Source organism: Oryzias melastigma, linkage group LG22 (genome assembly GCF_002922805.2).
Source record: "Oryzias melastigma strain HK-1 linkage group LG22, ASM292280v2, whole genome shotgun sequence".
NCBI classification, from domain to species: domain Eukaryota; kingdom Metazoa; phylum Chordata; class Actinopteri; order Beloniformes; family Adrianichthyidae; genus Oryzias; species Oryzias melastigma.
In genome coordinates, this window is record NC_050533.1 from 15012132 (window position 1) to 15081271 (window position 69140).

The 69140-nt window shown below is 38.2% G+C and overlaps 4 protein-coding genes and 1 long non-coding RNA gene across 7 annotated transcripts; 3 read left to right on the top strand and 2 right to left on the bottom strand.

The window, feature by feature from the left end:
* Nucleotides 1–13803: 13803 nt before the first annotated feature.
* On the bottom strand, nucleotides 13804–25779 carry acp7 (acid phosphatase 7, tartrate resistant (putative)). Its single transcript, XM_024272562.1, has 14 exons — nucleotides 25642–25779; nucleotides 24768–24882; nucleotides 24341–24541; nucleotides 24062–24244; nucleotides 23085–23110; nucleotides 22231–22328; nucleotides 17824–17886; nucleotides 15956–16070; nucleotides 15706–15819; nucleotides 15149–15215; nucleotides 14748–14815; nucleotides 14575–14646; nucleotides 14135–14272; nucleotides 13804–14052 (listed from the first exon to the last, which is right to left on the bottom strand). The coding sequence occupies exons 2-14, from the start codon at nucleotides 24868–24870 to the stop codon at nucleotides 13987–13989; spliced, it is 1314 nt and encodes a 437-aa protein (XP_024128330.1). The 5' UTR covers nucleotides 24871–24882; nucleotides 25642–25779; the 3' UTR covers nucleotides 13804–13986.
* LOC112146653 (KATNB1-like protein 1) lies at nucleotides 25276–27948 on the top strand. Of its 2 annotated transcripts, none has more exons than XM_024272572.2 (10): nucleotides 25276–25446; nucleotides 26044–26150; nucleotides 26219–26256; nucleotides 26340–26619; nucleotides 26697–26812; nucleotides 26893–26943; nucleotides 27023–27112; nucleotides 27216–27320; nucleotides 27408–27501; nucleotides 27589–27948. In XM_024272572.2, exons 2-10 carry the CDS (start codon nucleotides 26049–26051, stop codon nucleotides 27628–27630), a joined length of 918 nt encoding a protein of 305 aa, XP_024128340.1. In that variant the 5' UTR covers nucleotides 25276–25446; nucleotides 26044–26048; the 3' UTR covers nucleotides 27631–27948. The 2 variants fall into 2 exon arrangements, with proteins under 2 accessions (XP_024128340.1, XP_024128348.1); XM_024272580.1 differs by lacking the exon at nucleotides 25276–25446 and adding an exon at nucleotides 25745–25868.
* Nucleotides 27949–30088: 2140 nt separating this feature from the next.
* Nucleotides 30089–33405, top strand: zgc:194887 (uncharacterized protein LOC571819 homolog). The gene is made up of 2 exons (XM_036209994.1): nucleotides 30089–30462; nucleotides 32219–33405. The coding sequence occupies exons 1-2, from the start codon at nucleotides 30318–30320 to the stop codon at nucleotides 32911–32913; spliced, it is 840 nt and encodes a 279-aa protein (XP_036065887.1). The 5' UTR covers nucleotides 30089–30317; the 3' UTR covers nucleotides 32914–33405.
* A 130-nt stretch (nucleotides 33406–33535) lies between these two features.
* chrm5a (cholinergic receptor, muscarinic 5a) lies at nucleotides 33536–43982 on the bottom strand. Of its 2 annotated transcripts, none has more exons than XM_024276228.2 (2): nucleotides 42854–43982; nucleotides 33536–36411 (listed from the first exon to the last, which is right to left on the bottom strand). In XM_024276228.2, exon 2 carries the CDS (start codon nucleotides 36339–36341, stop codon nucleotides 34779–34781), a length of 1563 nt encoding a protein of 520 aa, XP_024131996.1. In that variant the 5' UTR covers nucleotides 36342–36411; nucleotides 42854–43982; the 3' UTR covers nucleotides 33536–34778. The 2 variants fall into 2 exon arrangements, with proteins under 2 accessions (XP_024131996.1, XP_024132022.1); XM_024276254.2 differs by lacking the exon at nucleotides 42854–43982 and adding an exon at nucleotides 38122–39421.
* Nucleotides 43983–48322: 4340 nt separating this feature from the next.
* On the top strand, nucleotides 48323–51960 carry LOC118598044. Its single transcript, XR_004947097.1, has 2 exons — nucleotides 48323–48533; nucleotides 51730–51960. It is a non-coding gene; the product is annotated as an uncharacterized LOC118598044 (long non-coding RNA).
* Nucleotides 51961–69140: the final 17180 nt, after the last annotated feature.

The following is a 69140-nucleotide window of genomic DNA, read 5'->3' on the forward strand; positions in this document are numbered from 1 at the left end:
TGTTTTTTCGAAACATTGTTTTATCGAAATTCTAGAAATTTCGAAAAAGTTTTGCGCAAAAGTGTAATGGAAACGCAGCTAGTGTCTTATGTGACTCATTTTATTTTGAAGAAAGAGAACAAAAGCATCTCTAAACGTCAAGAAAACAGATCCATCCTCTCTTCATGGCGTCCGACGGTCAGTTTGAACTTGATGGAAACTTCTGGAGCATTTCTGCCTGACGACAGATGAGTGAAACCCCGTTTTAGATGTTTACATTGTTGTGTGCAGTTTTCCCATTCCACCGGCTGGAAGCACAAGCAGGCCCGTGTTTCAGAATGTTTTCTCTACAGGGAGGATCCCTGCAGAATGCTGCGTATTTGAGGAGATGCTTCAGATCTCCCTTCTTCTGTTTGACCATGAAGGGAGGGTTGTTCATTTGGGCGGCGGATCTGTTGATGCCCACAGACAGTGGGCTTTTAACGGGTACTCTCCTGGTGGAAAATAATAACCTAAATTCTTGGAGACAGGCGGATCTCTGGCCACCCTCCTGCTTGTTTCATTTTCCAGGTGGAGTGGTTTTTGTCAGACCAGCATGAATTCTTTACATTACTTCTTCAGGTGTTACTCCACCGCATCAGTCAGGAGTTTAAGGAACAATAAAAGAAGCGGAAAGATGTAAATATTTATTAACGTTTATTAACATTTTTCACAAAATTACAATTTTCTATTAAATTCTATTTAATGATAGGAACAAGAAGTAATTGCTTTGACCCAAGAAAATTCATGGAGTTTTTCTTTTGGTAATTTAAGAAACATTTTAGTGGAAAACAAAAGTGAGATTGAGCTATTTGTGTGTTTGTTTATAAATTATTAATTAAATATCACCTGTCGATATATTTTCTTACACCCCTAATGCTCACCATTATTGTTACATGATGTTACTGAGGGGGTGGGAGGCAGTAAGCTAGTGGGACAGCATGTAAACAGAGAGCTCTCACCAATAAAAAGAGTAATGGGGAGGGGCTTCCCACAGCAATGGCCCCGCCGAAAACTCAGAGGTAAATTTCTAATCTAATGAATTCCTTTTGTTCTGCAAAGACTATATCCTAGAGAACAAATGATTTTTATTTTATTATAATTATTAAAGTACCACTCGGAACACTTTTGAAACAGATTAAAGGATGATCGGAGTGGGTTCTTTTTTAACAATAGTTGTTATTTTTTTCTTACCAGAAGATGAGTTTATCTGCTAATTAGGTAAAATGAATTAGAATAAATGGTAGACTACAGTGCAGCTATTTTTTAATGATTCCTAGCATGTGTGAAACAGCATTTTTACATTAATGTTTTTGTCATGTGAACTTCTTTGTGGAGTTTGGCTGACAAGCCTCTTTAACTACCTTTTTTCTTTAAGTTCACAGGCGGATTTTATTATAGTATTACACTTTAGCAGAAAAAGACAATGTGAAACAGTAGAGCCAAACGCACAATGCGAGGAACAGCTCCTCTGACTCTTGGGACAGACCTTGCCTCTCTGGCGTGTCTCAGAGCTGTCACTTTGATTTCTGGACACTGAGATCATTTCTCACCCTGAGTTTTATCCGTCCAGCTCCAGAGACATCCACAAACAAGACTTCCCCTGGAATCTCCTGTAACATCCGTCAGTTAAGCTTAAATACTGAGACAAACACAAACATGAGTTGTTTTTGGCAGCAGATTACCCTGAACATCTGCTGTTGTTCATCTTGCTAGAAAAAGGTCATCATTGACTGAAAACACCGTCACTGTGTCATCTGGTCTTCATCGTCCTGTTACGAATCGCCCACTTGAGCAAAGACATCAACTATTTAACTTCTAGGCTGAATCAATTCAATTTTATCCCATTTTTTTTTAAACTTCCATCATTTGAAAGTCAGCTGTTCCAACTTTTCAAAGAAAAAATACATTTTAGAACAAATGAACATTTTCTGAGTGATTAAAACCATAAATCAGGTTAATTTGGAAAACTACAAATCAGTCTGCAGTCTCTTTGTTTGTCCTTTTTTCTTCCCTGAAACTGTTGCTATGGAGGAACCATGTACACAATCTTGCAGTTGACCTCTAGAGGGGGAAGGGGGGGGCTTCCAAGTTGGCTGCAGGTCAAATGGCAAGTCCAAATCCATGGAGGGTAGTGGGAATGTGAAGAGGATGTACAGGGGCAGCGAAAAACTGAAAAAAAGCTCTGAGTCACGCAGCACAAAGGAGTGAATCATCCTGTAAGATCTGGTCACTGACTGACCCATGTTTGGAGAAATCTCAGCCGCCACACATCTGCAGTGTGTGCTGACGACTTTCACTCCCTCTTTAGGTCAAATTAGAATCCTCATGTGTTTTTAATGGACCTATTGAAAAGTAAAAATGATCTATGAGCATCAGGCAAATAAAAGCCTTCTGGGAATCACGTCTGTAGCATTTTCTCAGCATCTAAAAAATCTGCGACGACTGGGTTCGGAGAGGCGAGGAGCCGTCTGCTCATTGGATGTTTGAACGGGAAGGAAAGTGTCTTCCTGGTGAGAAAACAAGCGATCAGTCGGCGATAGTTTACATACCAAGGAGGAGACAGATTAAGAGGCAGGATGAATCACAGCAAACACAAGAAGAACATGTCAGCTGCATGCTAAAGCCATAGCTGAACTCGTGCCAAATCCACACCAGGTCAATGAAATCTAAAATTAGACCCTATTGGGATCTCCAGAGTTTAAATCTCTGATCAGACGCTCAGTTTGAATGTGATGTCTGATTTCTGTCTGACCCGTCATCTGCGCTCCACATGATACACACCGACGCTGCTGAAAGGCATCCGAAGAATTAACCTGCGTCTTTCTCCAAAATTGCCCAGATGCGGCGACAGACGCGGCTTTATTAAAATGCCTCATGTGAAGGCAGCGTTATTGAAGCAGGGCCGGTCCCGCTGCAGACTGTTGAGTCTGGGACAGAAGCTCATTGAAGATAAAAAGAAACAGATTTTTTTGCCAGTTAAATAAACACTTTCCTTTGTGGCTTTCTTTTGAAGATGATTGCGTTGACCACAACAGGAAGGACAGCCGACCCTCTTCTTCTTCAAAAGTATTTCATCTTGTTTTTTTTTTTTTTTTTTAATACTCTGGAATGTGAAGGAGTAGAACGGCCGTGCAGACTGGGAAGTCTTGAATCACCAGAAGATCCTCTTTTTTTGCAGAATCAGAATCATGGCCTATCTCATATGTTGCTGGGTAAATTGAGTTTGCTTTTAAACAATTCTAAAAATAAAAAGACATTATAAATTATAAAAATTCTAAATGCAAAAAAGAAAAAATAAATGATTGTTGGTGGATGTCAGACCCAAATTAAAGTCATTATTAGACCAAAAAAAGTCCATCAGATCAGAGAATAGTTGCTTTTTATTATCAGGATCTCAATTTTTGTATAGTTTTTTTTTTTATATACATTTTGTGCAATTCCACCTATCAAAGAACCAAACTGCAGATCAATCCAATTAAACCATAACCTTAAACATTTCCACTATGAGTTTCCCTCCAGTATAAAAGCTCCAAGAGCTTTTGTTGTAATACATCTCATTGTTTTTTGATGAAGAACGGTGCACAAATTGTATTATTTAAGCATGTTAATGTCAAGGTTTTTGTCTATAAGTGTGTAGATTTTGCTCAATTTGTCCATGTTTTAGTTAGAACTGGTTCATATCAGTTGCTTTATCTTAGAAACAGATTATAATCTTCTTCTAATGTTACTTTGTGGGATTGATTGGTTTTAAATAGTTCATAAATTCACAAATGTCCATTCAGACTAGGTCTTATGTTAGCTAAATGTATGTTTTTTTAGGCTGCTGTATTCTTCCAAACACACTCAACTAAGAAAATCCGTTCTACAAAATTTTCAGACATTAGTAATTAAAAAAAAAAAATCCATGTTATTTTCTAATGGATCAAAAATTCTCTGAACTGGACAAAATATCAGTCTCATGTTGACATAATGTCATATTTTCATAATAAAACAATGTTTTTTTATTTAAATTTTAAGCCAATACCTGTTATAAAACATAAAAAAACAAAAGTTAAAATACTACAATAAAATAGGCATAGACGACTTAATCCTTTTATATCTGCCTTCTCTTCTAGATCTGTTTCAGTTCTTTGACAGAAACTTAACCTAAAGTTTTTTATTTTCTCCTCTTTTCAACCAAATCCTGATCATACTTAAGTCTAATTGTTTGGCATACGTTTTTCTGCTTTTCTGTGCTGTTATGACTCCTGTTGTATTCTAAGAACTTTTTGTAAGCATCAGGTGACTGTCGGGATGATGATGATGAGGATGATGATGATGACTGTCATTCTGATTCTCATCATTTTTGGATCTAACAAATAGAAAGGCTGATATTTTTATAGTAGTCCTGATCATATGAATAAGCTTGGATTAAATTAATACCTTATTTGGTAAGAAAAAAATGCCTTTTTTCTCTCACTAAAAGAATGTTCTATATTGTGAACTTAAAATGACTCAGGCTAACTAGCAAAACACAGAAAAATGGCTGTTATCAAAGAAAAACTCAAATTGTTACTGATGTGACTATAAACTGAGAGAAAATGTTATTAAATGACAAATCGACCAATTTAAGAAAAAAAAAAAGCACATTTTCACAAATGTCCAACAGAACTAAACTTTCAAAACAGACTTGGACAAAAATGAACTTTTTCTTTAATTGTTGATGTGAGTCCTTGAGAGTGAACTGCTCCAGAAAATACGACTGTCTTCTAAATGTTTCAGTACCATCAGCCAGTCAGGGATGTAAAGAACCACTTCAGGACAGTCCAACACGTTGGTCCAGAATCCTTTTTTGAGATTCAACTGAACCAGTCACAAGGTCAAGAGCTCAAAAAGCACTTCACTCTTGTAATAATAACTCGTGAATTTATTGAGAAAAAAGTTCATGTGCAAGAAGAAAAGAAAAAGTGTAAAGAACTAAGATAACCAACTGAACGTGATCTGAATCTTCACAATGTCTAGAAAAACCTATTTTCCATAAAATTAAACATGTTTTTAATAATTTAACCAAATGTGCATATACTGTATATCTTGGTACATTAAACATCTTTGTTTTGAATTTGAGTTCTTAAATTGCATACATGAATTATTCTCCAGATCCATTGAATCCATCCATCTATTCTGCATCTCACAGAGAAACCATGTGTCAAGTGCATCTACTGTACATACCTTGTGGATTTTGGAAAATGAACCATATCGGCAAAATTCCTTTAAAAAGAGTGTGCAATTATATTCATGTAGCATTCCAAATTGGCTCTTACTTGACCTATTTCTATGTCTGGGCTGCTCTCCGTCCACACGCAGATGTTTAATTGAGATGACATTGGATCGAACAGTAGAGCACGTTTGAGGTGGTGGAGGAAAGAAAACACCACAGGCAGCCGTGGAACTGAATATCCTATACTCACTTTGGTTTGGGTTCGGTTGGAGAACAAATATTGACGTCAGATGTAAGAAGAAAAGAAGCTTCAATGGATCTGACATGAACAGACACTGACCACAACATCCCTTCTTTCCCCTCTGCAGCTACGATACTTTCAGCTGCAACAAACCAAGCGAGCTGGACAGACGTCTCGTATGACTGCTGTCAGCACGCTCATTAAGCCTTTTAGTCTGGGTATGTTTAAACAAGCTCCTCTGATGGCGAGTACCCGCAGAAAACCAGTTCCCAGGCACGAGATGATTTGGCCCCCTCTGTCCAAATTCATGCCTTGGTCCATTTATGAGGTAGTCAAACATGCAGACTAAAGCAGACTGAACACTTTAAGTCGTGTTTTTCTTCCATTTCTTGGCTACTCGCTATAACAATGAATTGACTTGTTTCATCACTCAAGAGTATACAAATGTGCCCTGCTTTGTATCAGGGCTCTAAAGGAGACCTTATAGTGTCCAAATGAACACCAAGAAATGTTTAAATTAATGATTTGACCACACACAAAAAGTAATGTATGTGTTCCTGTTCATTTGTTCACGATGTCATGTTTAAAAGAATGTTCATCCTACACATTCTTATTCCCAATTTAGCATATAGACGTTTGGTTCGGACCCCCAAAGTGTCACTTTTTGACATTTTGGGTGTCCCCAACTCGTTGTTTCTTGATGTGCTGGCTGTTCCAATTAAATCAAAGGTCTTCAACCCTTGGGACAGGGTACCGCAACTGGTACCAGGTTAGAGTTAAGGTACTGGTCTGGTCTGTGTCCCGAGGTTTAGGGACTCCTGACTAGCATATGCATTTTTCCCTGTCTGTGGCCCGGTACCAAGCAGCCCTTGGACCGGTTCTGGTTTGTGGCCCGGAGGTTGGGGAACCCTGATTTAATGGGAGCAGCCAGCACATCAAAATACTACGAGTTGGGGTCACCTCGTCAAAAACTATGTGTCCATATGTGACAAGTTGGGAGTGAGAATGCTTTGGTGAATCACTTTCCCAAACAATTTAATCAATTTCAATTCAATTGAGAACAATATCACAAAACAATTGTCTCATTGGGCTTCATACTGGTGATTGTTCAAAAGTAGAAAGTCAATCATAAAATATAAACAGTAGCTGATTGCTAAGTTAAACTAAACAGACTAAACTAAACTGGGTATTCCTACCCCTAAAGACTCTTCTTCTCAGTAAGGAAACACTCCTAAAAAAACAGATTCTAGGAAAAAATAAAGAAGAAACTTCAGGAATGTCCGCATGATGAAGAATTCCCCTCCCAGGACAGCCAGGCGATGTACCAGGACTGTTAAAGAAGAATTAGCTTATCTAACTCTACAGCTACACATCTGAATAGTGTTTATCCAGATAGGACTAGGGGGTGGGTGAGGCGAGGTCCAGGGCCACGGCGAGCCGGAGGTGAGGTCCACGACCAAGAGCAGGAGCAGAGATGATCCCAATTTTCCCACCTAAGACACCCACATTTTGCACATGAAATTAAAACAATCTGGAATGTTGCAGTTCTTTAAATGACCACTGGAGGCTAATATTATTCATCCATTTGTTTTTGGAACTCCTTTAAGGGTCACTGAGTTGCTGGAGCCTATCCCGGCAACTGTTGGATGAAGGCGAGATACACTCTGAACAGGTCGCCAGACTGTTGCAGGGCAACACACTCACATGGATTCCTATAGGTGGAGTGTAGAAACACCAATGAACCTATGAAGCATGTTTTTAGACTGTTCCAGGTGAAAACCCAACGCATGGATGGGAAGAAGGTGCAAACTTCACACACAAACCAAAACATTCTCACTGTAAGGTGAGAGTGTTAACCATTCAGGATAATTCTCCATTCACTTCCATGTAAAAAGTATGTTTGCAATTAATAATCCTAATCATTTCATAATAATGAGTTCTGTTAATATGGTTCCAACAACACAGTAGCAGTCAGAGCTGACGCTTTATTTAAACTGTTTGTGTCCTGAAATATGACATCATCAGATCACAGAACGATGTGAGGTGTTAGCCAAAGTATTTAATGAATCAAGCATATTTTGCACTTTTGGTATAGGATTTTGCTTTTAAAAAAAGAGGAGGGACTTCTTACCACATGCTAATAATGTATAAATTCCAATAAAATCAACAATATAAAGAATTTAGTTTAAAAATTGAGTAGAGATACAAATAACAGAAGTTGCACGCTGGTCAAATTAAATCAAAGAAACTCTTCAAATGACTTTGGCTGCTGCATGTCCACATAAACATGCAATTACATTAACTAATGCTTTAAAATTGATGCAGATGTCTAGAGTTTACACTGACGGGATGTTTTTGCCAAACAGCCTTGCAGTCTTTTCTTCATGTACTATTTCCACTCATCCGTGTCGAGAGTTGAATAACTTACTTCCTGAAAGTCGGTGAGATGGATCCATATGGGCTACAAATAAAATAGAAGATATCCTAAACGGTCTAGACGGAAACCATACCTGTCTGCTGGCGCTCAGCTGCCACGTGTCGTCAGATCCTTTTATAGCAAAACCACCTGCTTCTTCTGGGCAGATTCTCTGGATACTCCTTTTTACTAACTTCTTGAGACATCTGCTTTTAGAAATAAACCTGTTCTCTGAAAGGCTGGTGAAAGTTTTCCTTTCTGTACAAGACACATTAGAGTTGTATATTTTTTATTAATTTGGAACTCTGTATCTACAAATCAGCACTTTTCCCTCCTGAAGGTTAGCATAAAAGCCTCAAATACACTTTAAAGATGCAGACAAATACATTTCTGATAAGTTTTATTTTTGATTTGACCAAAAACAAATAAGACAATCATATATAGGCTGCCTAAAACTCATTGTTGCGAGACCGACATGCTGACTTCTGATTGCATCTGTGCATTGCATATTATTGAATCACATTCAGTGTGAACGCAGCTTCAGAGTAATTTAAAGAACATCAAGACTGTAGTGTTAAAGGGTTGAAAAGAAATTGCCCCATTGGAAAAAAAAGTCATTTAGCATTATTCTGAACATAAATTAATGATTTGTTTGGCCTGTCAATCAATTTGAAATTATTCAATTTTGTTATCATATAGCATAATTTATAAATACATATATAAAACCCCAAAACCTGAAGTAAAACAACCATTTACTAATCATTTCCAAGCAGGTGTTAGCTTGATAAAAATTGGGCTCTTCAAAAGAAAAAAACTCCTCCAGAAGTGCCTGTAACATTGCATAATCTTCCTCAACACAGAACAGCAGGCCTTTCTTCTCAGCCAGTGACTGTAAAGAGAACCTACGTCACGTTGTTGACAGCTCGGGCTTCCACAGTATAGTGTCCAACAAATATGCAGGCTACAGAATAAGAAGGTTTTATTGGGGGGGAGACACTAAACAAACACTTACACAAACCTCTTGTACTAAAGGACATGCCCCAGTGCTGCTCACTAATTTGGAAGCACGCCCCTGTTGTTGCCCAGCGCTCACATCGCTCAAGTGTTGAAGCTCGGAGTTAATGAGCTGAATCTCTGCCCCCGCGCATTAAGCTAGCAATTCCTGCAGATTACTGGCCTGCAGGACCCTCCACCAATGACCCTGTCTGTTTAAATAACGTGACCTTCTCAGCTTTTCCACTCAGTAAGGAAGACAGATGAAGTGAAATTGAGAACATAGTGTGCCCAAGTCTAGGACTTCTAAAGGATGTTAAAAAAATAAAAAGGGTGTTAGCAACAGTTACTGTTTAGCAAGGCATTCAAATGTTGTAGTGGAAAGCAGAGGATGAGCATCTTTGTAGTTTTTTTCACAGCAAAGGCCTCAGACAAAGCATTAAAAAAGAGCAAGAGAAGCTTTGCTTAAAAAAAATTGAGATAAAAATACTGTATACATTCATTCTGCTATGTCAAACATACTCAAAATCCTGCCAGGTATACAGAGATTTGGGGAACTTACATTCCCATAACATTTTCATGATGTTCTTGGACACATCTGCACTCCACTTAAGACACATCCGCTTTTAAGGGTCAGTCCCTCACATAGGTGCATGTCACAAAGGCTTAACATGTTGATGCTAAGATCATTTAGCTAGTTAACTTTCACGCACACTTTCACGGCTTTTATAAACAACGTTATTAAAAATCCTATACCAAGGGTTAGTTTCCGTGTAAGGGATAATGCCTGACGGAGTGTGCATTATTAGAAATTAACCCTTGTCGTGAAAGCCTGAACCATCCAACGCAAAGCAGGGAACAGCTACTTCTGCGAAGTGTGTTAATGTTTAACAATGCACACTTCAAAGGGCATTGTCTCACTTACACCATAGTCACCAACCATCCATCCATCCATCCACACATCTTCTTCCAGTCATTCGGGACAGGGTCACGGCTGCAGCAGTCAAAGCAGAGATACACCGACTTCCCCGGCCACTTCCTCCAGCTCCTCAACTGGCTCCTCTCAATGTGGAGGGGAAGCATCTCTACTCTGAGCTCCCTTCAGGTGACAGAGCTTCTCAACCTATTGCTAAGGGAGCGCCCAGCCACCCACAGAAGAAGGTCATTTCAGCCACTTGTTGTTGTGATCTTGTTCTTTTGGTCACGACCCAGAGATTATGACCATCGATGAGTACTGGAATGAAGATCGACCGGTAAATTGAGATATTCCCTCGCTCGTGAACAAGACCCTCAAATATTTAAACTCCTCCACCTGAGGCAGGAGCACTCCACCCACTGAGAGAGGGCAAACTACCTTTTCCCTTAAGATGGCAGTACAAGCTTCAAGGTAATTTCAGGACACACCTGCGCTTCCCTATTAAAGGTATGGGAGCATGTAACCAACGCTTAACATGTTGATATTAGCTAGCCAGTTTTCACAAATAGTTTCACAACTTTCTTAAAGTTTTTACAAATGCTGCAACAAAGGTTGAGAGTTTACGTATTATTGTTTATGACCACAATGATACTGCAGTTAATCTGTCCAGGTATTTTTGGACTCATTTAGTTAAAAAAAAAAAAAAAACTTTTAAAAACATTCAAGGGCCATATTCTTGGAAGCTGTGGGTAATTTTAAACTGTCTCTTTCAACAGAGAACTTTGTCTGGATAAGTGGCAGATTTTGACAGCTGCCGTAACTCCTTTTTAATACTAAAGTAACTTAAACCCCTGTGTGTTTAGTAGAACAGGATGGATTCTGTCTGGCTCCCAAAAGCACTTTTATCAGTGAGGAGGATCCCTAGAATTCCCTCTGAGTGTTGTTGCAACCCAGCTGGCTGAACTCCCATGTCTCCAGAAATCCTCTGCTCATTCACAACGCCCAGTTTGATCTGTTTTGGTTTACATTTTTCTGATGGAGAGAAACTGTTTAAAACGTTCCTTTAAACACTCTGAGCGGTTACAAAAACACCAATAGGCTTACCGGATTTTCACTGTGACAACATTCAGGCTTAACCGTTTCTGTTGATGCTGCACAGAGTTCTTGAAGTGGCCGTTGCAATGTTAGGGAGTTATGGTAAGAATGTGTGCTGACGTGCCGGGAGCAGACAGTACATGGCTGTTTTGTCTTGCTGGTGGTCTGAAGCTATCTCATAGTGGAGCTTGGAAAAGCATTTGAGTTCCTGGCCTGATTGAAGATCCCCCCCCCCCAAGATCCAGACTTGTGCAGCCTTTAATTCATTGCAGTGATGGAGTGCCGACTCGTGATCACTGATGGAGAAAAATGGCACACAGATGCTCTCATGTTTTCTGAGTATAGTAGATGTTCAATGTGAGAGCGACTAGTTTTTGAAAGACAAATGATGTTGGTAAACCACACGAATAAACTAAAACTCATGAGGTCTCACAGAGGAGCTTAATGGCTATGATTTGCAGAAGGAGACAAAAAGAGGCATTTTACTTAGATTTTACTCAACTCTAAGCCTGAGAATGAATTAATTGCTGACTTAAGTAGATATTTAGCATTACCTGAGGTAATGCCAGAGTGAATGCTGTGAGCTTATTGTGAAGATGCCAGTGCAGATAGCTAAAAACGCTGAAATTGATAGCTAAAAATGCTCAAGCTGAAACCATTTGAGGTCAAAGCTTGCCAAAATATTAGCTAAAAATTAGAGAAAAAATGTCAGATTTTGCCAAAATATCTAGCATAACACTAAAATATTAGCTAAACTCAATTTTAGCTTAAAAAACTGGAAACATTTCTAAATTAGCCAAAACAGCTAGAATCTTGCTAAATTAAAAGCTAAACTTCAAAAGTACCTTAAAAAAACAAATAGTTGCTTAACATTTTAAAGTTTGAATGGGGTCTGTAGCTGAAAAAGTTCACAGATTTCAAAGTGCACAAAGTTTTTGAAGGATTTGAAGAACCTTTTATTCATTATGGGGCATATTTTGCTCAATGATTCAAATACTATAAAGTTCATTAATACCAAAAGTACAAGCAGTAATGTCCTGAACAAGCATAATGTTTTGATCCCAAGATTGCTTAATCGATAAAAGTGCAATTGAATTTTTACATGCCGAAAAACATACGGAAAGGAGCAGGAACATGACTACTTATTATTGTTCTTCTTTAGTTCTTCTATATGATTTGCACTGTTAGTAATATAAATATTTATTTACTGTATTTTCCACATTATAGGGGGCATTGAATTACATTACATGGCACAACATCAATGATTGGTCTATTTTTAAACTTGTCATATTTACGGCCCACTGAACTATAAGGTGAATTAAGCGGGACAACAGTCAAAGATATGTCCACCAGTTCACTGCGTTCACAGTAACTATTGCACTTATTTGTAACATGTTAGCCAAGTTAGCATATTTACAACACCTGTAACTCCAAACCTTGTTAGTAACATGTAAAAAAAACACAGTCTGGCACCACCACATACTAGTTGCTCCGCCCCATTCTGATGCATCCACTTGAAGACAAACAGATCCACGTACATCTCCATTTTCCTTCATTCCCTCAAAACTGTGTGGCTGAATAACTCTAATATCGCTCGCCATTTTTGTTGCACCCCTTATATTAGATTGGAGTTGTGAGGGGTGTAAGCTAGCGGAAGAGAGTGAAAACAATGGGAAATGAGTGCTGGCTTACTGTCAAACAGTCCCACGCATAATTTAGAGGAGAATTTTCATGGACTCCTGCAGCAGAAACTATGATCTAGAAAATGATGCAGGTTTTTTTAATTTTGGCTAAAAATTGCATAATCATAATTTTAAAAATTCTGGGAATGTTTTGACAATAGATCAACAGATGTGGTGCAGAAATTATGTTAAGCTACTTTGAGATCAAATGCAAAAGTAATATATTTGAATATTTTAATAACGAGGTAAACTCTTTTAACATTTATTTGTTATCAATGAAACCCAAAATAAGGCTCAAACTGGGCACCATAGTTTAGTTGATAATGTAAAAATCGTACCCAATCAGAAGACAAAGTACGTGTGTGACACAAGTCATGCTGATTACTCAAGGCCACGAACTTTCCATTCATCTGTTTTTGAGTCATACTTCAGACAGAGATGGATGAGAGGGAGATGACTAAAGTCGACCTCTGAAGCCTTCCAGTGTTTTGTTGATGCCCATCTCTACTGAGACTCGCATGACTTTGCAATCTGGTCTGGGGTTGCACGTGAACGAGAGCAGTCATTATTTTTCCTGCAAGCAGAGCTGTGGGCTAACATCACATAACCCCAACAACTCTGCGGTAAGGTACAGACACGCTACTGACGCCTGACCACTTCTGGCTTTTCTGAGGCAGCTTTAAGAGTTGTTTTGACACATTGTGTGAAGTACGGCTTCTTGACTTCATGCTTTGGCTCCTCTGTTGGATAAAGTCCTTGTGCAGATCCCAAAGATGGTTTAGTTTAAAGTAACTCCAAGTGTTTTTGGTATAAAAATCTATGTGTAAACCTAGGAGTATTAGATTAAACAAAGACTAATTTATTGTGGCTGCAATAGGCAGAATATTGGAGATATTACAGAGTTGTTTAAGCTAATATTGTTGATTTTTGCATGGAATTCCTGAGTTGCATAACTCTGACTGAGCAGTTTTCTGTGTGTTTTTCAATCAGATCTTGACGACCACATAGACAGACAATGACGCGCTTCTTAATATCCTGGAGGGACTTACTGAGAGAGCCTCTCACCCAGGTAAAATGAAAAAGGAGATTTGAACGTTTGAAGTGTGTTTTGAGGTTTTTGAGAAGAAAAACATCCTCTGAAGGTAAATGTGGTGTCTGCCAAACTCACAGCGTGTCATTTTACAATTTTGTCAATCACTTATAACAAGCTATTGATTAGAAGACACACAGAAGTTTGACAAGTGATGGATCACAAAAATCTGTTTATACATACTAGTGTGGTTTAAACCAGCCAGGAAATAGCACATTTACATTATAAATCCATTCACAAGAAATCAGCATCAAACAAAAATGGTTTTCAGTTAAAAGCAATAAAACACTTTCATATATTTTCAGGAAATTTAAATTACATTCAATTTTTGATCCTCACAGCCAAGCAGAGAAGCCATGTTTTTCCTTTACTACCCATATGCTGTCAATCACTTTGCCATGCTGGAACATAAAGAAGCAGTTCTGCCATTAATTCTGTGAAAACTTTTACTATAAATGTGCATTTTACTTCAAGTCTGCTCACCTGGTCATCTGATACCTGCTCCAAGTAAATGTGGGTAGAGTTGAGGATTTGCATGCGGCTGTAGCCGTAGTCTGTGCTGCGGAAGGCGCTCCATGCTTTGGGGTTTGGTTGGAACCTGTCGGTCCTTTCCCTGCAGCCCTGCAAAACAAAATTCAGCAGCACAGGAGCCATGTGTTTCTCTCTAAATCCCCTTCAACTGAACTTCCATGTGATTGTGTTTTGATGTGCTGATGACTAATTCCTCTGCGGCTGGATGACAGAGCGTGCCCTGCGCTGCTCAGCCGCCACATCAGAAAAGACTTCACCAGAGCAACAGCTGCTGCTTAACTCAGCAGCTGCACAGACAGGACTGTGTTCAATGCAAGACAGAGTTGTTGATTCAGCATGCACCGATCAATGCACGTGAACATTCCCAGTCATGTATTGGTGTTGGCACTTACAGCAGAGCCTGTGATAATGTGTACTGGAGCCTTGGGGTTCACATAAGGTTGGTCTGCACTTCCATTGTACACCTACCAGGAAAAAAAACAAAAAACTAAACAGTGGCTTTGGACATCTGACAATAGCTCAGAAGATGAAGAAAATACTGAGAATTTAAAGTGCAGAGTCCGACCTTGTCACCATAGACGGGCCAGAGTCGTTCGTATGTGTGTTCATGTGCCCACAACTCCAAATCCACTCCTGTTAAATACAACAAGAAGGAAAAATGTTCTGAACAAATATCATGAAACCAAACCACAGAGCAATCCCAAAGTTTTTTGGTTTTTTTTGGAAGTTTTGTACATTTAATTGGGATATTTCTCTGCAACAAACAAGCTTAAGATCAAAGAAACCAACATTTTCATTGTCAAGCCAAATAATCAAACATAAGAAACAAAATCCCAAGAAATTTTATACAAAAAGATCCTTGATGCAAGAGTTCATTTTTTCAATTAAAAACTGTTTTATCTATCTCTTTCGACATAGTTCTGTGGATTAGAGATTACAATCGATCTGTAAACAGTAGAAGCGTACCGTAGCGGTAAAACAAATCCTCCAGGCCAGGAGCTGGCGGTTTGGTGTCATTCCGGCCCAGTCTGACCTGCGTTAAAACAGTTATAATGAGAGCGTCTGCAATTCTACCTGCGATGTGAAACGCTCTGTTAGAGCTCTATTGTGTCCATGCCAGCCTCAACCAACAGAGTGCTGACTGCAGCACAACGGAAACCATTAGGGCTGAATTACAGATTACAGCAGGGTGTCTACAGGGATGTGCTGCTCCCAGCTGAACAGCAGAACTTCTGTAATTCTAACGAAAACCTCTTTACCTTATAAAGGCAGAGCATGAACAGTGGATGCAGTCATGCAACTTCTTACTTACATAATCAAATATTATCATATCATTAAAGTGTCTGCAATAATTAGTGATAATAGTTTGGAATTTGATGCAGCTGCTTTAGCAGGAACGTCTAAACATTTGGACTGAGCAAGGTTGACTTGGTTTGGTCTAACAAAATTAAAGAAATGACATGAAATGGAGATGGAATCAAGCCCTCTTTGGAGGGATGTGTGTGAAACGGTGCTTTCCGTACAAAGGAATGGAACTTGGTGCAGTCGTCCTGATCGTCATCAGAGCAGTACATGGGTCGATGTCCCATGGTGATGATCCAAGGGCGCACTGCCCTGTTCTCTGGCCGGTTGGCTTCCTAGGTCAGGATCCATCCATGAGCCACATTGATATCAGAAAAAAGCCATACATGTTAGGTGAATGACCAATAAATAGAGTTAAGCTAATGTGAACAATGACAGTAGGTGTTGAAACGGAGAAGGAGAGTTGTTAACCTCCAGGTCTTTCTTCAGCCACTCATATTGCTTGAAAAGGAGCTCCAGGCCAAATTCAAGGTAGAAGTAAACCTCAGTGGAGATGGAGATTATGTGCGCTGACCCCAGGTCCCAGCTGCAGAAACACACCGTTAAAATGATACATAGCCTCTAGTCAGCAGAGGAAGCGTGCTGCAAGTCACTCAGTGAACAAAAACCAGGATAAGACAGACAAAACCCTCCTCTAAATGTGCATTTCTCTTCCTTTCGCAATCTTCAAAAAACTAGCATGCACTGAATTAAGTCATATGTCTTATCTGTGTTGCACTGATTCCCAAACAAAGATTTGTACTTATTTTGGAAGATTTGCAACTGTATCTTAAGACACCTCATCAGGATGACCCAAAGTTAACTCTTCTTCATCTGCTGGGTATCAAGGCTCAGATTTTAACTCCACATTTTGTACAGAAAACCTTATGGTAACCTTATTATAAATGCCTATTCAAGTGACTGGAGACGCCTCACTTCAACAATTAACCACAAGGTGGCTGGTTAAGCAACCAAAACAGGTCCTATTCATTACAATGTAAAACCATCCAACTTTTACAACAAACATTATTACTTAAATAAGCTTGGTTTCAAGACAACTGTGCCTCCAAAAAATTATTAAAATTAAAATTATTTTTACTAATTGTGTCAGAAACATCTACATAAATATAGGCCTGGTCTCTTGATTGACAGATGATCATCTAATGGCCTGACTGGATGTGTCACAACTGTTCTATTTGTGATTAGCTAAGGAGTTTTTCTAGGCTAAGAATGAAAAACTTACACTAAACTCACACCCACTCGGTCCAGTTCTCATATACAGTCAACAGTCCACACAGTCATTGTTTAGCTTGTTTTAATACTAAACAATATAATTTTAGAATTTCTCAGAGCTTTACGTGTTCAAAATTTGAACTGTTCTAAAACGTCTACTCTTGGGAGGATTAGTAACCACGCTTGAAGAGCATCTTTCACACAGATTGTTTGTATATGTCTAATAACGTTTTCCTAATACCATGGTCCAGGTGAGTCGTCAATTGTAAAAGATACAGACTGAACATGAATATTTTGATAAATAATGAAAGAAAAAGGACAGCAGAGGACAGAGTTATCCAATAATTTCTTATGATAGACACCTCATCGGGTGTTATTGACATATTGATGCACAGCAATTGTTGTTTGTTTGAGTACATTTGGTGGTGCTTTTTCTTTAGACTGTCTTAATAAAGAGTTAAAGGAGCCAGCGCAGTATTCTACTCCTTACACAGAGGTCTTTACATGTGTTGCCAATCAGTTCATTAGGAGCTTTTTATTACAAAATACCTAACAACAATTTTAACTTTTAGTTTATTGGGGTTTGTTCTTGCCCTTTTTTTTAACATTTACTGTTTTTGATATTTTTTAGACATAAAAACATACTGAGTGGGAATGCTTCCATACATTACAGACTACAGCGGTTCAGTGGCACACAGTTCTGCAGCTCCTCTGTGCCTCCGCTCGATCTTAATCACGCACAAGTGAAGGCTTTCCAACCGGCAAGCCTGTCTGCATCTAAGACCCACAGAGAGTACGCCTGTGGTCTAGAAGGATATTATCTTACTGTCTGAGAGAAGGAGGCCTGTCACGGGCAATGAGTCAGTAAGTCACATGTATAGCTTCTTTGTGTAGTCTGAGTGTTCAGAAGATAAGAGAGGAAACCTCAAAGTAAGAGTGAGGAGAGCCAGACTCCTCCTGAATCTTTACACTCATTGTTTTTGTGGAACTTGTACATTTTGTACAGTCTCCACAGCGTATGCTGTCATCTGCTGTGTTCCATTACAGTTCATGTTCCGCACTCTTACCTGTACCATAGACTCTCGGTTTGGCCCGGCATGCTGAAGCGATTCCTGTAGTTTGAGAAGTTGCTGTGAGGAAGAGAAAATTACTGCAGTCTGATCATCAGCTAGCACCACAAACTGTCACTTTTTTAACATTTTTTTTTTTGGTTCAGTCAGAGCCGCAACTGCAGTTTGGACAGAAAGTTCCACAAATAACGTTGTGTCATTACTTCAGCTTGGTAGAAAACCCAACATGGAAGATGATCAGACAAAAACAACCATGCGTTCTATAAAAAACACAGCTCCATTTAGATTTTTTTATAGAAATATATACAAAAATCTAGGCAGTGCCCGGATCACCAAATTAAAGGTTCGGCATAGATGTCGCCTCAATGACATCACCCTGTACAGTAGGTCTGCATCCTGGCCGGTTGCTGGAGCCAACTAATCAAAATCTGGGCAACTTGGGAGATCCAGGGTGGAGCAGAGAGTGGATGAGCGAGTAGGAGCCACCATGGCGGAGTGTTCCTCACTTCTGCTGAGAGCAGACTCACCTCTAAATACAACCTTCATGAAACCATGAGATGCTGTTTAAACAAGACTGTAATTTTAGATCCTGCTGTTATTAGAGAAATCACTTTCTCTCTCTATGGTTTCACATTCTGGTGGTTCCTCTTGATGTAGATATGAGAAACTGCTTGAAACAACAAACCAAATAGGTTGATATGAAACATTTAGATGCGCCGACAAGCTTTGAAACTCTTGTATGAAGCTTTTTGGATTCCAATTTACTGAAATGCGTACAATATTCTTAATTTTGCTTTTTACAATCCCACTTTGATCAACTTTAGATCAATTTTAAATGCATTACAGGGGGTCTTTTATGGAGCCCCTATAGAGACATCATAGTAAAAAAAGAAATTGGTAAAAAAATACTTTTTCTAAAAATTGAAGTAAACATTTTTTTCTGGTTACTAACTGGTGCGCGCAAGATAGTACTATTTTTTTTTTAATTAAAGCAAAAAAAATATTTTTTTCTAAAAATTGAATTCATTTTTTTTTCTGGTTACTGACTGGTGCTCACTAGACAGCAACTGGTGCGCACTGCGCATCAGTTGCTATCGGGTAAGCACATGTTAGTAACCAGATGTTTTTTTTGTTTTGTTTTTTATTACTTCAATTTACTGTACTTACATTTATTTTACTTTAATGCCCCTTTAGGAGCTCCGTATACACAGTTAGTAACCAGATTTTTTTTTTAGCTTCCATTTTTAGAAAAAAAAAAAACATTTTTTTCCCTTCAATGTCCCTTTAAGGACTCCGTAGTGTTTTAATTATGATTTTGCTATTTTTAGCCAAAATAAGCAACTTTGAATCTATCCAGCCGTACAGTTTTTACTATGATAGCGAACAAGATGAGGAAACAAAGCCGTACATGGATCTATTTGACTGCAAGTGGATGCATTGGAATGGAGAGGAGCAGGAAGCTTGTGGTCTGCTGACTGTAACACCTACATCAAAGTGAATTTTTTTTCCTTTTGATTCACAACAATTTGAATACACAGATACTCAGAAGTGCAATTTTAATATTTTTTTCTGTTTTTCAACATGTTAAAATTAACAGCAAACACACAATTTTCTTTGACGTAGGTCCTTAAGTGGAAGCCATTTTTTAGAGCAGTTGATAAACTAACAAAACATTTTTTTTCTTTAGTAAAAAAATTGGAAAAAGGTCAAAGAGAATTGTTCAAACTAAAGTAGAGCTAAAGGAAGGAGAGGTCTTCCTAAGTAATGTTTTATTACCTCAATTTCAAGCATTTCTTTGGGTGCTGAACCAAAGTTTCAACATGAGGTCATACTTCCACCTTGTGGGTGGAAAAGGTATGAACGAGTATTTAATAGCACAAAGTACACACTGAACTGTAAATTGAAATACATATAATAATCCAGAAAAAGAAGACTAAATTATGATACCTAGAATTAATTAACAGACTGATAAAAATAGATTTTTTAGGGATAATAAAGTAATTAAAGATCATTTAAACGAGTACTAAAAAAACAAGAGTTATCCTATTCAACCCAGTGGACGTTTGGTTCTGAATTTTTTGTTCAAATTCAGAATTTACTGTAGATGTTGTGAACACTCTAGAAATATACATTTCATCCCACATTAGGCTACATTCGCCCTGAGAAACTGAAGGAAATAGTTGGCAGTCTGAAATAATAAAATCCTGAACTGCAGTCACTTGACGGTAATTAAAATGGTATTATTGGTTCTCTCTAAAGGTCCGACAAACATCCGCTGTTCCTGATGAACAAAGAGAGCCTTGATTTTCACGTCTCCTGTGGACCCGCTGTTCTCATGCCGCTGGAATGCAGACGGCAAACGTTTGTGGTTATCCTTGTTTCGTTTGTACTTCAACCGTACGTTCTTGAGGATGGAAACTGAGAGGAACACACGCCGCACAACAGTGAGCTAGGAAGGTAGAAGCCGGCGAAGACGGTAAAGAAAGCTGGATTTCAGGTTATGTAACGAAGGAAACGGGCTTTTCAGATCAGGTTCAGATGTCCCAATCCAGAGCCAATAAAAAGAGACTACCGTTAGAAGGTATTTAATAAAGAGCACGCAGAAGACAGACAGTGGATGCCAAGAACAACAGAAAGCCGGACCAATACATCAGCGGCAAGTAAATATTATGCTGCAGGATCTGGTACCTCGAAATGTTCCAATGTGCCACTGATGACTGACCCCGCTGGAATTTTGGGACGCAGTCATTGTTGATGTTTTAAGATGAAATGAATGGCTGAGGTTTTAATTTAAGATCGATTTCTGAACTTTAAGAGGGCTGAAAATGAGACTGCAAAGTTATGCACTTAAGCTGCGTCACCGAGTGGCGCGTTGTGTCTAAAGAGGAAAAGAAAAATAAACTTTCCCCGAGTTTAAGAGCTCATATTAAGGCGTGTGACTGATGACATGTCACAAACGCAGACATGGCAGAAGTTTGCAGCTTTGTTTAGGGTTTCTGAGGTTCAAAAATACATTTTTCATTGCAAGTGAATGTGCTGTGTTTACTTCACCAACAAAGATAAATGCTCTTTTATCCCCTTTTAGTGCAACAAACAGAAAATTCCTATTATTAGTCGGTTAACTTGTGATAAACAGCTATACTACTTAACTTAAAGGAAAAACAGTAGCTTCTGCATCACTTTGTTAGTTGGAAACTCAAATTGTCAAGTTCCTTTTTGTAATGTTACAGATTCTTATAAAGTATGCACAGAGTCACTTTTTGGACTATGAGTTTGCTCAGGAATCTGTTTTAATTTCACTGAAACTTTTATACTCAAACATGATGAGTGCATGACTTTAGTAAAAAAAAAAAAAATAATAAAACAGGATAAAAACTTTTTGAAGGTAAAAAAATAGTTATCAGCGGGGATGTAATGATTCTTCGGGAATCGGGGAAAAAACTGATTAAACTCGTCAAAATGTTTATTGATGCAGAAAATGTAAAAATTGATTGGACAGCTTTCCATGCAGGCGCGCCTGTGAGTGTGTGTGTAGGTGCTTACACACTGGCCGCCCAATCAAGCAGACACTTTCAATGAAAATCAATATAAACGCGCAAACACCAGAATTCCTGGCCTCCGCGCAGAGGATAGGGGTGGGGTGGGGGGTTACTCTGTTTAGTCCTCGTATACAGTACATTTTCAATAAGCATTTCAGTACACGATCCACAAATTGATTCATAAAAGAGTGAATTAAGTTTGTGGCGATGCAATGCACTCCATTTCTTATACCTAAATATTCATTCATCCATCTTCTTGGCCGCTTCTTCCCTTTCGGGGTCGCGGGGGTGCCGGAGCCTATCCCGGCTACTGATGGGCGAAGGCGGGGTACACCCTGGACAGGTCACCAGTCTGTCGCAGGGCCTCAATCACACACACATCCACTCTCACAGACACACCTAGGGACAATTTAGAGTCACCAATGAACCTATGAAGCATGTTTTTGGATGGTGGGAGGAAGCCGGAGTCCCCGGTGAAAACCCACGCATGCACGGGGAGAACATGCAAACTCCACACAGAAAGGTCCCAGCCGGGATTCGAACCGGGGCCTTCTCGCTGTGAGGCAAGAGCGCTAACCACTGCGCCACCGTGCAGCCCTACCTAAATATTAATTTGGCATTTCAAACTACAAATGAAAATGTCTTTAAAGGAGAAACTCTTTTTATTCTTAGTGGTGCTTTTTATTTTATGCAACAAAAACAAAACGTCTCTGACAGATTCGAACACTAAAACCAGGCATTTTGGGTCTTTTGGTCTTTGTGTTTAATAAAAGTCTGTCGTAATAATTAAAGCAAATTGATGTCATTTTACAGTAAAATGAGGTAAAATACATACAACTTCATAGAGTCAAATATTTCCACCTACTATGCAGATTCGTGGTTCCCTGGACAGGTCATGTAAGGCACATATGCTGCAATGGACTGGATCTGCCTCATGAACTCATCTCCAATCCTGGCATTGTCCTGCAAACAGAGTCATTACCCATGATGCCAAGCGTTTCCTGTGAAGACTTTGTTTCATTTCCCCCTAATCACTGATCCTAAATAAATGAGTCCATTTTCCAGACAGCTTCAGAAAGTGGATATCAGCCCGCAGAACCAAGCAGGCAGACTTAGACTCAGGTATGCTAAGAGCTGAGCGGTTTATTGCTGTTTTAATGCTTTTTACTTACAACCAGACAAATTCCTTTTCTCTGTTTTTCTCTTTATAATATCATTCAAGCCACAAGACATACTCGCACATTCCAGCGGGGAACATTATGTGAATGACTTACGGTTATTTGTTTTTTCTGGAGGCCTGCTGATTCTAATCTTTTTTTATTATTATTATTTTAAAGACAAACACATAAATAACTCATTTGAGAAAAAATAGTGTCAGCATCCTGTATGATTCAATTTCATCTATACATTAAAGATGACAAGTGGGAGGAGCTTAGATGAGTAAACCTGTTCCTGAAAGTCGGGATACAAAGCTTTGCGTGGCACCACTTCATTCATCAAATAGTTGGGTGACATCGACAGACTTCTCAGCTTTCAGCAAAGGCTTAGAACATCTCCCAGTCATGTTAATCATAAGTCTCGACCACAGAGGAGAGACTGTAAAAGTGCTGATAATAAACACTTGGGTTTGCGGGTGAGGTGAAAAGAGGAAGTTGATGTGACTATTAAGACACAATATGAGAAAAAAAGCACAGATGGAGGAATTCAAAGATGACTTACCTCATGCATATCATAGGCAAAGTCCCCTTTAAAATAAGCATGTGCACTGATTAGAACAGATCTGGACATGTCATGTTTTTTTTACTACTTTAAAGCTAAGTTTAGAAAAAAATAAAAATTCTCTGTCTCCAACGTTAGATGACATGAAGCTATCTAGCTAAATACATTGTTTGAACAACAAAAAATTAGTTCAGCACTGCAATACGTCTTAATTCACACTCAAACATGAAAAAATAACATTTTCTTTAAAATAGTAAATAGGGTCAATATTTACATTTTTCCAAAATTAGACATTTTACATCTCAATAACAATAAGTATTTGAAAACCTTTTTGGACGTTGGTCACTTTTGCAGATAAAAATTTTGCATAGTGCAAAATATAAGTGAAAACTCTAACTGGTAAAAACTTTTTAGCGTAAATGTTCTTTTTTACAAGAACTAGAACTATCTTACCTTTTTTCTTTTTTTTTTTTTTTTTTGAGAAAAACATTTTTTGTAAGAAAATAGACAAAAAAAGGTAGTGTCAAGTGGTCCCTAGATATTTTGAAGTTCACCTTCTGCAGTTTCACAGATTTTTTTTCAGGGTAATTTTACATGATTTGTTTTTTAAACGCAGACTGTGTTCTGCGTCCTGATTGGCTGTGGACCTTGTCAATCAATCTTCTCTGTGCCGTGTCTCTGGTACAGAATGCAGTCTGCCAGAGTTTTTTTTTCCTTCAATACTGGACTTATTTTCCTATGAAGGTTCAGCTTAAACGCAATAGAAAATGTGAAAATGTGTATCTTTTATTCTGAGAATAGTGAATTAAGTATTTAGGGAGTTTTACAGCCTTATATCTAATCTTACTTCACAGATTTCCTATATCGCAGGTAATTTCTAGACAAACGGGGGAACACTTTACATTTACATTTACTTATTGTTTACTTTTTGTAGAGACAAAAAAACAAAACAATAAATTGATGTCAGAAATCCTTACCTATATGCAGGATGACGTCATACATGCCAATCTGAGTGTCCTTCTGCAGTCGAGCGAGAGACTGAGGGTTCTCGTTGCCCAGATCCCCATAGAGAGCGAATCTGGGACTAAAACTGGAGCTGTCATTCAGAGCAGTGAAGGAGAACACGTCACTCCAGCCTTCATCGCTGCCACAGTGGTAGACTGATTCAAAAACAAGCAGAAAAACACAAGGGTGTCAAGACTGTGTTTTGAGTTCTGACGAGCTACAAGCAAACACAAAACCAGAACACTACCCACCGTAAGTAGCAGCAGGTTTGAGGCCTGTGATGGTGACGCGATGGATGAACATCTTCCTCTTCTCCTTTCCAGAGTCCACAAACAGAGTAGCACTGCCTTCAGCAGTCTGCTCGAACATGCGACCGCCCAGAAGGCCATACTCCACCGTGCTCTTTGTTTTATTATAGGTGGTCCAGGTTACCACCATAGAGCCTGGTACTCCTGTGGAGATAAGATGCTCAGTAAATATAAAATGATTTAATTCAATCACAGTTTTGCAAAAGTTAGAAGATTGCATTTTAGTAATACAACTGTGCACAAATCAAAGGTATAACACCAGATTATATCAGCAACAAGATTTATTTGTTCATGTATTATGCTGGGATACACAAAATTCAGATAATAAGAGATATTTAGGGGAAAAATAAAATGGAAATGCAGTCCTTACCTGCATAAGACAGGTGAACCTGCTCTGGCTGGGTCCAAATAGGAGGGACACCTTGCACCAGAAGGGGGGCAAAGCCCAACAGGAGACAGGCAGCAGACAGCATTCTAACAGCGGACTGGAAGTAACAATAAAGACAAACAAGAAGTAAAACCAGATCATCACATGACCTCGAGGACTTTGAAACAGAAAACCACAACATTAGAAGCATCATCATGTGACAAGTGGGAAACTGAGAAGCTTCGAATGAGTTGATGAAGCTCAGCAGCAGGAGAAACCAAACAGATCACGTGACAACAAAAAACAGCTGATCTTGTTTGTTTGTTTTTTGTCATTGTGCATGCATTAAATGCTTCAAACACAGGTCAGGGCTTCTCTAAAGTGGGAAAACAAAAACTTAATAAAAGGTCATGACACTGATGATGTCATTTAAAGCTCAACAGTATTACATGAAGGAAATAAAGGCTAAGTACGAGCACAAGGGCAAGGCTTACAGAGAAACTAAGTGGAGCAGCTTTAATGAGGTGTTTGGTCTTTAAATCGGCTCATTATTAGGTCAGCGGTCGCTAGAGGGGGCGCGCGGAGGGATCACCGTGAATGGGCTGATCCATCCGCCGACCAGGACGGATCCAAACGGTTCAAGGCGCACGGGAATGACAGCGCGTCCCATCACCAGCTTTAGGTGAGAGTAAAAAAATATCTAAATTTAGTATTTGTTGCTGCTTCCGTATTTCTGAAAACTATGTCTAAAGAGGGATATATGCTAACTATCGCCCATTCTCTCGCGTCGCTAGCTTTACAGCCGACCCAATGAAGCTTTTCCTCGATATTTTCAGCTCAGAATTCCACTTATATTGACTCATTCGACACGACTTACAGTTTATGAACACATGGCGAATAAAAGTCTTCCAGGGCAGAAAAGCCTGGGGCTGCTTAGAAGCTAGTTGCCTGAAGAAACTCCAAACTTCAAAACTGCTAACAGGACGACTACGTCATTCCGCAAAAATAACAACAATGCCGCAAAGGGTTATGGGACATTGTGTTTCTATACCTTTATGAATAACAAACGAACTAAATTGAATGGAAATATGTAAAATTGAACAAGTAAGTTTATTACATTAATGTAATTGTCCAGTTGGTCAGTTTTTGTTTATTTTTTAGTTAAACAAGGGTGGTAAAAAATGAACAGTAAAAGTTAGTGGTGGAAATTATTTCAGATATGTTTTTTTATTATTATTTTAAGCATATTTTTTGTCGTTTTTCTTTTTGTTTTTTTCAGATGAAATGGATTCTGACTGTGAGGGCAGAAGCTGTGAAGGTTTGGATCATCCTATCAGATGGGACAGACCACAGGACAGAGGGAGTAATGCAACAAAAACAAATCAGGTCAGATATTTATTTATAAGAATTACATATTTTTATATGCTCATCTTGACTGTACTTTTAAAATACAGGGGGAAAGTGACAGCCACGAAGAGTTCCACAAAAAGAGGTATTCTGTGCAACAATAGTTCAGAAGTATGTTTGCTCTTCTCTTGCTCTACAGATTTGAGATGTGTTTTCAATGCTTTTAAGGTATCCAATTAGTCGCTCTGGCAACAACCCCGGCAGAGTTAAGAGAGTGGTCTCCTGTAAGAGGAAAACGCATCATCTAACGGTGGTCAGGAGGAAACCGCATGCATCTGGAAGGACTTCTGAAGCAGCAAACAAGGAGAACAACGTGACAGTTTTGCAGGACGCACAGCAAGGAAAAATGCTTCACTGGGACTCATTAGAGCGCTCACAAAACATCAGTAATAACCACGAGACTAGTCTAACTGGTTCTGAGCCCGCTGACTACAAGATATTCACTGAGGTTACTATCACAGGTCTCATTTCTCCTTTATTTGATTAGGTTTAGTTTTTCTTAAATTAATGTTTACTGTCTTTCAGCTGATGAGGGATCATAAAACTATGGTGGATATTCTGTTTGGAAGACATTTAAGACTGAAGGTGGCTTTCACACTCTGGCAGAGAAATGTTGAGGAGCTGTTGACATACTTTCTAAAGTACGTACTGTGTTTTTAGGCACATTTTATGGTTTGTTTTTGCACAACTGTCCATAAAGTGACATTTTATCTTTTAACAGGATTCAAGACATTGCTGTGGTCGTTGATTTTCTCCCAATTTTTTCAAAATGGTAGGTCTAGCACATGCAGAAGATCTGAAACATTAACAAAGAACATAAATCATACTTTACCATTTGTGCTTTTTGGCAGTATTGATGAAGACTCTCCAAAGATAACCATTGGATCCTGTGTTGACTTGTTTCCTTTGGTTAGGAAAGTCCTCAACACTAAATATGAAGAGTGAGTCTTCCTTTCTTTGATTTTTGTTCCATGTTGCAGAACAACCACAGAATAAAAAGGAAACAGAGGAGCTTTGAATGACCGCTGACTTTTATTCTTTTAGGTATCTTGTTGTTGGCTTAAAGTGGATCCATTCAGTTGTAAGAAAATGGAAGAAGGAGCTACAAACAAGCGGCTACAGTGGAACAATTCAACCTCATCTGGATGTGTTAGTGGTTTTTTTTTTTGGATAAATTGATCTTCAACGCCTTTTTTAAAAAAAAAAAAAAAAAAATTGTTCTTTTTATGGTTTCAGAAATTTTCAGGTTTTTAATCAGCAGTTGTGGGAGTTATGGCAGGAGAAACCTTCATGGGAATCTGTTCCGGAAGCTACAGCAAACACTATAAAAGTCAGTGCAGAAATATAATTTTTCTGCGTTGTACACATTGTTGCCTTTTTACTTTCTACATTAACAATGTTTCTTTTTTCCCCCTAGTTTGTTGAATCCTTCCTGTTTCAACTGAATCAGCAACACTGAGGATCCAAATGACACATCTGTTGACATTTTTGATTAACATTCATTTTGTGTGCAGCCTTACTTTTAAAAAAATGACTATTCAATCTGTAAATAATGCAGTTAGACACACTTCATACATTGTACTGTATTTATGGCCTTAAAAGACACTTTAGTTTGACATGTTTTTATAGTTGCTTCAATGACAGATTTAAATGGTAAATATGAAAGTTTGTGTACAGTGAAATGTAGTAGTTATAAATAAATATGTTACTTAAAAAAGTGGAATGTTAAGTATTCTTAACAGAATTTGTTATAATAAAATGATTTATTTCTCCTCTTTCTCTTTTATAGCCCATTTGTTTGAATTTAGTGATGGAGTTGTGTTCATTTTTTGTTTGAACAACACATTTCTGAAATATTTATTTAAATAATGATTAACCAAAGTACATGAAGTACCACATATTTTTAAGAAACCCGAGGTAAGGGGTTGTATCTTAAGAGTGTCTTTGTTCTTCCAAGAGAGCCTAAATAAAACTAAATGAAGGGAGATGGAAAACAAGAAAACATTACATTACAAATTCTTCATAAAATGTGCTGCCTAGAGCGATACAGCAACATAGAAAACAGATAATAAATCACAGATTTGGTATATTGAAGATAAAAATAAGCTGAATGCATCTATTGCAATGCTTGACTATCAGTAAACCTACTTTCTACTTTCTTTAAAGTTTGTAGAAGAAGACATTTTCCTATAGGTGAGAACAGCAGGAATGAGTATTTAAGAGTAAACATGCAGGGAAAAAAGCAAACAAAAAGATGAATGGATTTCATTTAGTTGAAATCATTGATTGATTAAGATTTGACCAACTCAACCACCTTGTGATAGAGAGTCTGCTCTGAGACTAATAGACTGGGTTAAAATCCACCACTCAAACCGAAGATTCTTAAAAATGAGACCCTACCTCCCTGCTTGACCCTCAGCATTAAAGGTTTGGGGTGTTAAACTACCAACTGGTTTCCAGGTGCAGCTTACTGCTCCCCCAAGGGGCAGGTCAAATGCAGAAAACAAATTCTTACACCTAGGTATGTGGCAACTAATGAGACTTTAACTTAAAATGCAAATGTAAACTTAAAAAAACTGATTCCATTTGACCTGAATTAGATTGCAGAATTCAATCAAACGGGAAATTTCTGTGGATTTTATTTTGTTTGTTTTCTCTCTTGGTCATGCTAGTGGCTCTTAGTTGCTATCACATTTGTTTTTCTTGCTCAATATATAAATAAAATAGATCCTCCTTTCACAGTTAATGGAACTGGTATCTGAAATAAAAATTGCAATTATAAACATATTCATAACACACTCTGGGGAAAAAAGAAACACCGAACATAGAGGTGTACTTTATTGGAATAATATATTTAGTGAGATTGATTGGAATAAAGAATGGCTTCTGCCTCAAAAAGATTATAATAAAGTCAAAGAAATGCATAAAAAATATTGCATGATATATATCCAAAAACATATATATAGCCAAATTTTCAGATATTTTTAACTTAAGTTTTTGCAATAAAATCTATCTCTAAGATCTTTTTTAAAACTGCACATTTTCTTTAGAGCTCTGGAAACAATTGGAAACAATTGTAAATAATGAACTAAAAATCAACTGTCATCAGTTTTGAGCATGTAATTACTTGTTTTTGTTTTGTTAATAAAACAGAAAATACTTTGAATTTACTGATTTTTCAGACCAAATCTTATTTACACAAATGCAGACTTAGAAAGACTTCTAATTTTTTGGTCCTCACCCCCATAGTACACCAAACAGTCAAACTTTGTGCTCTAGTTTAATTTTTCTAAATCTTATATTGTATAACTTTTGTGAACTTTTATTTTTTTATTCATTTCTCCTTTGTTGTAATTATTTTTTGTTAAAATACTTTTATTATAGTCATTGTTTTGTTTGCAACAGTTTACATATTCTGTACATTTGTTTATTTTCAATAAAGTTAAAAAAAATGCTTTCTTGCAAACTCTTATTGTGAAGAATAAAATATTTAAGTTTTTGTATATTAAATACAAGTGGCCTGCTTTATTTTAACATACGTAAGATTTTAAAAGATTAAAAGTATTTGAAAATATGCAGAAGTGGACTTTTTAATGACAAACTATCTCATTTTTTTAATTGAGATGAGTCACACAATCATAAAATATGCACATTTTGCATGATCAAATAATAAAAATTCAGTATATGTTGAATTATATGTGAAAATGTAACGTTTTCCTCTGACAAACAAGGAAAAACCAACCTGTTATGATGTGTTTCCTTTCAGCTTTTTGCTTTTATTGATCTTGGACCCCCTCCACTCCTGTATGACTTTATCTCACTTGACACAGATAACTGAGAGGTTGGAGCACAGTGCAAACCCAAGGATAAAGTCCAACTGTAGGTGGGCAGTGGAGGCTGAAGGTCTGTGAACTCTGAATCTGAACTCTGCTGACGTGTTTGCATTCTGATCACCTTCATTCAGACCCGGCAAACCAACACAAAGCTGCAGAAAAGCCCGTAGATGACGTTAGCTGATCTTTACATTCCAATTCTTTGTTCCAGAGGCTGCGACTCACATTATCAGTTGGGTTTTGTTTATCTCTTGTGCTGCTTTGTTGAGTGCTGGACTAACTCGTCTCAGTTGACAGAAGAAGGCAGTAAAGGATGAAGAGTTGGAGGCTCTGGCTGCCGGCTGTGGCCGTGCTGCTGCTTGGAATGGATGGAGTTTACATGGAGGATATGCGAGCTGAGAACATCGATCTACTCACCCCTACTGATTATAATAGGGTGCTTAACCTGGGAATGAGAGGTATCTATTGGCTTTTATTTTTGATTCACTTTTTTGTCAAATAGCCATTTTTATCTGGGTTTCAAAACAAGAACCACCCATTTTAATTAACTGAATTTACAGCTTCTCTGATCTATTCCCTGCATTACATCTGAGGTGATTTGTGACATTTTGATTTTCTGATTTAATAATTGAAAAGTAAGTATTTAATCTGTCAGATTTGGAAGTAGTAAACAGTCAAACACAGCCAGTATTTTATGCTGGCATTGGGAAACCGGTCACATCTTTTCAGATGATCAATGTAATGACAAATTCCAGATCTGCTATCGCTATTTAGCTGTGTTTTTCCTCTTTCTGACTTATTATTGTCAAGTTTCCAACCTTAAATGTTATGTCAAATATATTTCCTATTTTAAATTAGCAAACACACAGTTTTGTTTGAGTTTTTGCATTCTTACAGTTTTTTTGATCAAACTTAAAATAAATAAAAGCAATTTAAAAAGCTAAATGAAACACATTGATAAAAACTAAAACTGTGATCAAATGTTGTTTGTTTATTGTGTTTAATAATGATTTTTTTCATCAACGTAAACATCAATAATCAAAAGAACAAAAAAAGATTTTAATCCATAATCAAGTCTATAAAATCTGCACATATTAAACATCTAAGCATGTTATTTAATAAGACATAATTTAAATCTGACCATAAACAATTCATTTATCAGTATGTTTTCCAAAATTAAGCTTGAAAAATTTATAATTTATTTTTTAAATCCACCTTTTTTTTGATGAATCAAGAGAAATAACAAACTCAACCAGGAAATAATGATGCTGTTGCGCCGAATGATGAAAATTATATTGGATTCAACCGAAAGTTTGCAGAAATGGTTATGATATTGATACTTAAACTCTAAATCTGGTCAAGATGAATTTAAAAAAAAAGGGAAATCCTGCAGGAAATCTTAATTGTGTGCATGAGAGTGGCTAAACGTCCAATCAGGTTGCATGTAGATACTGTGCTTCGTGTCTGTGCAGGGGTCTGCAACCTGCAGCTCCAGAGCCACTTGTGGCTCTTTTACCTCTCCATAGTGGCTCTTTGGCTAAAGAAAAATAAAATAACAGTATTTTATTCAAGTAAGCGATACTAAATAAGCATGTATTTAATTTAGATTAGTTACGTTTATAATTTGGGGGCTGAAAGATAAACTATGAAAAGGTTTCTACATCACTGCTGACATGAAGAATTCTGGTTTGCTCTATAATTCATCAATTTCAAATACTAAGCAAACATTGGCCAAAAAGTCTGTTGTTTTATGTGTTTAAAGCACATATTATCTTATGCCTTCCAAAGCTGCACTGGGATGATACAGTTTGGCACAAGTCGTCTTTTATTTTGAAAGGAAATCGTACAAGCTTCTGTCCAACACATTTCACATTTTGAGAAAATGCTAGTTTTTCTTTATGTGTCTGCTTTCATTCATGCCACAAAAGAGACATAATTCATAAAAAAATAAAAAAATAAATGCAAAGCAGCATCAAAATACTGTAAGACTTTCAGCTCCTACTAGGTTTTGATCATAAGAAAACAAACCCAAATGCATCTTTTACTGTTAAAGGGTTCCAGACCCCTGTGTCAGTGTTTAGTATGATTTGATGTCACATTGTGGCTAAAAGGTTACAAAGGTCATATAAAGGTTACAGGGTCAACTTAAAGCAGGAAACATACGGAAACAGTCAATGCAATTCCCTCACTTTATGGTTTATTTGTGCACCACAGTGTTGCCAAGAGACTGTTACGACATGTTGATGACATCATCAGGAAAGGCCAGAGATGGAGTTTATCTTATCCAGCCTGGCGACGCCCCCATCGTGGCCTTCTGCGCCATGCAAGAGGGAGGCTGGACCGTGTTCCAGCACATCACCGTCAACAGCAGCGTGGATTTCGACCGCACTTGGGACGAGTACAAAAACGGCTTCGGGGACGTCACAGGTGACCACTGGCTCGGAAACAAGTACCTCCACCAGCTCACCCTCGGCCCCGCTCACTATAAGCTGGGAGTGAAGCTTGTGGACCGAGACGCCGTGACCAAAACGGGCGAGTACGATCCATTTCTGGTGGAGGACGAATCGACGGCGTTCAGGCTGAGGCTGGGGCTGTTCCAGGGCACGGCGGTGGACGCTCTGACCATGGACACGGAGAACTACTTGCACGACAATCAAAAATTCACAACTAAAGACAGAGATAATGACAACTACTTTCAAAATTGTGCCAAGCTGGAGTTTCAAGGTGTGCCTGGTGGTGGTTGGTGGTATGACGCCTGCGCTGGAGCCAACCTGAACCGCAGGAACGTCATTTACTGGCAGAAGGACTGCAACAAAGAGCATTTGTGCAAGTATGCCTGGATGATGGTGAGGCCTTCAGACTTAGTGAAGATGATTTACAGTGGGGACTGCAAGAAGGACGAGTTATAACAACAGATTTTTAATATAGTGCAGAACTGCTGCCATGATGGGCCTTCAATTCACCTCATTTTATTCTCAAATGGCAAAAATAATCACAAAATACTACAACTGAGGCAAAAACTGACCACAAATATGAAACATAGTTTAAGAATTCAACACTATTTTAGCTCCAGCTTTGTCTCCAACACGACAACAGATGCAAAGCAAGCATGTTTCTCCCTAAGAAACGGTTTTAATATTAAAGTTAATGATCCACAACAATGACGTACACATTCCATCAAATGGAAAACAGTTTGTAAATATTTTTTTCTCTACTATGTGTTATTTGTTTATTCTTTTACCTGACAAAGACACTTTCAGCAACAGTAATTAAAAAAAAAAAAGAAATCCTGAGAATTTAAAACCCACATTTTTACATAGTGTACCAGTAAACCCTTCCATGCTCCTGATGTAAACTCTACTTATTTAGTTGGAAGTATTAAAAATGTTTTTTTTAACTGATGATCACTCGTGTGTGAAAAATTTTTCATACTATTTGGAAGAAAAATACATACTGTTCAACAGATCATAGAATGCTGACAAGTTTGACTGTAAAATGTCACCAAATTGCAATTTGTTTTTGGATCATTGTTTGTATTCTATCTCAAAAATAGTTTCCTAATCCTTCAGGGGGAATATAAAAGTTTTTTTTTTTTCTTGGCATTCTTCAGAATCATTGTAGGTGAATACAGCCGTAGGGAGGAACAATGTCCTCGTAGCCGGAGTGTCCCCAGGACCGCCTTGCAGTTTGCTTCCACTGTATCAAAGCTGCAGTAAAAAGTGTTGAATCTGGCCTTCATACAGACGTTCAAAACAAAAAGTTTGAACAAGTGAACAATCCTGGAAAACTGCGGTATCACAGTACCTCCATCTTTCTCTTTTTGTGTTGACCCACCCCTTGAACCCTCTTAACTGCTGATCCACCCTGGACAGGTCGCCAGTATGTCACGAAGGACCTGGATTGACAGCTGTGCTAGCCAGCTGCCCAGTTGACAGCTTAGCCAGCTAGCTAGCTTGCTAGTGAGCTCCGTTGCCTCAGCTTTGGCAGAGCTAATAGCGCTCACCACTGATCTAGTGAGGCCTACTGCTTAGGTTGCACCATAATTTCTTAAACTAAGATTGTTCTGCTTTTGAAAAACTTTATTGATTAGGCTGACAATTTCTTTTGAAACAATTGTTGTATTACTTTCGTAAGATTCAGGTTTACAGTGTTGAAGCGGATCCTCAAAAATCTCTGATAGACAGAAAATGCTCTCCTGTTGAGTTCAGGACGCAGTTTTCCCTTACATCACCAACCCAAACATCACCAAGCATTCAAAGAATTGAACCCAAACAGCCTGGAGTGACTGGGTCTTATATGCAGTCATGTGACTTGTGTGAAACTTTGATTCTCTTTAAGTAAAAATCTTGAATTTTTTTTGGTCTAGATTAGAACTTTTCAAAATAAAAGTTGAAGCTAAACACTTGCAAATATCAATAGATTCGTCAGAACCATGGAGCGAGTAAACCAATTGTATTCAACTGGTAAATAGAAAGAGTGATGTTCTCATACGTTAATACATTATTTATTATGGTACATAGGAACTGCATGATGAAGACGTTGCTTTCACTTATCATCAATTTGAAAAAAAAAAACATTTTTTTTAATGTACAAAGTCAAAGTTTGGTGTTATGTTGCTCTACTTGCAAAGTCTCAGCAGCATTTAGCTAAAGGCTATTGTAAGAACTATTGTCTAATGAGCAACAATAATAATGCACCTCACTGATCACTGGAGACTAAGGTAAAAAAGATGATAAAAATGTACTATTTACAGATTTCACACAAAAAAACAAAGTCATGACATCTTGGTGCTGACCACGGGGTTTTGTCCATACCAGTAGAGTTTCTCCTGAAGCCGTTTCTTCTTCCACTGACAAAGCAACAACATCCGGAAGGTTTTTTGAAAGGTCTTGTTGCAAAGAGCGTAGCACATGGGATTGACGGTGCTGTTGACGTAGCACAGCCAGTATCCCAGGTGCCACAGGGAGAGGGGGATGCAGTCCGAGCAGAAGGTGGAAATCAGCACCATGATGTTGTATGGCGTCCATGTGAGGATGAAGGCCAGCAGGATGGCGCTGAGCGTCTGCGCTGCCTTCCTCTCCTTAATCAGCACCAGCCTCTTCCTCTTTGTGATCTGGTTCTTCAGCGTGGCGTCTATAGGCTTAGATGCTGAGGAGGTGGAGGGAAGGGTCATGGATTCAGCCGAGGAGAAGGCTGATGACACCATCTTGGAGTCTCCGTTGTTGCTGTGGTGCTCCGCGTGGGGCTCCTGAGCCATTGGCTTGAATTTGTAAGACACACACTTGCTGCTCTTCTGAGAGGTGCTTCTGCGCGGCGTCTGGAAGAAGCTGAGCTGTTCGCTCACGCTCCCAACCCCGCTCTTGCTGTCCTCGCTCTCTGCGTTTCTGAGGGAGGTCTGGAAGTCCGCCGGAGACACGGGCCTGTCGTCCTCCTCGGAGGAGGCGTAGCTGTTGAAGGTGGTGAGCTGACCCACTTTGGACCACTCGTCGCTGTTTGTGCCTGCTGATTTGGCGGCGGTGCTCCTGCTAGAGGAGGACCAGGAGGCTTGGTTCATTTCGTGGGAAGTTGAACGTAGCTTACAGCTAAAACAGGATCTGATGATGGTTTTCTGAGGCTGTGTCACTCCGCTGTCTGCCAGATAGTTAACTCCCTGAAGCTCCGCCAAATCTTTTGTCCTCTTCTCAGTTTCCTTGTAGATCCGACAGTACAGTATCGTCATAACCGAAACAGGGATGTAAAAGGCAGCGATCGCTGTTCCGAACGTGATCACCGGCTCTGAGAAAAACTGGATCTGACATTGTCTCTCGGGGACCGTCCTTTTCCCCACAAAGTATTGCCAGCACAGAATAGGTGGAGCCCAGAGAATGAGGGACACAAGCCAGGCTAAGCCTATCATGATGGCGGCTCGTCTGGGAGTCCGTTTGGCTCTGTAGGTCAAAGGCCGCGTGATGGAGAAATATCTGTCGAAACTGATGACCAGGAGATTCATGACTGAGGCGTTACTCGCCACATAATCCAACGCTAACCAGAGGTCGCAGGCGAGGCTCCCTAAGGCCCAGTAGCCCATCAGGATGTAGGAGGTGTACAGGTTCATGGAGAAAACTCCAATGATGAGATCAGCAGCTGCCAGACTTAGCAGGTAATAATTGTTGACCGTCTTCAGTTGGCTGTTGACTTTGAAGGACAGCATGACAAGGATGTTCCCAACAATGGTGATGATGCTGACGATAGCCGACACCGTCGCTATGGTGACCACCTCCCACAGGTTGTGAGTCACCAGGTGGATGTCTGTCGTACTGGCGTTCAGCGTGGAGTTTGGCACGACTTCTCCTTCCATGGTCGTCTGGTTCTTACTGGCTTCCAGCTAACTTGAGCTTGTTTGGATTTTCCATATCTAGAAATGTCACCTGGAAAGTACAAAAAAAAAAAAGTTATTTCTTCTTTTCTGCCATGGAACCCCCAATTTCAGCAACATGGGTGATGGGAGTCAAAGTTTTTTCTTTTTCTTGGAAAGTGCCAAACTTTTTTGATTTTTTTCATTTGTCATTTAACATTATTTTTTCCATTTCATTTAACAGAAAAACTTGGGCTGGTTTTCTGCAAAGAACAAATTTAAACACAAAACCAATCATTTTTTTATAAAAGCGGGAGCAGATTTTTTTTTTAAATAATTAATCTTAAGCATTGAATAAATAAATAAGTACATTTAGGGTCAAAATGTCTTTTTGTATTGTGTATTACTCTCCATATTGAACACCCAGTATATGTTACATAAAGCTAAACTAACTGTCAATCATATATCCAAACCACAACTCTGCCACTCAGTCCACAAGCTCCGCCCCCTTTTTTGGGCATATTTTAAATTTGGGCTGACAGAGGGATCAAGACCAACTGTCCTGTTGTGTTACCCTTCAATCAATCAATCAATCAATTAATCAATCAATCAATTTAGGGTCAAATCAAATTGATCTCCATCCATCCATCCATCTTCTTAACCGCTTCATCCCTTTCGGGGTCGCGGGGGTGCCGGAGCCTATCCCGGCTACTGAAGGGCGAAGGCGGGGTTCACCCTGGACACCCTGCAAAAATTTAAATATTGAAAACTCAATAACTGGCCATGCATCAAGGTACAACAGACCGATATACCTGATGTCCAGGTACTCCGGACTGTAGCACAGTAGGATAAAAAAAGGCCAAATGAGGTGATGTTAATTTGATGTGAATTCTTTGTTAATTTCTTAAAATATTTAGTTTAACGTATTTCCTTTACTAATAGTGTTCTAATACTAACTGAACTTTTAAAAGAGTAAATATTGGTTAAAATGAAATGTGGATATACAGTAAAAAGAAGAAACAATGTGTTTTGCTCTAAAAATTGCAATAAATAAATAAAATGTTACTGCTCAAATGTATATATGACTGTTATTATTTCTAATAATAAGGATTTTATTTTGACTAATCATGATACTGCATTTTAATCATTCAAAAATTTCTACGTTTAATCCATTTTTTCAAATCAGAAAAGGTTGTTAAATTTCAGGGAAGCAATAAAAGAGTCAGACACTAGTCTAGACAAACTCTAATAAAAGTTTTTTCTCTGTCTTTTTTTCTTCTAGCAATAAACATACTTTGGCAGGAGTCATTACTCAGAAGGTTAAAGTGTGCAGGAATGTTAATTCTTCTCCTGAACACTAGAGGGCAGCAGATACCATCCACACTAGAATCATGCTAAGCAAAAAAAAAAAAACAAAAAAATGTTTTAGCATATGTGGATATAGAAAACCAAACGTGTCCATATTTGAATCAAACAATCTAAATATTTTGACTATTGGAACTAACTAAAGATTTGATTAAATCTTCAGTAAAAAAGGCTGCATTCCACAAAAAAATACATTTTTTTCTTTTTTACTATTGCATTGCTGTACAAAAAGGAATCATTCTGTGTCTCTCTGAAAGTATTTGACCTACCTGGCATTATAACCTCTGTATTTTCAGCTGAGCCACAGGTTTGCCTGCTAATAAAACCATTTACACACCACCTGTGTCCTGTATTTGACCTTGATCCCTGAAAATTACCAGTTCAGCGTTGAGGCCTCCTTACGGAGGTGTGGGCTCACCAAGGCTCTCGGTGTGGATCAAAAGTGATCGCAGAGGTAGTTCACATCTATTGGAAAAATCCTCCATGTGGGTCGAAGCAACTGCCTGTTCAGGCAACCATCCAGAGCAAGAGCGTACATGTAGGCAAAGATAGCTCCACGCATTATCCCCTCCAGCAGCAGATAAATAGCACCATGTTGGGAGAATTGGCTTTCAGACACATTGTTAAAACAAACATTCATATCCTGGTTGACTGACGCGAGCCACCTCCTTTATACACAGACCTGCCCTGTCGGAGCGCTTTAATCAAAACACTGCAGAAGGAAATTGTGTTTTAGGTTGTTCCAGATGACAGCTGGCTAAATCCAGTCCAAGGTACCAAACAAGTCTCCTTCTTAAAATAACGTGGGCTTTTTTCGGTGATGACGTGTCTTCGTTCTGTTTGTTAGGGAATAGAGAAATGTTTACTTGAGATAAGGCTGATATACAGAGTTTTCTGCTACTTATAGCTTTTCCAAAGTCCACTCCTCATGTATTTGAAAAAACGTGTCCCTAAAATGTCTAATCTCTCTGATTTTTGAAGAAAATTTTACACTAAAGGCAGAGTTAGAAGCAACTTCTGCAAATGAAACTTGCAATTCTTATTACCTGTTCTTCCATAAATTACTGCAGATGGGTAAAATGTGCTAAATGTAAATTGTTTTTTTCTGTTTTTGCACTGAAATGTTTTGATCTGGGTTTAGAATGACTGCTTCTAAAATCAAATCGACTTCCACCCAGAAAATGTATGTTTGATTAATCAAATCAAACTATCAAAATTCCCTTAAAGCATTTTTTTACCACTTTATAGCTAACATGTCTGAATTTACAAACATATGAATGGAAGCTTCTTTTTCCAGTTAAATCACTAGCTTTGTTTAAACAATTAATAATAAATTTGGCTTTAGAATAGAAATTTGACAAATTGCAACTAAAACGTAATAATAAATATGATTAAAAGGTCAAAAATGTATTTCTGAGAATTATTTTGCATTAATTACTTTTCTCAATCCCTTTAAAGAGCCTTCCGATCATTTTTTTGAAAGTAGTATTCTAATTATGTTTTTAATATTCTTAGCCAAAATCTACAACTCAGTGTCGCTTTCCAGGACATAATAACATCGAATCACAGATATTTACCTCTGAGTTGTGGGCGTGACCATTGGCATGAACGACCCCGCCCCCTTAACATTACCGAGAGTTCAGCAGGGAGCTTGTGGCCCACCCAGCGTATTTTCTACGCCACAAATACTCTCTTTTTCAAACTGCATTTTTGGTCTGGTCTTGTGATATGAAAAAAGAAACACTCAAAAATGCTATTTTGATCTTAATTTTCCTTATGTATGTCCTCAATTGTCAGAAAAATGCCACTGCTAGCAGTGGATGGAGTTTATTTTTCCCTAACAGAAACAACTCAATGTATGTACCATGAAAATCATTATTTCAAGTCTCATTTGTGAAATGAAGTCATTTCTTCAAACAAAAGGCCAATTAAAGAACCAATAAACCATTTAAAATTCTGGAACTGTATAAATGGAATTATCTTCACTTCATGGTGTCTTTCCTGCATTTATACTAAGAAAAATCTGTCCATGCTCGTTCTTCATCGTTTCTTTTGTGTCGTAGCACTGTTTAAGGATTCAAAAAGTTTTTTTCTGGCACTCTGGGATTCAGAAAGAAGAGAACACTTTCATTTTGACTATGTGGATGAAAAAGCTGTTTTTAACATGTTCTTTTAGCTAGTAATCAGAGAATATTTAATTTATTTCTCCCTACTGTAATGAAGTTTGAGGAATAATTTTAATTTTCATTACATCCATTCACGTATTTCTTCACGGAACTCAGCAGAGAGACGTTGGCTTGTCGATTCCCTCTGCTGTAGCTCTTGTGGGTCTAGGTTAATATTGATGGGCTAAATTTTTTTTTTTTTATCATTGTTATTATCCACATCATCTCTGGAGTTCTGTTCTCTATGCTCATTTACTTCATCTCTCCTCTATTCTTTATTATTTATTATATTTAGATCTCTGTGCTTCTGTTTGGTGCAGTGCGATTCACATGTTGTTCATCTTTCCCACTCCCCTCTGGGGGAGTAGGAGAGATTTTAGATTCCTGGTGGATCATCTGTGCTCCTGTTCTTGACCACTAATCTGGCTCGTCTTAGCTGTGGACCTCACCCCCACCTGTCCCCCAGTCCTGTCTGGCTGAACTCTATTCCACTACATCATTTTAGAGTTCGATAAGCTAACTCTTCTTTAATAGTCCTGGTAAATCGCCTGTCTGTCCTGTAAAAGGATCTCTCCTTTATGTGGATATCCCTGAGGTTTCTTCTTTTTTCCCTGAATCCGGTCTTTTAGGAGTTTTTCCTTACCTGGAAGGAGGGTCTAAGGACAGAGATAACCACTTTAATTTAGTTGTTTAGTTTAGCAATTAGGTATTGTTTATATTTTATAATCGACCTTATGCTTCTGTAAAATTATTGGCATGAAGCCCAACGATGCAATTGTTTTGTGATATTGGGCTAAATAAATCAAATTGAATTAAATTGAATGATGGAGGACATAGGTTAAAAAAATTCAGCTTAAAATTGCATTCCAAGCTGTTGGTCACTCCATCCTGATGCATCCACTTTTGTACGACTAGATCCATGAACGTCTTTGTTTTCCTCGTCTGAGCGGGCATCTGAACTATACGACAGGATAGTTCTGATATTTGTCGCCATTTTTATTAGGTTGTAAGGGGCTGTAAGCTAGCAAGACAAAGAGTAAACAAATGAATGATGGGAAATGGGGGCGGGGTTGTTCTGAGCCAATGGTTACACTCACAACTCATAGTTGAATTTCTAATAAACTCCCGCCGCTCTGCAGAGACTATGTTTTAGAAAACAATGAAAATGTTTAACATTTTAATTTTTAAGTTTTTAAAAAATGTAATGACACTTGTTTGCTCCTCTATCTCTATGACAACATTACATTGACCTGCATTCATTTACTCACTTAAATTCTTAACTAACCTTCATTCACTCTCCAACAGAAACTGGTCCTAAAATGGTCACAAAAACAAGTGTGTGCTTTGACGGGAAGAGTTAATGCTGAGTTCAAGAGGCAGAACGAGTCAAGGCTAGGAATCATTCCTGAACTGATGAGCTCAGCATCTGAAAGAACATTTAGAGCTCAGTAAGATCCGATCGACGGTCGGGAAGAGTCTTCTTATGCTATATGCAGCGATGGACAGACAAAACAGAGAAATCTAATTCCAACTCACTATGTAAACATCCTATACTGGCCTGTGAATAAGTAATGGTCACTGAGAGGCCAGCGTGCGTGTGAGGACAGGGGAGCACTGAGCCTGCCTTCAGGTCGTCTGGCACCTGGCCATCGGTGCTTCTATCTCGCAGCTCCATATGCTGGCCTTCATCACACAGGCCTTCTAGTCACAGATAACCTTTCTTCACACACAACGTTGATTGCAGCAGAAGTGTCGTGCACAAGAAGCATGAAAACAGGCACGTGGAACGTATGTGGGCGGAGGAGGCGAACACGCAGACGATGACAAGCCCAAATCAGAAGGCGTCATTCCTCTGACCCATGCAGGAGATCCATGTAATGATCTGGAATAAGGTATTTTAGTAGCAACAAAATATTTCAAAAAATGAAAACAACTAAATGAGTTTTTGAAGGAAAAGATCTATTATGATCAGCTTGTGAACCACAATGTGGATTTGGCAGAGGCTAAAGAGAGTAGAATGATAACACTCAGAGCCTCCAGGAGTTCTGCGTTTAGAGGGACTTCAGCATTTCATTACTGCCACATCCTTTGGATAACGGTCAGGCTGTACGCTCATTTATGCTCCCGTGCAAAGAGATTTCTAGAAATGAGCCTCCAGTTTTTGATTTTTACTTACATTTGTTCCCAACCCAAAAAAGCAAAAAAAAAAAAGAATAGTCTAAGTTTGACCATTTCTGACTTAAAACCCCAAAGACAAAAAAGATCTTGGGGCCAACTCATCCACAGTCTGGTGACTATTTACCCCCAGCCATCACCTTGTGGTGCATATTTTAATAGCTCCGATCTTCATTTGTTGTAGCACCTCAGAAGATCAGTGGGGGCTGGTCGGACTCGTTAAAATCACGCTTCACTGCTTAATCCCCCTCTGTATTGTCATTTCCAGTTAATCAAGGGGGAGCGAGGAAGAGGAGCAGGAGCCGTGCAGTTTAGGAAAGTATTGATTGCTTTTCCGGAAGGGGAGACAGTTTTCAATACATTTTCCAAATGGGTGGTAAAACCGCAAATTTTTTATTTGAAGACCAGCAGAGACAAGATGAAGACATATAAGCGCTCCAAAACGGGCTCTGCTGGTGGCACATTAAGAGTTATTGTAGAAACAGAAAACAGGAATAAAGTTGCAACATACATAAAATCTTTGAATACATTGCAGTTGCAACTAAAAAATTAGTCAAAATGTGTGCTTTAACAGATATTGTAATAGGTTTGAATTAAAGTATTTACAGTTTGGTGCATCTTTTTGTGTGCACATTTTCCGGCACAACATTAAAAATACATGGAAGACCTCTCAGACATTCTCGTGTTGTTTCCCTCTGAATCCAGGTCATGCCTTTTTGCATTAATCAAAAGGTGCACGTTCAGTCAGTCATGAACCTTTAGAGACATCACCAACCAGGGATGTAAAAAAAAAATACACTAAATACTCACAGCTGGCTTAGAGGAGGTCTTGCAGTCTTCCGTTTGAGGGAATGCCGCATCTCCAGGTGAGAGCAAAGTTCATAGTTAATCCCTTTGTTTTGCCTGCAAAGTCTTCTGGGGATGGCAACACAGCTGAAGAGGAGACGGTGGCAGATGAGACATCCTGCTGACTTGACCTGTGCATGACTGAGGAGTCAGGAGAGACAGAAGACAAATGGTAAGGCAGATACGAGGAGGTCGTCCCTTCTCCAGAGCAGCATCCCTCTCCTCTCCGTTTAGCTCCAAAACAACCAAAAGGGAAAAGTATCCTCAGCTGTAACGCATCCAGCTAAAGTCATTCATAAATTAAAGACCGGTGCGCCAGAGAACAGAACTTTTCCTCCCCGAGTGAGCTTAGCAAGAATCAGTGTGCTCTGTATCAGACAAAGTGAAGCAGAATGTCACTGTGATGTCTGAGCCAAGTTAGTGCTGCAGCCACGGTGCCGCTCCGCTGGAACTCCTCTGGCTGACACACACAGATGTATCTGACGCTCACAAGCTGGGAGGAGAAATTCCCATAGGGCAGAATGGTTCATCGTGTTTCAGGACAACACGCAGCTTAGAGAGCGAAAGAAGCAGAGAGCGGAGGGGGGGTCAGCTCAGAGGGATCAGTTTTTTTGGAAAGTGTGGGGGTGGGAGGAGAAATGGAGAGCCTCAGACGCAGACTTATGAGGAGAACAAAGAAGAGATCCTGGTTGTCACCACTTGAGGGTCTCTCGGTCTTTGAACGGCTCGGAGGCTGCAGCTGTGTGACCATCATCAAGCTCATCTGCTCAGTCTGCCGCCGCTGCTGCTGCTTTGTGCTCGGGTGGGAGAGCGCAGACCCGGCTCGGCCAGATAAGCAGACCACCAAAAGTGACAGATGTTTTATCACAGGGATCCTCGCATGAGCGTTGATGGGAGGTGCAGCACGCTTTGGATGCTGAGCGCTTATCTGTGCCAGAAACGCTCATCTAAGTCACCACAGACAGAAAAAACAGAACGCTTCTTTGTAAAATGTAAAGGTATTTTGTTCTTTATGATTCAGATGATGCAGTTATGTTGCCAGAAACTAAAAGAAAAGCTCTGTCTAAGAAGAAAAACCTGCTTAATCCTACAAATTGGCCGTTTTGGTTGATGGTTTTAGACGAGAAAAAAATACAGACATGAAGAATCTGCACAGTGATTGGATGAAAAGGGTATTGTTTGTGTTTTTAACATGTTTTTCTGGCATTTTATAAAGAAAAAGTAAACTTAAAATTCGTTCAGATTGTTGTGATTCAGGAGGAATGCACTGGGCGGGTCACAAGCTCCATTCTGATGCATTCACTTACAGACAAATAGATTCACGTACGTTTTTATTTTCCTCATCTGGCATCTGGATCTAAACTGTACAGCTGGATAACTCCAATAGTGCTCACTATTTGTGTTTCACCGGTAATGTTCGGTTGGGGGCTTAAGGGGCTATAAGCTAGCAGGACAGCATGTAAATAGATGGGTGATGGGAAGAGGGGGTGGGCTAGCTCCTTGCCCACACCCCAGAAGGGAATTTCTAATACACTCCTGCTACTCTGCAGAAACTTTGTGTTTACAAACAAACCAGTTTTTGAAATTCGGCAGAAAAATGACAAATTAATTTTTAAAAGAGAACTGAAAACATTTTGATAATACATGAAAAGATAATTGAAGTGGGACTTTAAAGCCTCAGCCTTTTAATCGTAATATATTACTAAAATACTGTAAGATTATACATTTAAAGCATAATGTTCTTGTTTTTCTAAATCATAACAAATACCCTTTATTTTAATTTGTATGCAGACTTGGTTAAAGCTCTTTAATCATTAGCATAATACAGTTTTGTAATAGATTTTCAACTAAAATGCAAATTATGTAAAGTTTCAGAGAAATTCCTGTTGGGAATGCCATCTTTCAACAAAATAACAGATAATACTTAAATTACTTTGTAAACTACTTTTATTTAAACAAAAATGTATTTTATTTATATGCATTAAAGAGAAATATCCTACAGTGACAAAGTGGTACAAAGACATTTTCAAAATACTGCCTATCTTAGTGTAAAGTTAAAGGATAACAATGACATTTTAATGGATTTGTTGAAGCCTCTATCAAAACGCCCGCCCAGTGATTTAGCCCAGGATGGGTAAACTACGGCCCGGGGGCCATATGCTGCCCATCGGACTATGTAATCTGCCCCGCCAAACTACAATAAATTATAATGATAATCCTTAATTCATATTTAATTTAATACATAATCAATGTTTTCATTTCCCTGTAGTTCTAGTGTGTTCCCATAGATGATCCACTATGGATCCATTGACCTTTGCTCATGTAAAGTTGGAACTTTTGTTTTTATGACGTTCAGATTTGTTGAAATTTTTTTAACCATGATTACAGAATGTTTTCGACAAGATTATATGTTATTTCTCTCTCTTATGAGGTAGATTGCCAAAATGTGTCACATATCTGCTCCTGGTCTGGTCCTTCTGTCAAATTTTAGAACACTTTGTGGCCCATGAGTCAACAAGTTTGCCCACTTCTGATTTTATTCTAGGTGTATTCACCTATATTTTATTTATTTATTTATTTTTTGCCTAAAGTTTTTTTTTTTTTTGTTCTATGTATGATTTTTTTTAATAAATAAGCATATTTTTTAATAAAGTATAATTAAGAAAGACATTTTTCACTATAGTCAGAAATGATGTTGTATTGTTTTGTGGCTGTGACTTTATGCATGACCTAAGCTAGACTCAAATGCAAACAAACACCCGACTCAGTTTGTCAGATATCCTGAGAAGTAATGTTTCAGCTTCTGATATAATGTAATCCTTGAAGCCTCAGCTGTCCACTGAAAGTTTGTGAAAAACCATACCTGTTGTAAAATCAGACAGGTGTTGACTCATCCCCATCTCTGTGTCACCGCTCTGCACCAATCAATCCAGCACATGTCCTCTTCCTCCTCAGCTGTCACGTCACATTTGGGTTCATTTCCAAACAAATATCCTCAAATCTCATCCACAAAAGTTATCCTTGTGTTATAAATAATGGCATAAATTCGCCGTTTTCTCTACGTCTGTCGTTTAGGAATAATACATTGATTTTAAGTATATTTAAGGAAATAATCAGATTATTATTATTTTTTATCAGATAAAACACTTTTTTTTTAACAAAATCCATTAATTTTTTTAAAGTTATTTTGAGTAACAGATTTCATCTTTGAGTAACAGAAAATAATTGTTAATTATTAGAAAATCAATTAAATAACATGTAAACTGGCTGCAAACTGATCATAAAAGGCTAATATTCCTGTGATCAAAAAGAAAACAAATGCTACAATTCCACATGCCTTTTTAACATATATTGAATAATGTTGGATAATTAAATATTCATAAAATGTCTTATTTTGAAATAAAGCTGTTTTAACATGTACATAAATGACTTTTTCAATCAACAAACAATTCCATATTCATCAGACAATAGAAACATTCGAACTTTGATGTGTAATCCAGTTTTGTAAGAAAGGATTTGTTACCGCTTATATTTCATCACCTTTCACAACAACTTTAGTCAAAATTTCGTCACTAAAAATGATTTTTCTGGTGAGTAACCTGACCATGACAGCATCCTGACTGATGTGTTTCATGAAGACCCCTCTGCCTCAGCTTAGCAGCGTGTCTAAATCTCCCTCCTGCCCCTCCGCTCTCCGCCCTGCCTGACTATCTGATTTAATGCCATTTCCAGGCGTCCGGCCAAAGGACAGACACCTGGCTCACCATTGCCACTCAACCGCTGACCTCCACACAGTTATGTGAGGCGCTCGAACTGAAGAAAACACACAAATGTGCACTCAGCTTCTGCGTTACCGTTGCACAATTTGCTGTGCTTATCAATGTCTTAGAATTTACTGTTCCTCATCTAAATCTCACAATGATTTATTCAATCCCATCACGGGAATCCGGACGGTTTTAGTGCATGACCTTGGACAGTAAAGATATGGTGGTGTTATTAGAGGGAACACCTCATTGAACCGGACATTATTTTCATTTCCAATCTGTGTCAGCCACAAGGCTTCCGAAAATAGGTGGTTAGGAAGGAAAGCGCTGCAGCCCGACTGTCCCACTCACCCGCCACCTCCGTCCCGGAGTCAGGGTTGTTTTTCCACAAGTCCATGTCAGATCCCTTCAAGCTTGTGAGTGACACTGCGAGGACGTCAGCGCAGCCGGAGAGGGATTGAACCTGTCCACAGTCCACAGGGGCTTCCTTATCTCCTGACCCAATTGTGCACCCATATGCTAGCTAAAAGGAAAACAAGATCTGCCTCGACATGGTGGAGGTAGAGATTTAATCCGCCAACCATCTCTGCCTTCCATGCTTCAAATGAACTTTTATAAACCATAACAAATATCAAATTAGCTGTAAAGGGATTTTTGAACACATTTATTAGGCAAATTAAAGTTTAAGAACCAATTAATCTCAAAATATTGAGCAGAATCTCAGGGGAAATCTCACTTTGGAGCTTCCTTTTAACTTTTAATGCAACTGTTGACCTTTTAGTCTCATCACAATGAAATCATTGGCTTTTTAAAAACACTTTCATCAACATCAGATGTTTTTCTTCTAGCTTTTGTGTGTCTTAAGCCACACAACTGTTGCAAGATGCTGGCATGGATTGTAATCCCACATCCCTGCTGCGAGGCTCTGTCCTTTCTCCAAAAAAATCAAAGCTTGTTTGCAAAATTCCAGATTTAATCCAGGAATGATTGCTATGAAATCTGTCGGATTCTTATGAATAAATGCTGAGAAACGTGTGAAAGTTTCTGTTCTTCCGTATGAAATGATTTGAGATGTGCCTCAGCTCTAATGTTTAAACGGACCTTATTTATTTGTATTAGATTTTTAATGAGTCATGCCAATTAAAACCAATATTTAAACGTATATGGTTCCTGTAAAAAAAATAATAACAGGCAGCTCCCTAGCACTTTCTACAAACTGTATGTCTTTATTTTGGATGGCTAAATTACGCTTTCATATTCATAGTAAAAAAAGACGAAAATGAGAAAACTGACGTTTCAGCAAAAACGTATTTAGATGCGTTTGTGTTCTATGGGAAGCATTGTAAAGTATGCCATTGCCATTTTTAAAGTTATTAAATGGTTAATAAAAAGGTGTCAGGGGGATAGTTGGCCTTACACATTTCACTCTCACAAAATCTGGCCTTCTATCCAAAGAATTTGGACATCCCTGCTCTATAAAATGTACATTATGGTGTATTTGGACTGAAAAAGTCCCTTGGTCCAGACAGAGCCTCCTTAATTTAACCTGGAACGAGTCCTGAACCTTGGGTTTGGTCTCTATCCAGATTGTTGCTCTCAACCAAAGCTTGTTAACAAAACCATGTGACTAAAGATCTCTTCAGTCATTGGTTAGGATATATGAGGGTGGGGCAAAGCAATCAAAGAAGGAATAATGGAAGTCCTTTATGTTTTACAGTCCTTATTGGGAATGTTCTCTTATTCAAACTTTTATATTCTACTGACCAATTTTGAATGTTTGTATCAACATCAGAAACAACACTTTTTGTTTGCTCCTTTAGTGCGCCGGAGGCATGCAGCAAGACGGTTACTGAAGAGATGATGTCTATAAAGGTGCACTTGTGTTTATGACACATGGATTGTCAGGAATACAATGTGAGAAGTAATGTGTATCACGTTTGAAGTTGGTTTAATGAGCCTGCATTCACCTGACCTCATTTCAATGAGTTCCTGTGACGTATCGTTGCTCCACGTTTGCTCTCTGTTTACATCCTGTAACGCCCGGCAACGGTGGCCGCTTTGGTCCAGCTGTTCCCCTCCGAGCATGAAGCCTCTTCAGACTGAGGAATCTCAGAGCAAACTGGAGCTCATTCTGATTGGGAACAAACCAAAACCACATTGTATAATGAGTCGGGACTGGGGTCCGCTTGGGTGTATTCAGACTGAAAACTTGTTTGATTATCAGGCGGAACAAACCCTGGTTCAGTTTAGGCCAGGGGTGTCAAACATCCGGCCCGCCAGTTGGTTTCATCCATCCCAGTCATGAAGAAAAAAAAAAATACAAGGATGTTGGAAAAAAAAAACAAGTTTCTAGCCCATTCCGATTGCGAGTTATAAGGCCCAGTCCCACAGGATTTGACGGCCATATTACGGGTAAAAAATGTGGAAAGTCTGCCACACGCGCTTAGACGCGCTAACTTTATGCATGTTCGTGGAATAGCAGTGATACAGACAGTGGAGTCCATTCCACTGCCGCTAAACAGATGCTGTAAGCAGTGGTACAAACGCAGACCGGCCGAGGAACAACAGTGCACGAACGCAGAATTTCGCCGTCCAAGTGCGTGTGCTGGTGTTCTCTCCACGCCCCGATCTCGCACTGAAACTGCTGTTGCACTGCTGTTCCACAGCCATTGCACGGCGGTCCCACTGGTACCACACGCAGTCACCCGTGGTCTAAATTTTTGTGCAGTTCAAAAATTATTTCCGTGTGTAACCGCGGCCAAATTTTGAACCACGTGTATGCACATCGATTCCACGGCCACATCTCTGCCTTTGCACTTCCAGTCCACTGCTAACAGCGTCTGTACCACGGGGATGACATTTCTTCCGTGCTCCAGCAGTGATATGGCAGTGAAAGCCAGTGGGACCGGGGCCTATGGTTGTTTAAAGAAATGGTTGCAGTGCACAATTCTGCCACTAGGGGAAGCAAAAGAAAATAAGTACTGGTATGACAAGAAATCAAGAAATAGCGTTTTTTTTTATTTATTTATTTTTTTTTGCAAAGGCATGCCACAACTGGGTAAGATGTAGTTAGGTTCCCTGTCAGCCTCACTACTAAGTTGCTATAAATATTATCAGGTGTGACACCACAATTACCAAAAGGATGTTGTCAAAAAGATAAGGAAAAATAGCTCTAATAGTAATAATAAGTGATTAGGCTACTAGGTTATTTGAGGCATTTTTTTCCAGCTGAGAAAACAAAAATATAAAAAGCTACAGATAATGAGTTGACCATAGCTTATTTTGCTGTTATGTTACTGGCCCCGCCCACCTGAGATCAGACGGGTTGAATGAACCAGAATGAGTTTGACACCATGCTTAAGGTGAACCGAATGCGTCCAGTTTGAAAACACCCTTAGAAAACCCTAGAACAGAAAAACCCAATTCAGTGAGGCAGATTCATTGTGGCCGGGAGAGGCCAAAAGGCAAACAAATGTTTTAATTTTCTATTTCAGACACAAGAATGAATACAAAAAAAAAACATGTTTTTACTTTTGAGACGCCCTTTGAAATCATGTGAAAAAAAAATTCAACAGAGTTGTTAATTTACTTACTTCCACATGTAAAACCTGCTTCAGTGCTCGGTTTGTGGTAAGCTAACAGCAAGCTAGCTAAGCTAGCAGCTTCTGATCATATTAAAGTGAAATGTTGATGAAATATAGGAGCTTTTACTCCAAAGAATTTTTCCTGTAGACAGCCAAGAACTTTTTAATGTCTTTTTATAATTTGCAGACAAGGCTCCAACGCCACATTTTCTTATTTTTACAAGCCAACAAATATAAGAGGATTTTCTTGTCAGACAGACAAAAGTCATGGACATCCTGCTGCAACTTCAGTCAAGGTCGTCGTGATCTCACGTTCCGAGTCTGACTCCGTCCAAACGTTTAAAGCACAGACATAAAAATGGAAGGAAAAAAAGAACCTTTTTCTTTTTGTTTGTTGCTTTTACTTGCTTGGTTCCCTCACATGTAGAAGTGAGTGATGTGTGCAGTGGGAAATGCCAGCGGGCAGCCAACTAATGAGAACGAGTCTTCAAAGGGTCAAACCGAATCCTGCATCTTTCAGAGTGACCACACTGAGAATTTAACTTATCTTTCACTTATTATCAAACAATACTGTTTTAAAACAGAGGTCATCTTTCTAATTTGTCACCACTTTCAAAACTTAAAGGGTAAAAACGCCATTTGATTAAAGTTCGGCACAGGAATAGTTCACAGCTTCCTGTTTTAGTGAATCCGTTAGCTAATTTGACGGTTTGTATCATGCTGTTCTGTGAGACTGTTAGACAGAAACAGACGATTACACGCCCACATGCACGCCTACACGCGCACAACTTAGCAACAACAAAGCAAAATGGCTTTTAGAAACCATATTTCTATTAAAAATATGCAACAAACCGCATCGTTTTCTGCAAGTTTTTCAGCGTTTATGATTTTATAATCAAAAACAAGTAAAATTGATTAGATATTTTCGCCCTCAATATTATTATCCAAGTGACACAGGTGGTCCTCAAATGTCTCCGCTGTCTGAATAAGCCCATCTGTGCCTACACATGTACTTTTCATTTTTTATTTGCACCCACTCTGTTACTTTTCTGTTGGTTAAGACAGAAAAAATGGTTTAACAAAGCGCCTTTTACCCTAAAACTGAAAAGTCAAATAGCTGCCTATTCGAGGCCCTTTCAAGAGTAAGTACATATTATTGTAATATTGTATTTCAAAGTTGTGTCTTTCATTTAACCCTTTTATTGCGTTTAGGTCAAAATGTACCTATTTTACGAGTGTGAAAGTGGGTCCATTTTAACCTGAGCACAGCTGAATTTAATGAATGGAGACAAAAAGGTTCGTCATTGTACAAACACAAAAAAGCTGGAAGTAAATGAGTCTGACTAATGTGTTCTTTCTTGGAAATGCACATGAATGACCAAAACGATAATAATAAAATAAAGGAAAGGAAGCACAGCTGTATTTAATTTTTGTTTACATGTTTTTTGCCACAGGCTTAATATCAGCCTTGCTTTTGTCCTTGTTTGCGCAGGTGCATGTGCATGCGCTCGTGTGCATACTGACTGACGCAGATGCTGCTCTGGACGCTCGGTACATGATGTTCAGACTTCCTCCCCATCAGGACTTCCAGTTACCATTCATCTGTTTCACCGGAAACCAAACGAGTGTCAAAGCTCAAATGCAGACTTTGGCCAAAAGGATTCTTAGTTGTAATAAAAACTGTTCCGCAGAAGAAAAATCAACTTTAGTAAAATAAAATAAATTCAATGATTAAAAAAAATCTGATGTAACTGCACCTGGTATGCTATGATGATTTGTTTACTTTGTAGTGTCTTCTTTAATTACTGTTAGGCATCTGGCTCCTTCTGAGGTGAGAAATGATTAAAAGCAGCCAAAAGTGTTATTTTCTAAAAACATTATCAATTTAGAAGGCAGACATAAAACAAAGCCACTACTTTTGCGTATATATAAATATGCGTCTATATATGCTGATCCCTGGGGGAGGCTTTGACTCTCGGTTCATCTCTGCAGCTCTACGACGAAGCATAAGAATCCCCCGTGGTGAGTCCCTCCATTCATTTGTTCTAATGTGCATCTCATGCAACGTTGACCATAAGAAAAAGAGGCTGACTTGAGGTTTGTTCTCTCCAGCTGCAAGATGGCAGCAGCGAAAGATACACCATCAAAATTACTCAAAAAAACCCAAAAAACAAACACAAATTAAATTATTATTATTGAATAAAATACACTTTTAACTGCCTGAGGGTGGACACAGATGATTCTTTCTGGAAGATTTTCACACTGTCTCACTGTAATTCCTCAGGGAAGCTAAAGAGACTCATAACCTCGTAACCCAATGATGCACAACACTCCATTGTGGCACCACTGAGAGCATTCTGACAGGCTGCATCATCGCTGCTCAGATGACAGCCAGAAGACCCTGCAGCAAACGGAGATTCCTGTTGACTCATTATTCCACATCCTGGTGTTCTGCAACACTCCGGTCATCCCCGCTGTGGGAGATCCACCTCCACCGCCCTCCAAAACCTCCGGGACGGCAGTCCCAGTCCTTCCATCTGGGATTATTTGATCTAAATTCTCCTTTTAGGCACAAGCAGCGTGTGGAGGATGTTTTTTGTGTTGTGCTGTGTGCTACCATACCTTTTCGTAGTGTTATCAGTGCTCGCTGGTGTTTGGTGGGAAAACATTCCAGCACCAGCATGTCTTATACGTTGCCAGAGCTCACTTCAAAGGTGACTTTGATTTGGACTGACTTCATGCTGTGGTGGACAAATCCTCTCTGTGGACACGAAAGAAAAAAAATCTATAAGCCATCAACTGAAGTTTCTGCTCATCTTTCTTCTGGCAGTTTTTTTAGTTTGAGGGCAGGTTTTATGCGCATGCTTTGCTTGGTTAGTTCTTAAAAGAAAGTACGTTTTTTTAGAATAGAAAAAAAGGGGATTTGAATCTCAGACAAACATGAAAAGTCCGATTTCATTTAAAGCCTCTGGCCAGAATGCCAGCCTGTAAAAACTGTTCAGTCGACTGAGATTTGTTCTGTTTCTTCTTACTTCAAACATGAATCTTAATCCAGTCAGATTCTACCACCGCCTCACACACGCCTCTCTTTTGAGATCCTTTCATGGAGCACCATGTTTTTCTGGGTGTTCTAAAGCTTGTAAACTGTTTTGGAACAGCATGTAGATGAATTTATTCTTTTCTTCTGGAGGGAAATATATGCAATCGGCTGCAGCAAAAGACCCAGACACGACAGAGCCACCTCTGTGCACAACAGACAAAATGATGCATCATTTTTCCTTAAAACATATTTTCAAAGGACGAAAGTTCAATATTCGTCTTCTTTCTCATGCTAAAAAACGAATTTCTAAGGAGAAAAGTTTGCTGAGAAACATCAAAATTTAAAAACCTTTATTTTTTTAAGCAGAAAGGATGACACAATGTTCACTTTTCTATATGTTATTAAGTTTCAATATATGTATAAGATTAATGACTAAGAGTATGACATAATTCACATGTATATATAAATGTATCACTTTAACTTTTATAATTTACTTTTTGTTTTCCTGTCAAATAATAATTTATCCGCTTAAGGTCGATAAAGCTATGTTTATGTATTTACTCATCGCCCATTTTATTAGCTGACAGGAGCAGGGCTGATTGGCGCCCTAAGCAAAAAGAGATTTTAGCGGGATAATAACAATAAAATAAGGTGATCTGCAGGGCCGGATGCAATTACCTGGAGGGCCGGATCTGGCCCCCGGGGCTTGACTTCGAAACATTTGCTTTTAAGGACAAAACTTTCATGATATATCTTTAAATGTTGGGCAAAAATATTTTATCTGTAATTTTGTATTGTATAGCAATCCAATCAGTAGTTTAACCAATTACAAATTGATGCATTTACATCTGTGATAAACAGCAAAGCTTTTTTTTATTTTTTTATTTTATTTGTTTTTTTACCAAAAAGCGTCAAAATCTTCCAGTAGCCATAAAATAGACTTTTATATTAAAAAATATAATACATTTTGGAGTTTTCATCTCATTTTTTTAGAAATTGTATGTCAGATTCGCCAACATCAGCACATGCTGGGCCCTTAGTGTAAAATCTGATGTCCTTAGAAAGAAATTATCCAAAATAACACCTAAAAGGAGAAATGAGGGTGGCCGAAATATGATCTGCTTTTTATTCTTCTTTAGAGTAAAGTCTTGTGTATGACCTAATATGACCTCCTCCAGGTCTCCACAGAAAACCCCAAAATATCCAGCCACGTTGCCGTCTCGGTTCTTCACATGCTCTATTTATTTCATATACTTCAGCTTATTTTTTTATTTTTGGTGCCCTAATTTTTCATCCATAGAGAGTTTTTATCTCTGTTTGCTAAAAAAAAAGATGATAAACAGTCCCTCCTGTCTTAGATTAAAACTCCATAAATGATCTCTTCAAAGACGGAAGGCGTCCTGCCTCTGAAACAACAGGACACGCGTGGATTCAAAGCATCGGTTTCTCTACGTCAAATCAAAGACCTCTGTTCAACAAAGACGACAGCCTCTGCTTTCTCGGAGATAAAACTTGTCTATGTGGCCTAAAAGACCCCGTTAGATCGTGTTACCAAAAACAGAATGACCTACTTTCCAATGTGGGTTTTGAATAACTGAATTAGTCTCTTGCCTGCACCAAAGAGAGCCGTTCCTGACCTGCAGGCCTACTTCTACATCCGAAATTTAAAAACACTCTCATGCCAACACATTTCAAGAACCATTTTTAATAATAAATGTTTAAAAGGGGATGCCAGAACAATAAGCAAAAACATAAACAGCAAAAAACTGTCCAACACAGTTAACCAAAGATGAATGTTATTTTGACTGCTGTAATTTAAAAGACCGGCTCTCCAAGGACAGTCTTCCTGTTCATTAGACCTGACGGACTGCTGCGCTGGCTGCATTAGTGATGATGAGTCAGAGGAAGGGCAGACAGGAGGTGTCCGACAAGTGGATGTTTGGATGATCCCTAAAGTTAAAGTCGTTTTGATCGTTTCTCCTTCATGAGCAAAAGCAGGCACAGCTGTAATCAGATCTCTGGAAGCATGAGAAAGCTGTCCTCCTACAGAGTTTTTCTGCGTTTGTGAACGTGGGCTTTTCATTTCGACATATTTAGAACAGGTTCATCCCCCTTCTCAATAGTAAATTAATAAGATGTCATAAACATCAAAATGGAGTTCAATACTCTGACATTTTCTTACTCATAATAAGAATTTAAATGTACTTAAATACATTGTACTTCAAGGTTAGTCAATGTTTAAAATATTTCTGCTTTATCTGCTCATCTAAACTTTTAGTTTTTGTTCAATTTTTGTCATGAATGGTGGTGTAGGACCCAAATGCAGGAGACATGGTGGCAGAAACTCAAGCATTTACTAAATAACTCAAACATAACAAAACCAGGATCTCAAACCAGCGACATGACAAAGCAGAACAGAACAGATGACTTGACAATGCAGACCTGAAGACCAGACACTTAAATAGGCTGAGGACAATTAACTAAATGAAAACAGCTGTGGGTGATTTGACCAGAACATGGTTAGACTGACAGGGAAAACAGAACATGACAAAACTGAAGCATGGATCATGACAATTTTACTCTTAAACTGGCTTATTTTAGGTCAGATTTCAAAGAAATTGATTTAGATTCAGCGATTTGTTGCATTTTAGGTGTAGAAAGTATTCAGAATTAGTGAAACATTTCAAATTTTTGTCTCAGCTGGGACTAAAATAATTTTTTAATTAAAATTTGAACTTTTCCTGGTCAAATAAATGCCAAAAAAACATGCTCACAACTTTTAAGTTGTGAGCATGTCACCTATCTTCTGTAATAGAAACCTAAGAAATATGAGGAATTTATGTTGACTGTTAATGAATTCAATGTGTTCTGTCTAATTAAATTGTTGAGATGCAATGCATTGTGGTCTATATTCACACTATATGTACACTGACCTTCTACACCTGTACAGGTTAAGCAAAATTAGCTACTGTGGTAATATAACCCAAATTAAAGCCATAATGAAGTAACAGTGAAGAAAGCATAAATAAATTAATCAAACAATAGCTTGTTAGTACATATAAAGTAATTGCTTGGTTTAATTTTCTAAATAGCCTTTTATTATGTTTTTAGAATTATTTCATGGATGGTTCTATTCAGATTGTGCCACAGCATATGAAGTAGATAAGGATCAAAATGCATTTTCCAACACCAAATCATCTGATGTCGATTTGCTGCTCTAAAGATCTGTCCTCTTTAGCTGTCTTATCTTTCATTGTTCGGCCTCTTCCTATCTTTGCTTGATTTGTCAATAAACGATTACCTTTTGATTCTTTGGGCTTTTATCCTGCAGGTGAATAGATTTTTGTACTCTGAAGTTTTTACCCAAACTCATGGGCGGAGCTGGAATATTTTATATGGGGGCAGTACAGAGGGGGTGAAGGCTTTTGAAAAGTATTTCAGTTTATTTTATTTATGCTTGTATTGACGATCTTTTCATCTTTGTCAATAATTTTGTGGGGGGCAAAGCTTTTTGCTGTAGGGGCATCTGCCCCCCTAAAGGCCCCTCCAGCTCCGCTCCTGCCCAAACAGTTTTTCACAAACAGTTTTTCACAATATTTCAGTTCTTAAAGTCCAGAAAAAAAGTGGAAATGGTTGTTAGAGTTTGGAAACAGTGTATTGACATAAAATCACAGTTAAAATATTGATATTTTTAGGGATCAAAGTGAACATCACAGCTGAAGATTTGAACATAAGTAGAAGAAGATGTTACGGAAAAGCTGAGCAGGAGTTCCACACAACAGCAGAGATGAGAAACTCTACAAGTTTCCACACCTTCCTCCAACTTTTAACAGGTTTCATGTTTTATTTGTTGTCTTGAGGCTCAAAAGCCTCTTTCATAGAGCTGTTGTAGAAAAAGGAAGCAATCAAGATCAGTCTCTGCTTCGTCTCTGGCTGATTCATGGTGACCCCCGGCGAGGGGAAAAGTCTCGCTCTTGTGTGCGCGATTGTGGAACCAAAAGGAGTTGGAGAGGGATGCTCCTCTAAAGCAAAACAAAACAGACACAGATTGTGAATGTTGTTTTAATTACAGTTCATGTATTTTCCACTGACACACAGTTGTTTCTTCATCAGCTCTATGATGATTCAGCACTTTCAATGCCTCAGATCAGCAACAAATAACACATTCTAGGCTGTTCATGTCCTATTCTGTATTGTAATGCAATTTAGGGGGGGGGGGGTTAAAGCCATTCAGTTCCTCATTCACACAGCAGGTGTTTTCAAATGTTGGTTGAACCAGAATCAAGACTCATCTTCACGGGGTTGCTGGAGCCTATGTCAGAAGACAGGGGTGTACCAAATCATCAAATCTGCATAGGACTTTTCTAAAAACAAATTTCACTCAAAGTGCTTTACATAAAATCATAATCAAATTTTAAAAACAAAAAATAAGACGTTGCTCAAGGAAAAATGTGTAGACCCCCCAACACACAGGCACACACACGTCGACACACGCACACCCCATGGTAGATTAAAGAAATACTAAAATAATGGAAAGTAGACACCTGGTTTTGTACTGAAGTGAATAAACAATGTTTTAGGGACAAGTCCACATCAGCTCCCCCCCTAATTAAGTTTACAGAATATGCTAACACAGGACCCCCCAGATCTAAGTAAAGAGGAGATCCGACTGCAGCGACCCCACATACTGATAAGGCTCAGTCACTGACATACACAAACATAAAACCATACACACTCAAATTCCTCCCCAGGGTCACTCTTGCTCTAGCTTTAGTTTATTTCTTAAGGAGCATCTTCTCTTATAAGACAAGCATAGCAGCAGCACAGTGGTCAGCATTTCTGCCTCACAGTTAGAAGGTTCAGGTTCGATTCCCCGCTGTTCAAGTCGAAGTGATGAGTTGCACTGAAAACCAAAAAACAAAACAATCCAACACTGCAGCCCACACTTCACAACTGTCCATAGGTTTAACTTTAGCTTTTTTACTTCTTAATTTTAAGTGCCCCTGGGGAAGACACTGAACCCCACACTGCCCCTGGTGGTTATAGGTAGGCACCAGTGTGTGACTCTCAATCACTTTGAGCCTTCTAAGAAGGCAGAAAAACACAATAAAATTGCATATATATCATTTTAGAGTCAACTTCTTTGATGTTTCCCATATATCACTCGGGCATGTTTGTGAAAAGTCTAAAAGAGAACACAACTAAAAAGTACAAAAACACAGCCTAACTAAATGCATTTATTAATGTTTTACCACCTCTTAGACCTTTTGATGACATGAAGCCTTTTGGTCTCACTTGATCCCTGACATTTTCAAGAAAAAAAAGGTCAAAGCCTGCATGTTTTTAAAAAAGCGGATGATAATCGTCTATATTTAGCATAAACACATTCCAGACCACACTATGTTATGACCAAAGGAAAAATATCAGTGGCATCGTATATAAAAAAAAAAAAATCTAATGCGAATTATGTTGATTTGATCAAAACAATCCGTGCTCGGCATGGTGACTCACTCTGTTCTTTCTGGGTCTGTCGCTTTCATTCCACGTTTTTCTTTCGCTCTCTTCTTCATCATTTCTTGGAAAACATTTCCTGCCTGAGCAATGTGCATCCGCAGATCCATCCATACTTTATTGCCCCCACCATGGCCCGAGGTTCTGAAAGACGTCAATTTTTTCCCGGTGACTGACCGGCCGACCGTGGCTTGCATGCTATCCATCTATTGTCGTCCATTTAGAACATTTTCAACGAGAAAATAGACGCTGCTCCTTTCTATTAAATTTACTTTTCTCTGTTCAAATGTTCTTGTCACACAGACGGACACATAAAGATAAAAAACCCACATATACCAGCTGACCTCTCATTCTCCTGTCTGCAGACATGATGTTCCACATCTGACATTTTGTTTTCCTGCAGTAGAAGAGGCAGCCCTGTTACTGCACGTCTCATCTGCTTTCTGCCACTCTCACACATCATCAACTTCCTGCAACTCCAAACAGCTCAATGGCAAAACAATGTCTGCAGAAAAAAAGGACAAGAGGAGTTTTTTTTTAATAGCCGGTAATGGCACTTCCTCTTGATCGGTTCACTCAGCAGCAGAAACTTGCACGATCCATAATATCGATCAGGTGGACAGCTCTGGGATCGGTGAGGCAGAAATGAAGACGTACAGTAAATACATTCAAAGAAAAGTACTTTCACCCCCTTAGGGGTCAACAGAAAAGTTTCATACAGACTTTGAAGGACTTTAGGTCCTTGAAAAAACACGATTTTACTTAAAATTTAAAAATCAACATTTAAAACTCAGACTACAAATGGATTGACCAGCTGAACACAAATGTTTGTTAAAAAAAAGCTCATGTTTTTGAATCAGACTCTTGTTGGATTAAAAAGGGACTCAATAGTCACATCGTAACACAAATGAACGTTTTAGGTTTTTAAATAAAACAGCTGGAGGTCAAAATAATAATGAAAAATACTTTTAACAAAAGTTAAAAATATATTTTTTTATTTTTGAATTTTTGACAGAGAACCTGAGTGGACACTGAATGTTAAAATAATTAAAAGAGAACAGGGAAAATATAAAAGCAAGAAGTCAAATGACAAAAAGGAAATGTTTTAGTTCAGATTTATTCAAAAGCATTTATTACAAAACATAAATAATTACATAATAAACAGGAAGAATCTTTAGTAAGTTAGTATTTAGGGAACTTTCACCTCTCATAAATGGAATAAATGTCTTAAGCCGCGTTTCCACTGAGCGGTCCAGTCCGAGTGTTTCCATTGTAAAATGGACCCATTAAACAGTACCGACCCGTACCTCTCGGGGATCCTCATCCATTGTAGGTCCATATAGAACGGGACGGTTGGGCTGGAGTCGTTGTAGCCACCTTTTGATTGGCAGAAAGTGATGACGACGTCAGAAAGCACCAATATATCGCTAAGCTAGCTTTTTCATTTTCCTCTTTACAGCGGTGTTCCTCTTAGCCGCCTGCAATCTTCTGTCAAACAACATTAAATTCCTGTTATACACAATTTACCAGAAGTAAAGCAAGAAAAAGACGAGCTGCCGGATGACCTCCATTGTTGTAGGTTTTCTAGTCGTTGTGCTACAATGACACGCTAGCGGTCTACACCACACATGTACCATGAAAACAAACCGCTCAGAGGGAGCGAGGCTTAACTGAGGGGAAACGCTCCCCAGAATTAACTGGTCCGTACTGGACTGATCTAATCTTCTGATTAAAAGTGATCCCAATGGTCTTTTTTATTTTATTTTATTTTTATTTTTTTTGCCAAAATAAATAACCTGTCATTTTTTAAGGATATAGTTTCTCTGAGTCATGGGCGGGACCGTTGGTGCTGGGTAAGCTCACCTCGCTTCCCATCATCCATCTGTTTCCATGCTCTCCTGTCTGCTTACAGCCACTCACAACCCCTATTTAACATTATCAGTCCAACAAAAATGATGATAAATATGGTAGATATCCAGTTGTATAGTTTTTTTCTTTTTTTTAACTTGTCCTGTCCTGAGCAAACAGATATGAGCTGAGAGCCTCTAGTGTTAGACAGATTCCAATCACCATTCTCAGTTCTGCTATGGAATGAAATGCATTTTTAGATAATTCATGCAATGATAGAGAACTTGTGTGCATGAATGTCTGTTTGATTGATTATCTGTGGGTATGCTAATGTTTAATGACTTATATTTATTACTCATTTTATTTTGCATTTATTACTTTTCTAATAACTGCGTTTTTGTGATATGAATATTCATACATATTTTATCTTGTTCTTTTGCTTATTTTACTTTTTCTTAAACTCTTTGGTATAAATTATAATTGTTTTCTTTTAGAAACAATGAATGAGACACTGGCCAGTGAGCACTTTTACATTTTGTTGTACATGCAACAATGACTATAATAAATCTATTCTATTCTATTCCAAGCTAATGCATCAGAGTGGAGTCTCCAATGGTATTTTTGTTTCTGCTCCTGTTTCACAAATGCAATTTTAAGCTTATTTTCTTTATGAATGTCCTCCATCATGAGAAAAATGCTTCAAGAAAATGTAAAAACACCAAACACCTAAAGTTTTGAGTTTGAGGCTTCTCTTTTATTGAACAATATGGAGGTTTTCACTCCTAATTCAACCATCCAGCAAACCAATTATTTATTCATCCGAATTAAATGACTTGTTTTGTCTACTAATGCAAATGAAAACATTTTCTTTAGTATCGCATCCCCAAAACAGGGCAGAAATTTGATTTGAATAATCTAATACAGAAGAAAATGTCACAAATTTGCATATTCAACTGGCTTTGTGGACAATAAAAGATGAAAGCAGCAGCAGCAGCAGAGAGCAGGACTGTTTGACTTTAATATTGTGGTCAAAAGCATGTGTGCAGAGGCTTACTCACAGCAGAGTGGAGGCTTTTGATGTCAGTTTCTCTTGTGTGCAAGCCTCATGGCTTTTAATGAGGCAACCTGCCTCATTACCGCGGCCATGTGAGGCCCGAAAACAGCCACCTAGTGGGACAACCTCCATACTCGCCGTTCTGGGGCTGCAAATTACAGTCGCTTAGCCCCTCATTGGAACAGACGCCACCCCAGTCAGCCTTCCTAATGGCGCTCAGGAGACGCAGACTTGTACCTACACATATTCTTTATCAAAGCTTAATGGGCAGTCCTTCTGGCAGCTTCATTGCAGGGGAACTTTGAAACATGAGGCGTGAATTAGGAATGTTTTTTCCAATCAACAAGGTGTTCAATATGCAGTGACTCAAAAGTCCGCCACCTTAGCTTGGCTTCCTTCGTCTTTTTTAAAAAGAAATCTCACTTTCATATATCTTTGCGGATCATTCTTGATGTGTTTGTGCCAAAAATACCTTGAAGACGCAGAAGCAGTTCAGAATCACAAATCAAGCTAATGTGCAGGGGTTCAAACTGTGGGAGGACGACTGAGGCGCTTTAGAAGAATGTGAAACTGGAGATGGGAAACTGAAGCCGTCCTCTGTGAGAACTCAATTCTCTTGATTACAGGAGAAACATAAGAGCTCAGTCATACCTGGATAAGGTTTAAAGGTGACATTTACGCTAACACTCTGTGAGTGAGAAATTTAGAAACATTGTCAACCAGGTACAGTTTAGTGCTATTATAGTTTTTTCACTATTTGTTTGCAATTTTTGCACTTAAGACTATGGTTCCAGATTCCAAAATGCCACAGCGCGGCAACCTAAATGCAAGTTTCTCAGCAAATTTGGCATGTGGTCACGGTGCGGAGTTTGTATCCAGTAGCGTGGGAGTCACATTTTTACACGCCACACAGATACTGACAGAGGTTCTAGGAAGAACGTCAAATTTTACAGCGACCAGACAATTTTTCTCCAAAAGTTGACATTGGTCAGCAGCCGTCCAGGAACATGTCGAGGTCACATGGTCGCAGTCCAGTGACAAGCAGAGATGACACCATTACGAAATCAGGTGACACCTTGAGGCGGTGGCAGCCGAATCAGAGCTGGAAACAGCTCCGACTAGACGATGTGTAATGTCCCCAATGTCTATATCAAGCGCCACAAGCCACCTGTTAGCTCGGGGTTATAAAATAGCGGCCATTCTGCACACCTGACGTCTAAATTCATGACCACGCCGATGATTTTCCAAAAACTTGGGCGGTGGCATGAAATCTTGAAGATTCTGCCGATGCCTCCCCATTAGACAGTGATTTGTAAACGTAGCATAAGATTATAAAAAAAGTTTTACCATTCCTACCAATTACTTACCATTCTGTCAAACACAAATAACATCTACAGCCAAATAATTAACAATGGTAAAACTAATGTACTCCTAGTTCTCATAAATCACATTTGATGACATTTTACTGTCTATTCTGCTGATTTTATTTAGTTTTAAGTCAAATCTAAAATAATTTTATTGTGTAAACAACACTTTCACTTGAGCTTTAATTTGACATCTTAGTTTACACAAAATCTGCAATAAAATAATTTGGCTTTTTTGTGCTTCATTTTTATTATTTTTTTCCTGTTGTTCCTTGTTAATTTTTGTGTATGGAGTTAAAGTTTAAATAAGCATCTTTAAGCAGAGTTATGGAAGTAAAAAATATTGATGAAAATGACCTAAATAAATGTCATTTTTTTTATATTTTCTTAACATAGTAGTGAAGTAGTAATTACAGACTCTAAGTAAAGTTTCAGAAAACACACACAAAAAAAATCTTAAAAAACTCTTCTTATCTGAGTTTTTAGTATTAAATGAAATAAGGAAAATAAGCCTTTTAGCGTTTTAAATAGCCAGCTGTTTAGATGTGAAAGAAAAATGTGGGTTAAAATAAAACAAAACATGTTTTTATAAGTTAAAATGAGGAGTGAGATCTGGATTTCAAAATCATCGCCGATGAAAAACATTATATTTTATAGTAAGGAAATAGATAAAGGAAAAATTATATTTCCGATTTCCTTTTTTTTTTTTTTTTGGTCTACATCAATTTCTCTAACCTGTAACAGATGAGTAAAAATGTTGAAAAACAGCAAAACAGAAAGCATTTATATCTGGATTCCATGTTTTCTATATTTCCAGGGTTTTCAATTGTTTTGGTTTTAGCTAAATTTGAAATAAGGCTGATCTTTCAACAAAGAAACACAAATTTACCTTGTTTCTAATCTCACCGATTGCATAAAACACCAAAAAATAAAACAAGCAGCATTTATTGTGAAAATGTAGTTCATCCAGAAGTCTTTTGGGAGTCTCTCTTTATCGAACAAAGGCAACAGCCGCCCAGCTTGTTCCTTTATGAAAATTAATCTTCACTAAAATAGTTTTCATTGCCCAAAGCAGCAGCCAAGGTGCAGAGCAGTAATTGGTTGAGATGTCTGTCAGGAGTCCTCAGTGGGCTGATACCTGCAGGCTGTTACCCACCCCAACTTTCTGCAGAAGGATTTGTCAGCAGGCAGTTGTGCCCTTCATGTGGTTCTCCACCCTCGATGTAGAGAGTGCTCCAAAACACTTGGAAAAATTCAGGTCGAAAGGAGCCATTTGGAAAACGATGCTCCTCATCAACAGCAACAACCAAGAATGTCTCAATTTCAATGAACATGGACTCTCACCAGCATTATAGACTGACACAGTCATTATAGAGAACATGTTTGTGGCTGTATTATTATATTCTCATCTTCACATCTACTGGAGTGTTAAAAAAATCACAATAAACATGAAATGTTTTTGTTTCTGTCTTTAATCAATAAGTAATTTTTTTCTTATATAAAAAAACATAGATTTTATGAAGTCAACAAGCTGAAACTGCTTAAGTCAAATCCTAAGGCAAAAAGAAATCACAAAGCTTGTGTAAAATATAGCAGTAAGATGCATTTGTAAGCTCCTGCTGAAGGGAAATTAACTGGGGAACACACTTAGGGCTTTTAAAAATCAAATTACACTGTTTGTCATTTTTCCTCCTCTTCTGTGGTGTCGAGGGTCAAATTACCTTATCTGTGCAACTTCTCAGGGGAGCGGAGAGTTATGGGGCGGAGTGGGGGTGCCAGGTCCAAGTGCTGCTCTGCACCCTGTTGGTTCTGCAGCAGGAGCAGCCTCTTGTCAAACGCTGCTCTGCAGAACCCCCCCAGGTGGGAGAACAGATGCAAGCGCTGCACACCCTAATGGAGCAAGCATAAATTAAGTACACTGACAAGATCAAAGCTACAAATGATGCTGCAACTAAAAGAAAGGCAGGTGGAGATTTTGTTTTGTTGTTGTTGTTGGTTTCCCTTCCAGGAAAGCTACACTAGAGTATTTTGTAGCTCTCAAAATTTAAATATTTATATTTACCAATTGTAGCAAGATTTTTTATGAAACCCTAAATATTGAATTGGTCAAAATAGTGGTAATTGGCAAATTACATATCATAATTTGCAATTTTATATGCTACCTCTGTTGAAATATATACATATATATATTATAGTGGATTAAATAATGTACACAAAACATGTTTATGTAGTAAGAATTGATTTTCTTAATACGAGTTCAAACAGATTATTTTTAGCTTGTTGTTTTTTTAATAATCTGAATCTATTATCCTTAAGGGGAGATAAGATAAGATAAGATAAGATAAGAGATAAGATAGTCCCTTATTCGTCCCACGGTGGGGAAATTTCAGGGTTACGGCAGTATTACAAATAGAAAAATTGGACACTATACATATTTACAAAGTAATTATGCAGAGACAAAAAAAAAAGCAAAAAAAAAAAGAAAAGATGAAAGAAGAAGCAATTGCACTGTGGATATGATTTATGTTACAGAAATTGCACAACGTATCAATCAATCATTGTATAAATCAATTTTTATTCTGGTATCATTCTAGACAAACCTTAAACACACATTTCACTTTAATAACTGGGTGGGACTGCAAATGGGTGGTGTGTGTTGAGAAAAGGGTTAAATGATTACAAAGAGCCTTTAAAGCTGAAAACATGCATGACTTGTTATAGGTTACCAGGTTTTTTTTTAGCCATCTAAGCATTTCAAGCACCAAGCTGGGAGGTAAGAAGACAGAAGAGTCTCTGAGTCGATCCATCCTCTTTATGTTTCTAAAACTGTACACACAGTATTTTTTAAATAAACTTTATTGAATACAAACAGATTTACAGAACACAAAGACAAATCCATCCACAACAAAACAATCAGAGTAATAATAATATTCCAACACAGAATAATTACAGTGTGGGAAATATGAGTAAAATAAATTATGTAAGTTTAAAAAAGAAGCAATAATCAGAAAAAATAAACAAGAGAAAATAATTTAGTCATCAATTAGTAAGGCAAAAAATTGGTATGGTACGCTTTGATGGTCATTTTGATGGTGATATAAAATTGATGTAGTTCAGTTATACAACCAAAAAAATAGGAGAAGATTTTCTAATTCTGCATTTGTGTAAATAAAACTTGGTTTAAAATAATAGTAAATTGACAATATTTTCTATATTTTTATTATCAAAGCTAAAACAAGTAATGATATGCTCAAGATTTATTTTATAGTTTATTTATAATTTACTATTTTTTAATTGTTCTGCACACCAGACTCGTGCAGAGCAGCGATTGTTTCGGCGTCTGGTTTATTTTACTATACTCCTAAAGTGTGATTTATGGCTGATCTTCCTTTAAGAAAACAATCTACAAAAATTGTCTTGATTAATGAGTATATATATATATTTTTTTGCATTGAATAATGTTGAAGATTTTTCTTTCCGATGATAATTAATGATCATCATCGTCAGGAGGATCTTTTGCATTGATCACTTCCGGGAGTCTGGAATATATTCAGAGGATTATCAATCATCTGGGTATGCTCTGGATTTCTGGTGCTGGTTGTTGCGGGTGATATTTTCTGGTGATGATGGTCAGAATCTGCTTGGATCTTTGGTATAGATTAATGTGGATGATTCTTTCCTGATGATGACCATCTGAGTATATTTAGATTTTTGGTACTGATTAATATAAATGACTTGTCTGTGGAAGTTTGAAATTTAATTACATCACTGATATTAAAGATGCTCAATAACCTGAATCTATGATTTTATAGTAATAATATCTGATAATAAATCCTGAACTGGATTTGATAATTCATGTAAAGGAAATAGTATGGTCGAGCCAGAGTGGGATTATACAAGTTCGCTTCCTCCCACTCCCTTTCAAGCAATCAACTTGTGACTGATAATGTAAGATGTTATTATATGTAGAATATTTAATTTATTAATTCATACATTTTTGGTTGCAGCTGCTGAGCTTTAGATAAAACGGTCCTCAAACTGTTTTATTTTGATCCTGTCCAATCTAGATCAGTATAATATACTATAATATACTATAATATATATATATTAATATACTATTAATATATAATAGTAGGTACTTTCATTCCCAACAACACATGTTGCAAACAAACGCTATGATTGGCTGGAATTTGACAGAAGGAAATTATGAGATTTCCTACAAAATAAGAGCATAGTGGTAGTTTTATCAATGATGGTTTTTCCTAAAATCTTCGCTAAACCTCAAAGAACAGACATGATAACAACATTCATGAGCCGACTTCGGCTTCCTCCTCCCTTCTGTTTCAAACAGCACACCTTTATTTCTTTTTTCTTTTAATTCCTGCGACAGTTCACCAGGTCTCTTATTTCAATTATTCAATACATTCGGCTCTGACACTCTGAATGACACAAATCGATTCTGGCGCTCATCCAATGACCAGCGAATGGACCATGAAGTGGAAATTCAAAACTGCTCAGAAAATGACAGAGACATCATGAAAGGCTTTTAGAGCCACAGCCCAGATTTGAGTTAGTCAGCAGAATGTCCACCGCATTAGCACGTTCTTCTGCGTTTGTGATTCACTTGGAACAGACATCTCAAGAATTCATTTGCAGGTTCTGCAGCGTTATAATGGTATTTGTTACAATGTTATTAGACTTTAATGACATTTATAAACAATAATATTGGTGAATTACATGATTTTCTACATTGAATAAAATAACTTTTTGTCCACATTTGCCATGAGATCCCTTAAGTGTCTTTTATTTTGACATCAATCGGGTTCCTGTTGGAGGGAAAAGAGAGAGTTGGTTTTACGTCTGACATTTTCTTCATCACACTCTCTATCTCACACTTATTCTTTCCTGATCCCATCCCTCTATATAATCCCCTCACCTTTGAGCCCCAATTCATCCACAGCCAGAAGCACGACTCTTCACCCACCGTTTCTGAGGTTTTCTGCTTCCAGGAGTCGCGTTGTAATCAATACTATTGAGCTTAAAGGTATTTTTTTTTCTACTTCTGTCACATAAAAAATATTCTGACATTTCAAACATGCTTACTTTGAAAGACACAGATTAGAAGCATGATATTACATATAAAGGGGAAAGATTGAGAACATAGATAATAAAAACTGTTATCTGGGTCACTTCTAAGTACAGAAAAAGAAAATCTGCGTCTCTGAACAATTTTAAAATGCAACTAAATTTAAAACTTTAAGGAATTGGATTTTTTTTGCTGTAAGAAATGTTTAACAACAATATTTTCTTCAGTTTTTGCAGCGAAAACAGCGAAACAGCGAAAACATTAACTGTTTAAAAGTGCATCTAATTTACATAACCTGCAAGAAAACTTGAGAATTTGTCCTCTAAAAAGTGCTTATTTGTCCACATATCAAGTTAAATAATTTTCTTTGACAATCTACTTCTTAAATCACTGACTATGATTATAATAAACATAAACCTTCATACAAAACATTTAAGATCCAAACAGGTTAACAGATCCAGAGCAGGAAAACAAAGAAAAAGTAGCTCAGACTGACAAAAAAATAAATGCCAAACGAGGCTCTTTATAGGAAATAGAACTGCCAACAAATTCCCAAGAGGAAATGTCAAAGAGAAAATGTCATTCTCAAAATGTGTTATCTTGATAGTACTCACAGGATAAACCAAGGAGCAAAAAGTCTTTGTGAAATTTGCCAGAGTCAAAGCCTGCAGTTTGAGATATACAGCCACATCATACAGGAAAGTCCTATTTGAAGTAAATGAAAATGGCAGCGAGTGCCGTCGTTTCCTTCAGCAGAGAGATGTGTGGACGAGTTCAGATGGAGCAACAACCATCACAGGGTCAGGGAGTCAGACTGTTCCGTCTGACGTCAAATAATGTTATCAGTGTGGATGACAGCGTTTCTCTGTTTGCTTACATTTGCAACAACACATTTCTTAAACAACACTCACCTTTAGTGGATAGAGACATCAAGACAATGCATATTAGTTTGTATTGTAGAAGAAGAATGCAGTGAAGTCTGCAACAATTCACTGAATCA

Coding starts and splice junctions, on each gene's coding strand:
- LOC112146653 (XM_024272572.2), top strand. CDS start 26,049: ATGGATTCTGACTGTGAGGGCAGAAGCTGTGAAGGTTTGGATCATCCT. Junction 26,813..26,892: donor CTGTTGACATACTTTCTAAA/GTACGTACTGTG, acceptor ATCTTTTAACAG/GATTCAAGACATTGCTGTGG. Junction 27,502..27,588: donor CTACAGCAAACACTATAAAA/GTCAGTGCAGAA, acceptor TTTTCCCCCTAG/TTTGTTGAATCCTTCCTGTT.
- zgc:194887 (XM_036209994.1), top strand. CDS start 30,318: ATGAAGAGTTGGAGGCTCTGGCTGCCGGCTGTGGCCGTGCTGCTGCTT. Junction 30,463..32,218: donor GCTTAACCTGGGAATGAGAG/GTATCTATTGGC, acceptor TGTGCACCACAG/TGTTGCCAAGAGACTGTTAC.
- acp7 (XM_024272562.1), bottom strand. CDS start 24,870: ATGCTGTCTGCTGCCTGTCTCCTGTTGGGCTTTGCCCCCCTTCTGGTG. Junction 22,329..23,084: donor TTGCCTATGATATGCATGAG/GTAAGTCATCTT, acceptor CTCTGTTTGCAG/GACAATGCCAGGATTGGAGA. Junction 17,887..22,230: donor GGGAACCACGAATCTGCATA/GTAGGTGGAAAT, acceptor TCTTCCTCACAG/CAACTTCTCAAACTACAGGA.
- chrm5a (XM_024276228.2), bottom strand. CDS start 36,341: ATGGAAGGAGAAGTCGTGCCAAACTCCACGCTGAACGCCAGTACGACA.